The sequence below is a fragment of the Electrona antarctica genome (genome assembly GCF_951216825.1).
Source record: "Electrona antarctica genome assembly, contig: scaffold_106, whole genome shotgun sequence".
In the NCBI taxonomy this organism is placed as follows: Eukaryota; Metazoa; Chordata; class Actinopteri; order Myctophiformes; family Myctophidae; genus Electrona; species Electrona antarctica.
The window spans coordinates 132,245-204,333 of record NW_027637567.1 but is presented as its reverse complement, the minus strand read 5'-3'; the positions used below and the strand labels follow the sequence as shown (position 1 = coordinate 204,333).

Genomic DNA, 72,089 nt, shown 5'->3' with positions numbered 1-72,089 from the left:
GGTTTGCGGAGCGGTCTTGATACCGGAAGGTCGCCAGTTCGTATCCCCGGACCGAAACGTTAAAATTACCACCGCTGAAGTGCCCTTGAGCAAGGCATTGAACCACTACCATGAAATGTTCTATGAGCAGGGCCTGGCTGTAAACAAGTATCTGATGCTTAGTCCAGTTACCCTGGGTAAATATAGTAACCTTGCTTTGCTTTGCTTTGCCCCAGACCCCTTGAAGATCCTCAGTCATAGAACTCTCATCGGCCCTGAAAATGAAGGCCTGTCCCTGGGTTCTGCATGGACCACAGTAAGGTCCTGGGTTCTGTATGAACCACAGCAAGGTCCTGGGTTCTGTATGAACCACAGCAAGGTCCTGGGTTCTGTATGAACCACAGCAAGGTCCTGGGTTCTGTATGAACCACAGTAAAGTCCTGGGTTCTGTATGAACCACAGTAAGGTCCTGGGTTCTGTATGAACCACAGTAAGATCCTGGGTGCTGTATGAACCACAGTAAGGTCCTGGGTTCTGTATGAAGGACAGTAAGGTCCTGGGTTCTGTATGAAGGACAGTAAGGTCCTGGGTTCTGTATGAACCACAGTAAGGTCCTGGGTTCTGTATGAACCACAGTAAGGTCCTGGGTTCTGTATGAACCACAGTAAGGTCCTGGGTTCTGTATGAAGGACAGTAAGGTCCTGGGTTCTGTATGAAGGACAGTTAGGTCCTGGGTTCTGTATGAAGGACAGTTAGGTCCTGGGTTCTGTATGAACCACAGTAATGTCCTGGGTTCTGTATGAACCACAGTAAGGTCCTGGGTTCTGTATGAACCACAGTAAGGTCCTGGGTTCTGTATGAAGGACAGTTAGGTCCTGTGTTCTGTATGAAGGACAGTAAGGTCCTGGGTTCTGTAGGAACCACAGTAAGGCATTCCTTTAAATCTTTATCGTGGTGTAATCACTCATGTGTGGAGGACAGGTATACATGACGGTTTGGACTCTCATTTTTCAATTGTTCAAACTAGATTCTAGTCATTGCATAGCCGTCAAGGTCCCTAAACTGCAGTAAACTGATATTACTAGACACCAGTTGTACTAAGGGTCCTGTCAGCAAACTAGATATTGCTATATCAGTCTGTCGTTAAAGAAACAATCGTTCCCAGAAAATTGTCTCCCAACACGTCGCCTTCACCCTCCATTGGCATGCCCGACATCACAACTATGCAAGGTGCAAGACTGTCTCATCATGATAGAAGATGTCTCATCAAGATGTGGAGCCACCTTACCAAACCAAAACTATTTGGTAGAACTTGATCTCCTCCTCCTGACCTCAACTAACACTGTCCAGCAATCTCTATAACAGGGGTGTGCAACTGGCGGCCCGGGGGGCACATGCGGCCCCCACCTTCACCTAATGTGGCCCCGAGGTTACGTTTAGTTTATTTGAACATCTTCACAGAACAGATTCAAGTGCACATCAGTAGAGAAAGAAAAAAATAATGAAGACCCGTGAAGGTGATCAAAAGGCATGGGCCCATCCTACTCACAGCACAGCATTAGAAATACTCAGCATAGTTATCAGTTTAACAATACATTAATCAGAGACAAAAAAGAGAAAAACAAATAACCCTACACCCAACCCACACCCGTGTCACTGTAGAGATCCACCAGGATCCATAGTGATTATGACTGCTTTAGTTAGATATTAGTATTGACACACACACACACACACACACACACACACACACACACACACACGATAAACTATATTTAGCCAGGGTAATACGCTTGAGCAATGTTTTGAATTGTGATATATTACTGCTGTGTTTGACATCCTCTGTCAAGCGGATTAATGTCAGAATACTGATATAATATTGGTTTCAGCTGTTTACAATTCCACAACATGCAAACATGACCAGCTGTTATTACTATTAGTAGCTCATTGCTTCAACACAAGTATAGCCTAATTAAAGGCATTTGAAATTACATAAAAATTTAAATTTTCAGGATTCCAATTAAAAAATAGCAAAAGAATAATTCGCGATTTCAATTCGAATATAGCAAAAATAGCCGATCTACAAGCTCAAAACTCAGCCACCGGGCACAAACAAAACAAAATCACATTGGCATAGACACTATGGCACAGCAATATAACATGAGAGGGTGCCAATAATGAAGGTATAGCACACCATTGAGTGTAATATTGCAATTATACAATACCCTTAGAAAAACATGTCAACTCAATTTCATTATAACTAAGTTATTCCCTGAAATGTTTTTATTTTTATTTTTAATGACAGATGTAGCCACTAGACCTAAAATGTTCCAAGAAAGTCCCTAGCATAGCAACCCAGTCGGCTCTGCTCTGGCTGTGCTGCACAGCTGATTTTTACATTTTGATTAGGTGTGCCATCATTCTCGTTTGAAGCACGGCTAGGAGGCCACTTCAACAAATCAGATTGCTTCCTCGAAACGAGTATAAAATATTTGGTGAAAATGCCCATCACAAGCTGGCATGGTTGGTGATGACCCCTGCTTTAAAACTCATTGACCGGAAGTAAAATTGTCTCATATTTTTGCCGCAATCTTATTATAAGTCACCCGAGGCATGGATGGATTTTGTAAGCGTGACCAGCAACGCTTTAGTTATGAGCCGTGAACATCGCCGTTTTCATTTGAAATAATCCCAGAAATAATCCCAGATAAAAGGGTTACATTTTTACTTTAAACACGCGTCAGCCCTGTAACACGTTATTCAACCCAGTGATACTCAAACTTACAATTACAGTTTACAATTTAGGCATTTAGCAGACGCTCTTAATCCAGAGCGATTTACATTAAGCAATAACAACAAGCATGGCAATACATCACATACATAAAAAGTAGTTATCATGAAACATGCGTAAGCTAAGAACGTAACAGTGGCATATCTATGTAAACTATACATACTATACTATATATTATACATGTGTACTATAAAGTGCTATGACTACATACAATGCAATTCTAGAGCTGTCTACGTAAAACAATTAAGTCTGTTTAAAATACTAATCTAAGTCTACATAAAGTGCTATCTAAGGGGCTAGGCTAGGGCAAGTTTAGGGCAACTCCAGGCCTGCTGCTGTTATTCAACCCAGTGATACTCAAACTCCAGGCCTGCGATGCAACAACCAATCAATGTGCTCAATGTCACGCATCCAACAAGCTTTAAGCAGAGCAGATTGGACCTTCCGTTCCAAGCTTTAAGCAGAGCAGATTGGACCTTCCGTTCCAAGCTTTAAGCAGAGCAGATTGGACCTTCCGTTCCAAGCTTTAAGCAGAGCAGATTGGACCTTCCGTTCCAGATATAAAGCTTTAAGCAGAGCAGATTGGACCTTCCGTTCCAAGCTTTAAGCAGAGCAGATTGGACCTTCCGTTCCAGACATAAAGGCCAAAACATCTTGAAAACTGACATTAAATCGCTATTTCTTTTTCTTCTTCTATTTCTCTCACTTTTTACAGGTTGTTTTTAGTTCAATGTTTATTTTAAAAATGCCATGGACAATGAAGGGAACATTTACCTCATCTTGTCCCTAACACAAACATTAAATACCATTAAGGGAACATTTACCTCATCTTGTCCCTAACACAAACATTAAATACCATTAAAATGCCATGGACAATGAAGGGAACATTTACCTCATCTTGTCCCTAACACAAACGTTAAATACCATTAAAATGCCATGGACAATGAAGGGAACATTTACCTCATCTTGTCCCTAACAAACATTAAATACCATTAAAATGCCATGGACAATGAAGGGAACATTTACCTCATCTTGTCCCTAACACAAACATTAAATACCATTAAAATGCCATGGACAATGAAGGGAACATTTACCTCATCTTGTCCCTAACACAAACATTAAATACCATTAAAATGCCATGGACAATGAAGGGAACATTTACCTCATCTTGTCCCTAACACAAACATTAAATACCATTAAAATGCCATGGACAATGAAGGGAACATTTACCTCATCTTGTCCCTAACACAAACGTTAAATACCATTAAAATGCCATGGACAATGAAGGGAACATTTACCTCATCTTGTCCCTAACACAAACATTAAATACCATTAAAATGCCATGGACAATGAAGGGAACATTTACCTCATCTTGTCCCTAACAAACATTAAATACCATTAAAATGCCATGGACAATGAAGGGAACATTTACCTCATCTTGTCCCTAACACAAACGTTAAATACCATTAAAATGCCATGGACAATGAAGGGAATGTGGTAACGTAAAATATAGTCCATAAGCCATAATGCTATATTTGCAATAATTAGACTAGATACATTTGGTCACTGTGCTAGTGTGATGGTTAGTGGGCTAGGAGACGGTCGGTCTAGACTCAGAGCAATCACTCAGCCTGAGTACCTTGCTTTGTTCTATACCGTTTGAAGCTTGGTCTTAGGTGTGAATCAAAACACAGTGGGACAGCCATTTGGCTATCTCTTTGCAATATGTTGATGTCGTATGTAAATCTTAACCACACCCAGAGTTCAACTGTTGTTTTGTGAAAAGGTATATTTGGTCTGTTACTGCAATGTAAAAGTTATCTAGTCTTGGCTGGCCGCGTCAGCGGTCAGGCAGTCCGTGTGCTCCCGTGGGCCGGCTATGGCCATGGGGAAGCTCTCTGTATTTGTACTTCTGAATAAATACTTCGATGGGATTCCAGTTCACCTCTCTGCCTGCGTTTCTCCGAATCGATCTGATGCTTTTGACGAGGTTTTTCACGACTCTACAAGTTTGCTTTAGTTTAGAGAGTTCTCTTTAGTTCTCTCCACTTTAGTATAGTTTGTCGTTAGTTGTGTGTGAAAATACACGACAGGAACATTTACCTCATCTTGTCCCTAACACAAACATTAAATACCATTAAAATGCCATGGACAATGAAGGGAACATTTACCTCATCTTGTCCCTAACACAAACATTAAATACCATTAAAATGCCATGGACAATGAAGGGAACATTTACCTCATCTCGGACTCCGTGTTAAGATTTTCACCTTGAGTGTTTAATGTGTGTAATCTTGCTCCAATCATGGACATTGCATGGATTTGCAACGGTTTCTCCAAATGCCTCCAGAATAAATAATGGACCCTTGATATGAGAGTATCATGGGTCAAATCAGTATGGCCGCGTCTCAAATCACATACTAATCAGTAGGCCTATGCCATCTGTCAGGCTTCGTACACACCTACACAACAAATGTTCTGTCCGAGTGTGATGTCTGATTGCAATTTGATTGCTGCTCCAATTAATTTTCAATGGGAGTCACATGGTTTGACCAAACATTTGTGTTTGATGAGGGGGGCGCAATCAGCAATCAGCGATCAAACACAAATGTTTGATCAAACCATGTGACTCCCATTGGAAAATCATTGTGGTGGCCCAAAAAAACAAAAAAACGACCAAACATTGCTTGATTGGTGTTTGGTACGTGTGAATGAGGCCTCAGCATTCTTTTCACTGTACTAACAATGGTTAAGTTGGAGTTTGTGAGACCACCCCGAAAGTTAGGAAAGTGCACCATCTTGTGACACAGCATAGGTACTACATCTTTCAACAAACTGACAGTCTGTATGTTCAATTAGAAGCACTAGTGTTTTGCAAATTTGGGACCAGCGACTGCTTATGATCCAGACTGATCAGTCACCTTCCTCTTTCCACTGCTGATCATGTCCAGCGCATGTAAGAATTAAGCCATATCGGCAAGTTAGCTGACGCGCGACGGGGTGTTTTAAAAATAATAATGTGTTTATGTTTGACAGATGCTGCATGGACCCGTCACCATGGGTGCTAGCAGCAGCCACCACCGGACTCCTTCACACTTTGGTCAACTCAACTGTCATTGTGTCTCTGTATGGTTTCAGGGGCTATCGGTCGCAGGAAGAGTAACACCAAGGATTAGTCTGTGATGTCACTGACTGACTGGTTTATAAACAGCTTCAAGTCCATACTACTTCCGTGTTGCATAACAGTGACATCACTGTCCTCTCCTTATCTTTACCACCTTGTTTCAACGTGTGTTCATGGCACGCTGCCTGTCATCAGCACAACAAGCTCAGCTGTAGACTATATTTGTCACATATTTGTTCCGTCAGACCGTCACGCTAATGAAACGCTATGGGATTATTATGTCATGTCAGCACTATCAGAAGATGTAACCCAGGTAAAGTAATCTGTCACTCTGCAAGTTTAACTCAAGTTTTTTCCATCTGTCCAAAGTCATTTCTGATAGCCTGCAGGCAGCAGGCTGCAGCCTGCTGCCTGCAGGCAGGAGGCTGCAGCCCTGCAGCCTGCAGCCTGCAGGCAGGAGGCTGCAGCCCTGCAGCCTGCAGGCTGCAGCCCTGCAGCCTGCAGCCTGCAGGCAGGAGGCTGCAGCCTGCTGCCTGCAGCCTGCAGGCAGCAGGCTGCAGTCCTACTGATATACTGTAGGACGGCCAGCCATAATAATATTTTAGGTGGCCTACACAAGATATCTGCACCGGGGCCCACTGACATGTAGTTAGGGGGCCTACACAATATATCTGCACCGGGGCCCACTGACATGTAGTTAGGGGGCCTACACAAGATATCTGCACCGGGGCCCACTGACATGTAGTTTAGGGGGCCTACACAAGATATCTGCACCGGGGCCCACTGACATGTAGTTTAGGGGGCCTACACAAGATATCTGCACCGGGGCCCACTGCCATGTAGTTAGGGGGCCTACACAAGATATCTGCACCGGGGTCCACTGCCATGTAGTTAGGGGGCCTACACAAGATATCTGCACCGGGGCCCACTGCCATGTAGTTTAGGTGGCCTACACAAGATATCTGCACCGGGGTCCACTGCCATGTAGTTAGGGGGCCTACACAAGATATCTGCACCGGGGCCCACTGCCATGTAGTTTAGGGGGCCTACACAAGATATCTGCACCGGGGTCCACTGCCATGTAGTTTAGGGGGCCTACACAAGATATCTGCACCGGGGTCCACTGCCATGTAGTTAGGGGGCCTACACAAGATATCTGCACCGGGGCCCACTGCCATGTAGTTTAGCCTACACAAGATATCTGCACCGGGGTCCACTGCCATGTAGTTTAGCCTACACAAGATATCTGCACCGGGGCCCACTGCCATGTAGTTTAGCCTACACAAGATATCTGCACCGGGGCCCACTGCCATGTAGTTTAGTCTACACAAGATATCTGCACCGGGGCCCACTGCCATGTAGTTAGGGGGCCTACACAAGTTATCTGCACCGGGGTCCACTGCCATGTAGTTAGGGGGCCTACACAAGATATCTGCACCGGGGCCCACTGCCATGTAGTTTAGCCTACACAAGATATCTGCACCGGGGTCCACTGACATGTAGTTAGGGGGCCTACACAAGATATCTGCACCGGGGCCCACTGCCATGTAGTTTAGCCTACAAAAGATATCTCCCCCGGGGCCCACTGCCATGTAGTTTAGCCTACAAAAGATATCTGCACCGGGGCCCACTGCTATGTAGTTAGGTGGCCTACACAAGATATCTGCACCGGGGCCCACTGCCATGTAGTTTAGCCCCTGATGGTATAAGCAATAATAATAATCTCCAAATCATAAATAGCAGTTCAATCTAATAACTTCAAAAATAATAAACCAACTTCAGAACATGTAATAAATATAAATAAGTAATCACTAATAATGTAGGCCGAATGGATATAATGAAATCATCGAGATATATATATATATATATATATATATATATATATATATATATATATATATATAAAGATGATGCAGTTAGACAGGCCAAACACTAGGTCTATTATTCCAAATTTCATGTTCAATGAACCGTTACCGGAAAAACAAATACGAACTGCTGTTCATCGTATAAACAAATAAACCGTGGCAAACATCCAAGCCAAACTACAAAGCACATGGGCAGTGCAGTGAGTCTATGATGGGTGATGAGGTGATTATGGCAATGAATAAACAGTGGCTTTCTGACTCACGTTTGTTCTTGGAGGGTGAAGAGAGAGACAGTGTTCTGGAGGTTGGTAGACACAGCACTGGTGTGGTGATCTTCTGAGTATGAATGAGTGCAGCTAGTTCTACTTATATAGCCTCCAACACCTGTGCGTGGCCAATTGACAAGCTGACACTCACTCAGTCTTGATTGGATGGGAGTTACTCTCCATGAGCCTTTTGACAATCAACATATTTTTGTATAATGTCTTGTATTTAGTTTTTATATATTATGTAGAATATTGATTGATTATTTGTCTTTGTCTGTGTCCTGCAGCACACAAAGTGCCAATAAACCCTCACGGGTTTCATAAGACACCATTTTACGCTTACAGCATGTTTTACAGCAGGGCTAGGTAACCTTTGGCACCGGTGGCAACGTTGGCACAGAGGAGGGTGATCACTGGCATTAGTGTAGTTGGTTTAAAATAAGCTATTTAAAAAAAAAAAAAAACTTAGTCAAATAAATGAAGTCCCTCATAGTTGTATGTAAATTATATCCTGCACATAATTCTACATTCATTAAAATTCAGAACTCATTGGGAGGTTATTATTATTATTAAAGAGAAACACACGTTCATGAAAATGTAGCCCTCAGGGAGACCCAAGGAAAGAAGAAGAAAAGAAAAAGGTGTAGCACAGAAGCATTTGGCCTGTAGAAATATGTTACCCGTAGGTGCACGTCGCTTTTTGATGACATATGGCTTCGAGTGGTCCTACTGGGCAAAAGAGGTGGTTGAAATGTGCCTGAATGATGTGTTTCATATTAACTGTAGGCCTACATTATGTGAAGACATTGTGTGCGGGACAATAACCCTAGAACCTTGGCAGAGTGCTTATGGATAGTCTGTGGAAATGTGGAGGCGAGTGGTGTGCTGGTAAGGTCTCTAACATTACTCACTATTAGCTAACACGCACCACGTCCACCCTATTTTGATACTGCCTAGTAGTGGGATTGTGAGGGCAGCTAGTGCCAAATTGCCAATACACACCCTCTAAAATATAGTGCTCATTATGTCCAAATTGTCCTTTTTATCGGTTTAAGTTTTCAAACATGCATCTTTCCAGATAGAAGATCTACAAGCTCACAATATTGTGATGCAGCTTGTACTGTACGCACACACGTGCGCACGCGCACACGCACACGCACACACATGCGCACACACACACACACACACACACACGCACACCTACATTGACACAGCAGAAGCGGTCAGTGATTTGAAGTTCTCATCTTGTGATTTCCATTCTACTGTTTCTTTGCAGGTCCAAGGTCGTACTTTATTGTTACATCTCGTGTACACTAAAACTTGACAGAATAAAGTGCACACAAAAGAGCAAGCGAAGAGAGTAAAAACAGTATCTTATTTTAGCTCCGCCGAAACGCGTCAGCGTTCGCAAATAAACATGAGAAATGGCATCTGAGACGGTCAGATGCAACTTGTTTTATGAGTAAAAACCATATCATTATGTGCATGTGCAGGTTTTCCCTGGAGTAGCACATTTAGGTGAACTTTGTGTAAACAACTTAAAGGGATACTTCACCCTTTTTGCAAAAATAAATATGTTCATGACGTTTAGAAGATTTAGAACACTTTCCTGGGGGTCTGTATGCGTGTGTAATTTGTGGTTTTAGATATTTTAGTGAGCCCAGTGTCCATGACATCAGAGACACGTACTGGGCTCACTGCTAAAATCTAAAATATCTAAAACCATCAAATTACACACACAAAGACCTCCAGGAAAGTGCTCTAAATCATCCAAACGTCATTAACATATTTGTTTTTGCAAAAAGGGTGAAGGAATTATATTACAGCTTGGCAAATCCCCCCCCCCCTTCTCACTTACAGTGTTCTGTTTCTGACAATATGCACTGTTCTCAAACGGCACATCTGCACGTGGAAATAGTTTTCAATCCGAAATATAATGCTGTGAAAAACTGGTGTTGCATTACATGTATGCCCCTGCTTTTTTAAAGATGGAGTGCCACAATTATTTTATTTTTCCAGTTTTTCATGTGTCTATGAGGTGACAGTACTTCATTAGACACCCTGGAGTCGTTTTCATGTGTCTATGAGGTGACAGTACTTCATTAGACACCCTGGAGTCGTTTTTATGTGCAATGGTGTATTAACTTTGTATTTAGGATTTCTTCCTGGAGGCTGAACCCTTGACAGTGAAACGGGCCAATGAAAAAAACAGTAATATAGTGACACCACACTATCTGCCCCTCCCCTAACCCCTCCCCCTTTATCATAAAACTACAGCTGTGGGTGAGGCTTCAGTTCAGGTGGATCACCACCCATCACCACCCCCCAGGCAAAACAGGCATACTTAATGACCTGGTGGGCGTGTCCACATAAAAACAACATTTTAACAAATACTGTACACTTTTTTGAAAAACAGTGATCTGTAGCTACTCCGGTAAATAGAAACTGAATGTCAGATGATTACAAGTATTTGAGCTTTGATTAAAAGTATTTGAGCTTTGATTAAAAATCCTTGAGCTTTGATTAAAAGTATTTGAGCTTTGATTAAAAGTCCTTGAGCTTTGATTAAAAGTATTTGAGCTTTGATTAAAAGTCCTTGAGCTTTGATTAAAAGTATTTGAGCTTTGATTAACCCATTTTGACTTGAGAACAGATTATAAAAATGTCTTCTACATCCTGACAGTTTTCTGAAAAAGCTATGTTTCTATGTCAGTCTTTCTTCGTTTTTTAAAAAAATAGCAGACCTACAAGGTCGTAGCGCGCCACTCGGTGGCGCGCTATGAGCTTGTAGATCTGCTATTTTTCAATAGCTAAAGCATAACATAATGCTAACACCAAAAGGGGTTCCCCCGACCAAAATAGGTTAAAAGTCCTTGAGCTTTGCGGGATTACAGTCACATACTGAGTTGCTTCAGCCTCTGTACTTGAAGGCATATGAACACTATACTAGATGTAATATGTCTAACAACCTCTGTGGGAAGGCTGGTCCATATTGTCATATGGAGAACAACCTCCTGTTGAGGCATTTGGTGTTTGACTTTGAGGTCCACTGGCCAGCTGCATGTTGTATAGAGAGCAGAGCTTTGAGGTCCACTGGCCAGCTGCATGTTGTATAGAGAGCAGAGCTTTGAGGTCCACTGGCCAGCTGCATGTTGTATAGAGCAGAGCTTTGAGGTCCACTGGCCAGCTGCATGTTGTATAGAGAGCAGAGCTTTGAGGTCCACTGGCCAGCTGCATGTTGTATAGAGCAGAGCTTTGAGGTCCACTGGACAGCTGCATGTTGTATAGAGAGCAGAGCTTTGAGGTCCACTGGCCAGCTGCATGTTGTATAGAGAGCAGAGCTTTGAGGTCCACTGGCCAGCTGCATGTTGTATAGAGCAGAGCTTTGAGGTCCACTGGACAGCTGCATGTTGTATAGAGAGCAGAGCTTTGAGGTCCACTGGCCAGCTGCATGTTGTATAGAGAGCAGAGCTTTGAGGTCCACTGGACAGCTGCATGTTGTATAGAGTGTTGTATACAACCTCAGTCTGATACTGTTGTACTGACCAGTACAACCTCAGTCTGATACTGTTGTACTGACCAGTACAACCTCAGTCTGATACTGTTGTACTGACCAGTACAACCTCAGTCTGATACTGTTGTACTGACCAGTACAACCTCAGTCTGATACTGTTGTACTGACCAGTACAACCACAGTCTGATACTGTTGTACTGACCAGTACAACCTCAGTCTGATACTGTTGTACTGACCAGTACAACCTCAGTCTGATACTGTTGTACTGACCAGTACAACCTCAGTCTGATACTGTTGTACTGACCAGTACAACCTCAGTCTGATACTGTTGTACTGACCAGTACAACCACAGTCTGATACTGTTGTACTGACCAGTACAACCTCAGTCTGATACTGTTGTACTGACCAGTACAACCTCAGTCTGATACTGTTGTACTGACCAGTACAACCACAGTCTGATACTGTTGTACTGACCAGTACAACCTCAGTCTGATACTGTTGTACTGACCAGTACAACCACAGTCTGATACTGTTGTACTGACCAGTACAACCTCAGTCTGATACTGTTGTACTGACCAGTACAACCACAGTCTGATACTGTTGTACTGACCAGTACAACCTCAGTCTGATACTGTTGTACTGACCGGTACAACCTCAGTCTGATACTGTTGTACTGACCGGTACAACCTCAGTCTGATACTGTTGTACTGACCGGTACAACCTCAGTCTGATACTGTTGTACTGACCGGTACAACCTCAGTCTGATACTGTTGTACTGACCGGTACAACCTCAGTCTGATACTGTTGTACTGACCGGTACAACCTCAGTCTGATACTGTTGTACTGACCGGTACAACCTCAGTCTGATACTGTTGTACTGACCGGTACAACCACAGTCTGATGCTGTTGTACTGACCGGTACAACCACAGTCTCATACTGTTGTACTGACCGGTACAACCACAGTCTGATACTGTTGTACTGACCGGTACAACCACAGTCTGATACTGTTGTACTGACCGGTACAACCTCAGTCTGATACTGTTGTACTGACCGGTACAACCACAGTCTGATACTGTTGTACTGACCGGTACAACCACAGTCTGATACTGTTGTACTGACCGGTACAACCACAGTCTGATACTGTTGTACTGACCGGTACAACCACAGTCTGATACTGTTGTACTGACCGGTACAACCACAGTCTGATACTGTTGTACTGACCGGTACAACCTCAGTCTGATACTGTTGTACTGACCGGTACAACCTCAGTCTGATACTGTTGTACTGACCGGTACAACCTCAGTCTGATACTGTTGTACTGACCGGTACAACCTCAGTCTGATACTGTTGTACTGACCGGTACAACCTCAGTCTGATACTGTTGTACTGACCGGTACAACCTCAGTCTGATACTGTTGTACTGACCGGTACAACCTCAGTCTGATACTGTTGTACTGACCGGTACAACCTCAGTCTGATACTGTTGTACTGACCGGTACAACCTCAGTCTGATACTGTTGTACTGACCGGTACAACCACAGTCTGATACTGTTGTACTGACCGGTACAACCACAGTCTGATACTGTTGTACTGACCGGTACAACCACAGTCTGATACTGTTGTACTGACCGGTACAACCACAGTCTCATACTGTTGTACTGACCGGTACAACCACAGTCTCATACTGTTGTACTGACCGGTACAACCACAGTCTGATACTGTTGTACTGACCGGTACAACCACAGTCTGATACTGTTGTACTGACCGGTACAACCTCAGTCTGATACTGTTGTACTGACCGGTACAACCACAGTCTGATACTGTTGTACTGACCGGTACAACCACAGTCTGATACTGTTGTACTGACCGGTACAACCACAGTCTGATACTGTTGTACTGACCGGTACAACCACAGTCTGATACTGTTGTACTGACCGGTACAACCACAGTCTGATACTGTTGTACTGACCGGTACAACCACAGTCTGATACTGTTGTACTGACCGGTACAACCTCAGTCTGATACTGTTTTACTGACCGGTACAACCTCAGTCTGATACTGTTGTACTGACCGGTACAACCTCAGTCTGATACTGTTGTACTGACCGGTACAACCACAGTCTGATACTGTTGTACTGACCGGTACAACCTCAGTCTGATACTGTTGTACTGACCGGTACAACCTCAGTCTGATACTGTTGTACTGACCGGTACAACCTCAGTCTGATACTGTTGTACTGACCGGTACAACCACAGTCTGATACTGTTGTACTGACCAGTACAACCTCAGTCTGATACTGTTGTACTGACCAGTACAACCACAGTCTGATACTGTTGTACTGACCAGTACAACCTCAGTCTGATACTGTTGTACTGACCAGTACAACCACAGTCTGATACTGTTTGCCACTAAGCAGCGCCACTGGATCAGTTGGGGATTCAGTGCCTTGCTCAAGGGCACTTCAGCGGTGTTGGGTGCAGTGGGTGACCAATCACTTCCCCACCCAGATTTGTCCTGCCCGTCCGGGGAATCGAACCGGGAACCTTTCGGCAACAAGGTCGCCCCTCTAACCCTTAGGCCACAACGTTGTATTCATACAATTTACCACTAAAGTTAGTTATACTGATACTACACTTCACTTTGTTTAAGAACAAACTGAAGGTGGTTATGATTGACAAGGTATTCTCTTCTCGTCTCTAATCATGTCAAAGTATGTTTGAATCATGTCTACTGAAAATGAATGTATACCTTGTTATAGAGCGTCGCAGTCCCGCCTCCTACCCGGGACCAGGAAATGAAATCCAATGCATTATTCTCATAGACATTTCGTAAAGTATTTATTTAAAGACTGTTACGCCGCGGACAAAGCCAACTCGAGTCGTGACAACTCATGACAACACAAACAATATTTTGGACCAAACAAATAATTAGAAAGAAGAAAAACAACAAAAAAAGTGTTGTAACCTGCCGTTTTTTTCTTCTTTCTAATTATTTGTTTGGTCCAAAATATTGTTTGTGTTGTCATGAGTTGTCACGACTCGAGTTGGCTTTGTCCGCGGCGTAACCGTCTTTAAATAAATACTTTACGAAATGTCTATGAGAATAATGCATTGGATTTCATTTCCTGGTCCCGGGTAGGAGGCGGGACTGCGACGCTCTATAATGTCTTTATTGTATTTTATGAGGCCTCCTATAAGCCCCCATAGCTTCTTGCCTCCTCCTGGCACTTTCCCTTTTTTATTTTCATGCTTTAATGTATTGCTCTATACTGTGATAAAATAAAATAAAATAAAATACTCCATGACAGACGAGCTCTACAGTGCATAGACCAAGCTAAAACTTGACACACAACTGTAATTGCAGATGATCACCAGCAGATGTCAGCATAACCTAATGTTTCCTCAGGTCCACGGCCTGTTCAGTTGATGAAATGTCATTCCAGATGTTAAAAGCACACATCTGTAAATTATGATGTCACTGTTTGTGCACAATGACTCCAGATGTTAATAAGAGCACACATCTGTAAATTATGATGTCACTGTTTGTGCACAATGACTCCAGATGTTAATAAAAGCACACATCTGTAAATGATGATAATGGATGCTTTACTCTTTAAAATATACAAATACTGTCTGGCTGTTAAATTAACTTTAGCCCTTTTGACTCTAATTGAATACTCTTGACTTCACTGTGTGATGTAATCAACCTCTCCTTCTCATATTATTTTATTCTTCAAACATGTATTGCATGTGCACGCACGCACGCACGCACGCACGCACGCACGCACGCACGCACGCCCCAGCTGACTGCCTATGAATAAAGGATGCCATTCCCAGATGGTTTCGCCACCATCGTCATCAGACAAACAGACAGACAGACAGACAGACAGACATAATCTCTTTTAATCCCGTCAGTGAAAGTCAGGATTGCTGTGTTGTAGCAGACAACTGGGCACAGGTGTGTGTGTGTGTGTGTGTGTGTGTGTGTGTGTGCGTGTGCGTGTGTGTGTGCGTGTGCGTGTGCGTGCGCGTGTGTACGTGTGTACGTGGAGTCTAGGATGAGGATAAATCATCACTAATCAACATGTTATGTTTCACCGATTGCTTCTGAGGAGTAATGTTCTGAAACACAAACTTTTCCCCCTGTATGTGTGTCTGTCTGTAGTTAATTTGGAACAGAGCCTTACACTGATAAAAGCTTCTGATCGGACCGGCGCCAAACATTTTTTAAATGTTTTACTCCCTTCTGCTCCCATGATGATTTATTTTACTCCTCTTTTCCCCGATTTAGCCGCTATGCCAATGAATGAATCCCTCCCTCCATAGGGCCGGGGGTCCGCGGGGGTCCCCACGTACACAATGCTGTGCGTTGTCACTGCTGTTGTATCCTACTGAGCGGTAAGCAACGGTATGGTGTGGTCTTCACCAGCCCAAAGTATGGTGTGGTCTTCACCAGCCCAAAGTATGGTGTGGTCTTCACCAGCCCAAAGTATGGTGTGGTCTTCACCAGCCCAAAGTATGGTGTGGTCTTCACCAGCCCAAAGTATGGTGTGGTCTTCACCAGCCCAAAGTATGGTGTGGTCTTCACCAGCCCAAAGTATGGTGTGGTCTTCACCAGCCCAAAGTATGGTGTGGTCTTCACCAGCCCGAAGTAGACGCTACTATTATTTTATTTGACTATTTCTTATTGTTTTGGCCCCATGACTGTCTGCCCAGCACTTCTGCCATTTATATTTGCCAGAATTGCCAGACTGTCCAGTCAGGGCCTGTTGCACGTCTCTCTGTTTTACTCATTCAGTGCCATCAGGTTTGGCCCTCGTTGCCACCAAAGCCCATTATTAAAAAAAAGAAAGAAAATTCAAATCTCTTGTGAACGTCAATGTGATTAGAGCAATTAAAAAAAAAAAAAAAAGAATGTCCATGGCAATCTAGCACGGGTTCTCAACGGGTCGCCAAAATAATTTGGCCAAAATAATTTGGCGACCCCCCCCCCCGAGGGGTCGCGACCCACGGGTTGAGAACCCCTGATCTAGCACATATGGGATAGGCGTCATATAAGGCGTCATGTGACATGGAATGAGTCTTTTGGGCGGGAACCCCTTTTGGTGTTAGCATTATGTTGTGATTTAGCTATTGAAAAATAGCTGATCTACAAGCTCATAGCGCGCCACCGAGTGGCGCTACGAGCTTGTAGGTCTGCTATTTTTGAAAAATCGAAGAACGACTGACACATAGAAACATAGCTTTTTCTGAAAACTGTCAGGATGTGGAAGACATTTTTAGAATCTGATCTCAGATCAAAATGGGTTAATACTAACCACAGCTTCCAGACTCTCCAGTCTGGGCCTGCACGTCTCTCTGTTTTAATACTAACAACCGTTTCGGTGGTCACCGTATCACCTAAAACTGGAGATATGAATAGGCCTTAATATCACTAACACTCCCCGCCTGGCTTAAAATGGATTCGAAGCCAAAGAAGATTTCACACCATCTGCTCCGTGAGAACTCTGATAGTCTGTGATTACGCTGTGACACGTTGTCTTTAGATGTGGCAGGATGGCAGATTTCAACATATCTTCAATGTCTTTTCCCACTAGTTGTTACAGTTAGATGTGAGAGGCTGTCAGACAATGTCTTTATTGTATTTTATGAGGCCTCCTATAAGCCCCCATAGCTTCTTGCCTCCTCCTGGCACTTTCCCTTTTTTATTTTCATGCTTTAATGTATTGCTCTATACTGTGATAAAATCAAATCAAATCAAATACTCCATGACAGACGAGCTCTACAGTGCATAGACCAAGCTAAAACTTGACACACAACTGTAATTGCAGATGACCACCAGCAGATGTCAGCATAACCTAATGTTTCCTCAGGTCCACGGCCTGTTCAGTTGATGATGTCATTCCAGATGTTAAAAGCACACATCTGTAAATTATGATGTCACTGTTTGTGCACAATGACTCCAGATGTTAATAAGAGCACACATCTGTAAATTATGATGTCACTGTTTGTGCACAATGACTCCAGATGTTAATAAAAGCACACATCTGTAAATGATGATAATGGATGCTTTACTCTTTAAAATATACAAATACTGTCTGGCTGTTAATTTAACTTTAGCCCTTTTGACTCTAATTGAATACTCTTGACTTCACTGTGTGATGTAATCAACCTCTCCTTTTCATATTATTTTATTCTTCAAACATGTATTGCATGTGCACGCACGCACGCACGCACGCACGCACGCACGCACGCACGCACGCCCCAGCTGACTGCCTATGAATAAAGGATGCCATTCCCAGATGGTTTCGCCACCATCGTCATCAGACAGACAGACAGACAGACAGACAGACAGACAGACAGACATAATCTCTTTTAATCCCGTCAGTGAAAGTCAGGATTGCTGTGTTGTAGCAGACAACTGGGCACAGGTGTGTGTGCGTGTGCGTGTGCGCGTGCGTGCGTGCACGTGCGCGTGCGTGCGCGCGTGTGTACGTGTGTACGTGCAGTCTAGGATGAGGATAAATCATCACTAATCAACATGTTATGTTTCACCGATTGCTTCTGAGGAGTAATGTTCTGAAACACACACTTTTCCCCCTGTATTTGTGTCTGTCTGTAGTTAATTTGGAACAGAGCCTTACACTGATAAAAGCTTCTGATCGGACCGGCGCCAAACATTTTTTAAATGTTTTACTCCCTTCTGCTCCCATGATGATTTATTTTACTCCTCTTTTCCCCGGTTTAGCCGCTATGCCAATTAATGAATCCCTCCCTCCATAGGGCCGGGGGTCCGCGGGGGTCCCCACGTACACAATGCTGTGCGTTGTCACTGCTGTTGTATCCTACTGAGCGGTAAGCGACTCTCCGCTCACCCAAACATGTCTCCAGGCACGGCCTGCATGGCACCAGAAAATCAGCCCTGGCATGTGTGGTCTTCACCAGCCCGAACTTCTATTTTTGAAAAATAGAAGAACGACTGACACACCAGCCCAAAGTATGGTGTGGTCTTCACCAGCCCAAAGTATGGTGTGGTCTTCACCAGCCCAAAGTATGGTGTGGTCTTCACCAGCCCAAAGTATGGTGTGGTCTTCACCAGCCCAACGTATGGTGTGGTCTTCACCAGCCCAAAGTATGGTGTGGTCTTCACCAGCCCAAAGTATGGTGTGGTCTTCACCAGCCCAAAGTATGGTGTGGTCTTCACCAGCCCAAAGTATGGTGTGGTCTTCACCAGCCCAAAGTATGGTGTGGTCTTCACCAGCCCAAAGTATGGTGTGGTCTTCACCAGCCCAAAGTATGGTGTGGTCTTCACCAGCCCGAAGTAGACGCTACTATTATTTTATTTGACTATTTCTTATTGTTTTGGCCCCATGACTGTCTGCCCAGCACTTCTGCCATTTATATTTGCCAGAATTGCCAGACTGTCCAGTCAGGGCCTGTTGCACGTCTCTCTGTTTTACTCATTCAGTGCCATCAGGTTTGGCCCTCGTTGCCACCAAAGCCCATTATTAAAAAAAAGAAAGAAAATTCAAATCTCTTGTGAACGTCAATGTGATTAGAGCAATTAAAAAAAAAAAAAAAAGAATGTCCATGGCAATCTAGCACGGGTTCTCAACGGGTCGCCAAAATAATTTGGCCAAAATAATTTGGCGACCCCCCCCCCGAGGGGTCGCGACCCACGGGTTGAGAACCCCTGATCTAGCACATATGGGATAGGCGTCATATAAGGCGTCATGTGACATGGAATGAGTCTTTTGGGCGGGAACCCCTTTTGGTGTTAGCATTATGTTGTGATTTAGCTATTGAAAAATAGCTGATCTACAAGCTCATAGCGCGCCACCGAGTGGCGCTACGAGCTTGTAGGTCTGCTATTTTTGAAAAATCGAAGAACGACTGACACATAGAAACATAGCTTTTTCTGAAAACTGTCAGGATGTGGAAGACATTTTTAGAATCTGATCTCAGATCAAAATGGGTTAATACTAACCACAGCTTCCAGACTCTCCAGTCTGGGCCTGCACGTCTCTCTGTTTTAATACTAACAACCGTTTCGGTGGTCACCGTATCACCTAAAACTGGAGATATGAATAGGCCTTAATATCACTAACACTCCCCGCCCGGCTTAAAATGGATTCGAAGCCAAAGAAGATTTCACACCATCTGCTCCGTGAGAACTCTGATAGTCTGTGATTACGATGTGACACGTTGTCCTTAGATGTGGCAGGATGGCAGATTTCAACATATCTTCAATGTCTTTTCCCACTAGTTGTTACAGTTAGATGTGAGAGGCTGTCAGACAAGTATATTTTATAAAGCTGGTCAAAGTCTTCCACACGCTGTACATAACAAGGAAGACAAGCAGACCTTTGACTTGTAACAGAGTAGTTCTACATTGTGGTATTGATACCTTTATCAACCAATAACCCACACAAGCCTTCTCACACTTTCAAGATTGTTTTAAAAAGGAATGTTGTACTAAAATCCTTTCCCGGTTTGAATGGGTTAAAGTGCCACAGTGCACAGATCTGTCAGCGTTACAAGGGACTGTTCGTGTGCACGGCACGTTTTATCATGTCCAGAGCGCTCACGCGGACATTCATTGACGCCCGCAAAGTTGGAATCTATATCGACCGGTGCTGTGCTCGAACATCGTGTCATCTGCGTTTATTAGCACAAACAGCCTAGCAGGTGCCTTGGAAAACTTTAGCCGCCACGGTGTTTTTGAGAACGTGTCAAGCCGCCATCGTGTTCAGTAAACGAGGAGAGATGCAGCCGAGCTCTCCCAGCACATTATGGAGCTTCTCTCTCTCATCTAGACACATTATGGAGCTTCTCTCTCTCATCTAGACACATTATGGAGCTTCTCTCTCTCATCTAGACACATTATGGAGCTTCTCTCTCATCTAGACACATTATGGAGCTTCTCTCTCATCTAGACACATTATGGAGCTTCTCTCTCTCATCTAGACACATTATGGAGCTTCTCTCTCTCATCTAGACACATTATGGAGCTTCTCTCTCATCTAGACACATTATGGAGCTTCTCTCTCATCTAGACACATTATGGAGCTTCTCTCTCTTATCTAGACACATTATGGAGCTTCTCTCTCTCATCTAGACACATTATGGAGCTTCTCTCTCATCTAGACACATTATGGAGCTTCTCTATCTCATCTAGACACATTATGGAGCTTCTCTATCTCATCTAGACACATTATGGAGCTTCTCTCTCATCTAGACACATTATGGAGCTTCTCTCTCTCATCTAGACACATTATGGAGCTTCTCTCTCTCATCTAGACACATTATGGAGCTTCTCTCTCTCATCTAGACACATTATGGAGCTTCTCTCTCTCATCTAGACACATTATGGAGCTTCTCTCTCATCTAGACACATTATGGAGCTTCTCTCTCTCATCTAGACACATTATGGAGCTTCTCTCTCTCATCTAGACACATTATGGAGCTTCTCTCTCTCCTCTCCTCTCCTCTCCTCTCCTCTCCTCTCCTCTCCTCTCCTCTCCTCTAGACACAGCTGGTGCTGTTCTCCATCACCCAACACATCCCTGCTGTTGACACACCTGCTGAACACCAATAAGGACCGCAGGTCACTCACTGTCACTGAACATTCACGCTGGGCAAGACCTACGCTGTCGTGTAGGTGGAAGTAGACCTACGCTGTCGTGTAGGTGGAAGTAGACCTACGCTGTCGTGTAGGTGGAAGTAGACCTACGCTGTCGTGTAGGTGGAAGTAGACCTACGCTGTCGTGTAGGTGGAAGTAGACCTACGCTGTCGTGTAGGTAAAAATTGTGTGTGTGTGTGTGTGTGTGTGTGCGTGCGCGTGCGTGCGTGCATCCGATTATTTCCGACATTCCGAGAGACCCGACCCAGCTGAGCCAGGCAGACATACATGTGGACTATATAGAAATAATATAACGTATTGACCAATGAGTGTGTGAGGGTTTTTATGCGCGTGCGCATGCACGCACGCACGCATAAAAACACTTTGAACATTTTCGCCCTGATTCAGGAGAGCTCTGAGAAGCGCTGTCTGTGACACTCTTTGAAGAAAAGTGCTCTAAATGCAGCGTTTATACCTTGTCCTTCTCTTCGGTACCCTTTCATGCCTGCGTGGAGACGTGGAGGTCATCGTCGGTGTTGTGAACCGCACAGCGCAACACTTAGCATGTTGTTACCTCATACCTCTGGGTTAGGGTTAACCCTAACCCTAACCAACACTTAGCATGTTGTTACCTCATACCTCTGGGTTAGGGTTAACCCTAACCCTAACCAACACTTAGCATGTTGTTACCTCATACCTCTGGGTTAGGGTTAACCCTAACCCTAACCAACACTTAGCATGTTGTTACCTCATACCTCTGGGTTAGGGTTAACCCTAACCCTAACCAACACTTAGCATGTTGTTACCTCATACCTCTGGGTTAGGGTTAACCCTAACCCTAACCAACACTTAGCATGTTGTTACCTCATACCTCTGGGTTAGGGTTAACCCTAACCCTAACCAACACTTAGCATGTTGTTACCTCATACCTCTGCAGGGCTTTCATAAGCCACTTCCACTGCTGTTCTGCACGCACGCACGCACGCACGCACGCACGCACGCACGCACACACGCACGCACGCACACACGCACGCACGCACTGTTTTGGTATTCAGCGCTCACTCACACACAGTGACGTGGCTGAGGGAGGGAAGTAGGGGTGCTGGGGGAAGTAGGGGTCCCCCCAGGCACAGGCCCCCCTCCTCAGACAGGAGGGGGAAAATAATAATAATTAAGCGCGTGCACCCCATAGAGTATATATATATAAAGGATAGAGACCGAACTGGAGCGTTAGCCCCCCCCCCCCCCCCCCCCCCCCCCGCTATTAATTTCAGTGGAAGTTGCTCAGTGTAGAGCTCTTCACCGGATCCCCGACTCCGAAATTACCCGAATGGACCCGAGACCCGCTCGGGTCCGGAGTCGTGTTTTATCATAATCACTCGGACCGGGTCGGAATCGGACGCATTCCCCCTCGGAACTCGGGTCTGTCAATCATTATGTGTAATATCCGAGTGGATCCGAGAAGACCCGTAGGCTACTGTGAACTGTCTGTGCTTTTTTGTTGTTGCAAATGTTAATATAATATTAATTCAGTGTGTGATTGTGTGCCAGTCGGACTGAGGCTATACTCTCTCTCTCTGTCCGCTGCATGTGCCTCATGCTCCGCATCGCTGCGGAGGAGAAAAACAGGGAAAAAGGTTCTGTTTAAAGTGTGATCATTTAGGCTGACCTAGGATCAGGTTAGTGTTGCAGCGACACGAACGGCTGTGTTACGTGTGATGATTATACTGGTTTAGGATCAGCAGCGCAAGACTTACCACACAATTCAAGCCCCGTCCTGCATGGTTTTGCCTTGCGCTGATTTGAATGAAAACACCGGCGTGCAATTATACTTTATATCACGATGACGGATCCCGACACACGGTACATGCATGATGCATCTGTTCTGCTAAAACTCTGATTGTGTGTAAAAAACAAATGATCCGTTTGGTTAATTTGAAATGCAGCACGCTGAGGAGACGAGACGTCTCCCACCCTCTACTGCAGCGTCAGTCTCTCTCTGTCTTTCTCTCTCTCTCTCACGCTTTAATCATAAAATGGTAATTGGTCAATACGTTATATTATTTCTATATAGTCCACATGTATGTCTGCCTGGCTCAGCTGGGTCGGGTCTCTCGGAATGTCGGAAATAATCGGATTTCGGTCGGACTCGGCGCAGGAATTTGAAAGAAATCTCGGAACGGGTCGGAATCGGATGAAATTGTCACGGATCCATTCGGGTTCGGTTTTTACTATTTGAAAATATTTTCGGAACGGGTCGGAATCGGTAACATGTCACAGATTAATTTCGGATTTCGGAACCATTTTTTTGGACCCGTGAAGAGCTCTAGCTCAGTGGCGTTTTGAAGCACCCGGAAGACTTCCGGAAGTACAATTATAACTCAATGGCTCGAGCGAGCGGAAGTTTAGCCTAGCCGCCTAGCCTCCGGACCTCAATTTTGAGGCTTTTCACGTGACGTCATGAACGTCCGTCCACTTCCATTAAGTGCTGCAATTCCACATTTCGCCAGTAGGTAGTGGCCAGGGGCGCCTAACTTTGTTTCCAGGTGGGGGAGCACAGATACGCGCGCGCGCAAAAATGCGCGTGCATGTGCCTCGTGCACGCGCGTTTTCGCGCATTTTCACACGGAAAAGTGGCTTTTACTTTCCCTCTCCACACGCAAGTTATATGAACAAACTGACAAAATGCATCATAAAAAGGCATAGGCCTATTTAGGCTACACATGACATTGGCAAGGCGCCGATATCAAAACAAAACATATAAATTATAGCCCTATTATACAACAGACGAGCTGACAGCGCAGCGCGCTTGGGCTCGGCGACCCCGGTGTTGCATCTAATATCTAACATTAAATTGCAGCAGCATTCAGCAGTTCAGTTGGCACGGCGGCCATAGTAATTAGTAAATACTATATTATTTCTCACTGCAATAGTGACTATTAGAGAAATAATATAGTTAAATTGTAAATGCTTTACCTTAAACCCCAAATGTGCTCTTGCGCTCCGGGGTGGTTAATTCCCTCATCATGGCATTTACTGTATATCCAACGTGAGTTACGTGTCCAGAATGTCATTATGTATTGTAGGCTATGGACACTGCTGCTTGTGCTGCTGCTGCTGCTGCTGTTGTTGTTTTTATTATTGTCCTCCTTCTCCGACGACAACGGACTCGGTGCTCATGAAGGCCAAGGGTTCATGATGAACTAGACTTGATTTGGGCTTGGACCCACCAAATAAATCACTCATTCTCTTCTGAGCCATGTTGACAACAACAACACACACATTCAGGCTGACCGGAGAAATTCAAATCCGTGCGCCCCGTGCGTAAAGGTAACCGGAAATAGCGTCAGCAGCAGAGCAGTAGCCTCGGAAACCCAGACGTTTTTATTTCCAGGGAGAAAAAGCAGAGCAGAAACGATGATAAAAACCCCCCCCCCCAAAAAAGTCACACAAATGTAGTTTAAGAATACTATTTATTTTATCCTCCAACCAGTCCACTTTTTATTTATATAAATAATAACGTGACATTATATCTTTTTTTAAATTTCCTTTTTTTTGGTAGGCTACTGCACATTCATGTCATGAATAATAATTTAAGAAATCATAGCAGATTATATGAGTAAAAAAAAAAGGATCTGTAGATGGCCACCAAAAAAAAGAAAAAACTTATTCTGGTATTTCACACAGGTGTTGCCAAATAACTAATTAACTTGCCAGTCAGATGCGGACATATCTAGGTCATATCAATTTAATCAGCAGAGCAGTGCTGCTTCTCTCTCTGAGTCTGCACAAACTGACTGACCAGCTAAAATGTATGCCTACTTTAAAACATAATATGACAAACCTTGGATTAATTCTTCTGAAAACTAGCAGCAAGTGTAACCCAGCTGTCAGTTGTGTTAATGCAGCTTCACTCTAATTCAATGTGTAGTGCCCTTTAAGAGTTACGACAGTACTGATGATTTATGGCTGTTTTTACGACAACGTTCTCACTTACGTTGGTTCTCACTTACGCGGGTCAGATGGTATTTGCCTGCCTTGAGAGAGACATCACGTCTTACAGACTCGTCTCAAACAATACTTTTGTTTGTTGTTACACTCTTCAATATTAGGTGAGCACTGAACATATATGTAAGAGGGTAAAATCTGTCACATGGTAATGCTGTTTGTTTTATGGTGAATGTTTTAATAATATAAGACATCATATAAGACATTGTTTTATTTGTATATTGAGAGATGGTATTTGCCTGCCTTGAGAGAGACATCACGTCTTACAGACTCGCCTCAAACAATACTTTTGTTTGTTGTTACACTCTTCAATATTAGTGCACCCAAGAAGAAAAGAGACTGCATGCTGCTCATCACCTGTGTCTGACTGTGGAGAACTGTCACGTCTGTGACCATTGGAGAACTCGCTGGTTTGGTCTAATACCTGCAAAGTCTGGTATCTCTATTCTCACCCAGACTCTATGGACTGAGGAGAATTACAAAGGAACCCCTTTGGTTTTCAATCAGAGACAATTGTTTTGTTTCATTTGAGACTGTTGATTCAAATATCAGGAGATTGGAGTTGGACTATATATACTTGTTTTTTTTATTTTTTTGTTATCAATCTGAATGTTCAAAGGTGAATTTAAAATATTGAACAGGACACTAAGTGTCCTGTTGCTCTATGTTTAGAAAATAAGAAGATACAGTATCTACTCTGTTATTGCTCATGGGAACAGTTGTGTTCATGTCCAGTACATTATATAAAAGAAACATATAAACTAAGCTGGATACAGTAGTAAACTGCTACTGGAACCTGGAGAAAATAAATTCTACTAAGTTGGTACAGCTACATGGTTTCTATAATTATTCTGTCACGAGCTGTAGACAGTATTGGTTACAACAAAGATAAGTAGAGAAAAAATGGCGCCCGAACAGGGACTTGAGCACAACTGTCCTCATTTCTAAACTCAAAAGCTACCAAACATAATCACCAGATAATTTAAGTATTGGTCTAATTGAGAAAACAAAATGGAGTTTTGTAAACAGTATGGTTTTGATCCAGAGCGCACTGTCATGCTTAAGGGAGTTGAAGCAGAGGTTACACTGGAAGAGGTGCAAAAGGCTTTTGCCAAACTAGATCATGTAGAGATGGTCATGCTCCTTGATAGCCTTCCTGACACACTCTTGTGTCAGTTCTCTATCGTATCAGAGACCATCTCTCCACCCAACATATTTCATATGTAAGGGGAATGTCCCCACTTCACTTGTGACTTGGATATCTCTTTAAGACACACCAGTTGTACTGGCACGCACGGGTATATAAGGCCCAGGTGTGCGTGATTACACTGATTTATTGATCTCCACTAGTCACCAGACAGACGTGGCGTCTCGACAGCAGAGAAGCTAACAGCTACATACAGCAGATTCTTCTGAATTATTGGTTTCTGTTTTCTTTTCTTTAAAAATACTTAATTTAAATTAATACGGGTTGGAATAGAGACCGGATAGACCCGCCGCAGGTTGCGGATAGAGAGCCGGCGTGACATTCGCCCATCTCGGGGTTGTCTCATTCAAATCAACTCGTTTGTAATCTGACAGGGTAACCAGCCAAAAAAACACCATTACAGGCGTATTGTTGACGTTGCGTTAGCTCACGCGTCCTGTGGTGTAGAGCCTGTCTGTCGACCTCCGGGGAGGGACACAGCAGGACAAGCGGCTCGGTAACCCTTGCTAAAGGCAGCGGAATAGAGCTCTATACGGGTGTATTGTTGGCGTAGCGTCAATTCACGCATCCGTGGGGCATATTCCGTGGGCTGGAGTTGACCTGCGGTGGCGCAGCGAAACAACAGTCCTGCCAGGCCAGCATTGAACACAGCGCAACACAGTCGTATTGTCGCCGGGGCGACTTCCGCGTCTGTAGCGCTGTTACTTTGCTCGCCTCGTGAGAGAGAGCTCGCTTGAGTGTATTGCGGCCATAAAACCGTTCACGCACTCCGGCGTAGACTACGTGGTGGAACCCGTGCGGACGGTGGAAGCCACGGAGCAAGCATATCCTCCGAAATTTCCCAAAACAAACTCCACACAGCAGTGTGGACAAATAGCAGTGACGCGCAGGGAATCCCGGGTGACGTCACGGAGCCCAGGGTAGCCGTTCCTACTGCACTGAAGCCCCCCCCCCCCCCCCCATACGGTGGAAAACACAGCTACGCTGTGTAGACACATATATATATATATATATATATATATACATATGTGTATATATACGTGTAGATATATATATAGAGGAGTTGTGTGCATATAAGTAATAGGCACATAGCATATATATACATACTATACTATAAAAATATATATAGTCAATTAACTGATTAATATATTTATATATATATATATACACAAAAAAAAAAAAAAAAAACTGACAATGGAACCAGTAGGCTCCTGTGTCAAATGTGGGGTGCGTATGCCCCCAGAGGACGGCCATGAGGAGTGTGTGTCCTGTCTAGGCCCTGCTCATGCTATGACAGCACAGGGGGACCCTACCTCCTGTATGAACTGCTTTATTCTGCCAGCCAGAGCCAGAGAGGCTAGGTGCCTCTTGTTTAAAAGACAGAGAGGAAAGAGCACAGCAGTGTCCCTACCTGCCCAACTGGTTAAGCGTCCCAGAGGGGAAGGGCTGGGGGGGCCGAGCTCCGCCCCTTTAAGCTTCACCACTCAGCTAGTTGAAGACTGGCCTGAAGACGACGAAAATAACTACGACGATGACGACCTAGAGGTCGACGTCGAGGAATTTCAGGAGGAGGAGCCCCTGGCTTCCGCTCAGCTACAGGCCGAGCCAGGAGAGGAAGAGAGCAGTGAGCGTTCTGCCATGATCATTATGGGGCTGGTAGAAAGGGCATCGAAGGCCCTGGGGGTCGTTGCCAAACCGGGTGGGACAGCCCCTGTCCCCTCCCTCTTTGATGATGAGGGGGAGACTACAAGGGCCCCCTTCTCAGTACCTATCCTCGATGACTTTGAGAAGTTGGTTCAGGGACAGTGGAAGGATCCCAACATGCCCCTCCGCCTCACCAGGGTGGGCAAACTGCTCTCTACCACCGAGAGTCCGGAGAACATCGGCTGTGGCAAGCAGCTGCCCAATGTGGACGCTTTAATCCTGCCCTCCAATTCTGTGCTGGGCGTAGCAGGTACCCCCAGCCGAAACTGTAAAATAATGGACAATTTACTGACTAGGATGCATAGGGCCATGGCTGCCCAGGCGAAATTAGCCAACACAGGGGCCATCTTGTCGCTATATCAGCGCAAGCTCATGCGTGACATAGGCAACGAGATTAGCCCAGACCTTCTGGTAGAGCTGAAGCATCTCGCCAACATACTCCCCAAACTGTTCAGAGAACAGGGGGTGGCAGCGGGCAAAGCCATGGCAGTCTTCTGGCAAGTAAGGCGCCATCTACTGCTATCCCAGTCTGGGAAACTGCCGAAGGAGGACCGAGAGTGTCTGAGGAAGCTGCCCATCGAGCCATTTTCCCTGTTTGGCCAAATGGCCAGTGACCGGCTGCAGCAAGCTCAGGAAGCACGTAAATGTGCACAGGAGGCATCTCGTGCCTACGGCCACCGCAGGGGTGTGTATAGGCCACCAGCAGCCGCTAGTAGCACAGCACAGGCTAAGGACCATCAGCGACCCGCTGAGGACTTGAGAACCTTTCTGGACGCTGCCAGGCGGACTAATAGAAAGCGCGGTGGTCGGCGCGGTGGCGGAGGTCGGGGCCGAGCCCCCCGACGGCCACCGCCTTCTTCCTGACGCCAGCCGGGACCTGGCTCACCACCTGGTCCCTGCAGCCCGTCACAGAGCCTGGGTAGCTCTTGCCGCGGACCCCTGGGTGGTCTCCACCATGACCCGGGGCTACCGGCTTCAGTTTGCCCGGACTCCCCCCCTCACGAGATCGGGGATGGTCACATCTGTGTTCGACCCCCATCACACGGGGGTACTACGGGCGGAGGTCTCTACCCTCCTGGCAAAGAGAGCGATCAGGGAGGTAGAGCCAGAGGATCAGCGGGCCGGGTTCTACTCCCGCTATTTTCTCACCCCCAAGAAGGATGGGAACCTCAGATCAATACTGGACCTCAGGGGCCTGAACCAGTTTCTTCGACCTCTGAGGTTCAAGATGCTGACAATTCCCAGAGTGAAGCAGGCGATCCGGGCAGGCGACTGGTTCGCCACAATAGACCTCAAGGACGCCTATTTTCAAATCCCCATATGGCACAGGCACTGGCGCTTCCTGAGATTCAACTTCGAAGACAAGACATACGAATTCTGCGTCCTCCCCTTCGGGATCTCGCTAGCCCCGCGCACCTTTACGAGGTGCATGGACGCAGTCCTGGGGCCTCTCCGGCGAGAAGGACTCAGAGTTCTGAATTATCTCGACGATTGGCTTGTTTGCGCCAAGTCACAGGAGATATGTCACCGCCACGTAACCCGACTCCTGGAGCACATTCAGGGTCTAGGGCTACGTCTCAATCACGAGAAGAGCAGGTTAGAGCCATGCCAGGCTGTGCAGTTCCTCGGCATGGTTGTGGACTCCAGACTCGCCACTGTGTCCCTGACGGAGGGGCGACAGCAGGCTCTCATGGCCTGTCTCTCCCTCTTCTCCCCAGGAGCCAGAGTCACCTGGAGAATGTGCCTGCGACTCTTGGGACTGATGGCAGCGGCAGTCCAAATAGTTCCTTTGGCCCTCCTCTATATGCGCCCGGCACAGAGGTACCTCCTCGGCCTGGGGCTGCATCCACAGCGACAGCTGCAGGCCAAGGTGCAAGTCACCCGCAGGCTGCAGTCAGCACTTCGCTGGTGGAAATGCCCAGGCAATCTGGCCAGAGGGAGCAGGCTGGGCCCAGCGACGCGGCGCCTGCTAGTGTCAGCAGACGCGTCCCTGGGCGGCTGGGGGGCGGTGCACCAGGGCGCAGGAATCGGGGGCCGCTGGAGCGGTCAGTGGACTTCCCAGCACATCAACGTCCTGGAGCTGAAAGCAGCCCAACTCGCTCTACAGGGGTTCCTGCATCACCTACAAGGCCACCACGTGCTGCTGAGGACAGACAGCGTGGTAGCAGCAGCTTATATCAACAGGCAGGGAGGCCTCGGCTCCCCTCGTCTCTGCAGACTTGCACACAACCTGTGGGAGTGGGCATTCCCTCGCCTGCTGTCCCTCAGAGCAATACAGGTGCCGGGACTGGACAATCAGGCAGCGGATTGCCTGTCCAGAGACGGCCCGAGCCCGGGGGAGTGGAGACTCCACCCAGAGGTGGTGGCAGAGATCGGGTGCCGCTTTGGGGCACCAGTAGCAGACCTGTTCGCATCCAGAAAATCGACTCACTGCACCCTGTTCTCCTCCATAGGAAGGGACAGCCCTCTCCTCGGCACGGACGCCTTGGCCCAGAGATGGCCCCAAGGCCTACTATATGCTTTTCCCCCCTTCGGCCTCCTCCCTCCCCTCCTACAGAGAGTGCGGGAGGAGGAAGTTCAGATGGTCCTGATAGCCCCACACTGGCCTCACATGGTCTGGTTCTCAGACATCCCGTCACTGGTCTGCGGGAAACCGTGGGAGCTCCCAACCCGGAGGGATCTGCTCTCACAAGCTCAGGGGACTCTGTTCCACCCCTTCCCCCAAGGACTTCGGCTTTGGGCCTGGCCCCTGAGAGGGCCGGCTTCCTAGCAATGGGCTTGCCGCACACAGTGGTGCGGACTCTGCAGGGAGCAAGGGCACCATCAACCAGGGCTGCATACTCGTACAGGTGGAGGATGTTCGAGTTGTGGTGTGAGAAGAACGAGGCAGACCCACTACACTGTGGGCATCAGACGATCCTGCCTTTTCTGCAGGACCGACTGGACGAGGGGAAGGCTTTCTCGACCCTTAGGGGTATGGTGGCTGCCATCAAGGCCGCCCGCGTTGGGGAGTGCAGGCTTTCGGCAGAATGCTGCAGCCTTATCTCTCTCTTCCTAAAGGGCGCTAGGAGGCTCAGAGCTCGAGTTAGGACCCCAACTGTTCCACCCTGGGACCTGGGCTTGGTTCTGGAGGCCCTGAAACGAGCCCCCTTCGAGCCCCTGGAGTCAACAGACTTGAAATGGCTGTCACTCAAGACAGCATTCCTGCTGGCAGTCACTTCGGCAAGAAGAATTGGGGAGCTGCAAGCCCTATCGGTCCATGCAGAGCTCTGCCGGTTCAGGCCGGACGAGGGGGGAGTAGTGCTACGCCCCAACCCGGCCTTTCTCCCCAAAATACTTTCAGAGGCGCAGCTCAATCAAAGGATTGAGCTCTGTCCCCTCTTTGAGTCACGGACGGACGGAGTACAGAGTCGGTCCCCACTCTGCCCAGTTAGGGCGTTAGAAACATACATCAGGGCCACACATGCCCTTAGAGAAACGGACCAGCTCTTTGTGTGTTTCAAACAAGAGTGCTTGGGAAGACCACTATCCAAGGCTAGGCTGTCCCATTGGATCACAGAAGTGATCCAGCGAGCACACGAGCAGGCAGGAGTGCCGGTGCCGCCTGGAGTGCGGGCACACTCCACCCGTGGGATGGCGACCTCTTGGGCGCTGTGGAATGGTGCGTCTCTATCAGACATCTGCACAGCGGCCACATGGTCAAATCCGTCAACATTTACCCGGTTCTACCGGCTGAACGTAGCGGCACTCGCTCCCTTTGGGGAGTCGGTCCTGCACACGGCTCGGCGGTAGGTGTCACCTTCACCAGTCAAATCAACCTTGCGCCTGGCGGGTTGGCTTGAGCGGCCCTTCACCCCTGTGTTTCATGGCCTTAGCGTCTTGCGGGGCCAGGCTCTGGGTAGCGTCTGGCGCCCGAGCATTCAGCAGCGGATGGCGTCTGGCCGTCCGGCTGCTCCAGGGGTTGTAAATATTGTAAATATTTTAAATTGAACATAATTGTAAATATTTTAAATTAAACATAACTGTAAATATTTTAAATTGAACATAACTGTAAATATTTTAAAATTGAACATACTTGTAAATATTTTAAATTCAGTATGTGCCGGGTCGGAGCCACTGGTGTTGGCACTGGGGTTCTGGTACTGTCTCGCTTCCTCGCGAGGTGTCTTACAGAGTTCCCCTTACATATGAAATATGTTGGGTGGAGAGATGGTCTCTGATACGATAGAGAACGTATGGTTACACGGTAACCTTTGTTCTCTGAGTGAAGAGACCATCTCTCCACCAAGATGTCGCTCAGAAGCGGTGTCGATCAAATAAACCAGTGTAATCACGCACACCTGGGCCTTATATACCCGTGCGTGCCAGTACAACTGGTGTGTCTTAAAGAGATATCCACGTCACAAGTGAAGTGGGGACATTCCCCTTACATATGAAATATGTTGGGTGGAGAGATGGTCTCTTCACTCAGAGAACAAAGGTTACCGTGTAACCATACGTTCCGTGAGTCCATAACTCCCATGTTTTTAGACAGTGAGCATTCCATTGGCGAAATATGTTGTGAGGTCATTCAGATAGATGAGTACACACAAGCCCACACAAGCCCACAAAAGCCTGACTTGGCAGCCAGTGATGAAGTAGTGCCCCTTGCTCGTATACTTGATGATTTGACACTCAACTTTAAGGAACAGGTATACGCGTTGGCACAAGCTTATAAGATTGACCCCACAACTCTGAATAAAATAGCAGGGAATCAGATTAGTGGAAAGTGTGGTACTGAACAGGGCCCAATGACTTCTACTCCTGCCACTAAAGTTAAGTTACCGCCCCCGTCTAATCCAAGCTCCCCTGTCACCCGTGAAGTTAATTATCCATCCAGTCATACACAGACAGCTAATGATGGCACCTTCCTTGTTAACGCTACGACAGCAGATGTTCAGAGAGTCATTGTGGAGCACATTGTAAAGCATGAGTCATCGGGCTACACTCCCCCTACCCGTGAGCTACGCCCCTTCTCAGGAAACTCTCCAAAACCACCTGCTGAGGTGGACTACAGCGTATGGCGGCTCCGAGTTAAACAATTGCTAAATGACTCCACTCCCTCAGAGGGACAGCAGCGCCGCATGCTGCTTGATAGCTTAATGTCCCCTGCTTTGAATGTTGCTCTCTCTATTGGACCTCAAGCCCCACCAAAAGCCTACCTCCAGGAATTGGATAAGGTTTATGGCAATGTCACGGGAGGTGAGGAACTGTATATTCAGTTCCTTGAGACTCATCAAGACCAGTTAGGCGGAGAGAGAGCATCTGATTATCTTCGTCGACTCCAAACTCTGTTACAGGAAGTTGTTGAAAGCAATGGAGTGGCTAAACAAGATGAGGACTCACAGTTGTTAAAGCAGTTCCTCAGAGGGTGTTGGGATGATTGTTTAATCTCCACATTGCACCTAAAAGAGCAAATTAAGGATCCCAGGAAAAGCACTCTCAGTTTCTCAGAGTTGTTGTTCAATATCAGAACCTATGAGAAAGAAAGTCAGCTAAAAGAAAATCGGAGGAAGCGACACATGGGGGGAAATTCAACCAGAGTTCATACTAAGACTCTCTTAACCATTGACGAGCGGGAGTCCTCTAGCAACGATGCCCCCAGTCATTTGGATGCTCATGCTAGAGAGCAATTAGAGGAGAGAATTCGACAGCTAGAGGCCGAACTGTGGAAAACTGCACCTGCTCAAAAGACCCTCAGAAATGATAAAGGAGGGCGGAGGCCTCCACAGAGAACTAAAAGCAGTTTCCCGGATCAACCTATTTCTGCCATTCCTACCGATGACCAGATAAAAGTTGGGACATTTTGCTATAATTGTGGAGAAGACTCTCACATGATGACACAATGCAATAACCCGACTAATGCTGTCCTAGTGCAAAAGAAACTCTGTGAGAGGCACCATGCTAGGCAAAGCCAACGGTCACTTGGCCGACAACAACCAGGCCCAGAGTCAAACCTGTCTTTAAACTATTAGAAGCTCCTGCTGTGGAACAAACAGGAGCTTGTGGTAAAAATAGTTCCACTTCTTTTCTTAGTCAGTGCATGTATGAACCTTCAGATGCCCCTGAGACGCAGTTTCCAGCTGGTCTTGTCGGAGACCCATGTGACAGTGTTGCATGGTTGGATAAAGTTCCGTGCCAGTGTTTGATAGACACAGGGTCGCAGGTGACAATCATATCTGAGTCATTCTATACTGAATTTCTTCCTCACCGAGAACTGCTCCCTATTAACAAGCCACTTAACATTGAGGGTGCAGCTGGACAAAAGGTCCCATATATAGGATATGTAGAAGTTGAGATTCAGTTCCCGAAATATGCTTGTGGAACAGATCAATGCTTTCCCATCCTAGCATTAGTAAGTCCTGACCAGTCGTACAATGAGCAGTTTTCTCTCCTTGTTGGCACAAATGTCCTGTGTCCAATGATACAGGAGTGTAGAAAAAGGGGCGGAGCAAAGTTTTTGGAGACATTGACTATTCAGACCAACTGGGCAATGGCATATACAGAGTGTCGCAAACAGAATGACCTCCACGCAAAAGATGCAAAAGTTTTGCGTGTGACGCTCAGCAGCAAAACGCCTATACGTTTAAAGCAAGGAGAAATTAGTACTTTAAAAGGTATCTGCCACACTAAGCCCAGACGGAAGGAGTACCAAGCTGTCGTGGGTGGGTCAGACGTCATTCCTACCCCAGGAGGTCTCATTGTGTATGACCAGATAGTGGATGTCAAGCCTAAATCCCACAACAAGATAAAACTTGCTGTCAAAAACGTGTCGCAGCATGACATCATCCTGTATCCAAAAAGAGTCATTGCTGAGTGCTCCCCAATTGATTGGGCTGTGCCTATTACACCCCCTGATCTGAACACCGTGTCCAATGATAATCTGCTACAAGCACATTCTCTGTTGGTCACCCACACTAACAACACCAATTCTACAACTGAGACCCTTGATCTCAATTTTGGTGACAGTCCCATATCTCTGCAGCTAAAAGAGCACCTGCAGGCTCGAATCACTAAAGAAGTGCCCCATGCTTTTGCCAGACATGACCTAGACATTGGCCACCTTACAGGGGTTACTCATAATATTGAATTGGAGCCCCATGTTCCATTCAAAGAGCGAACAAGGCGTGTCTCTCCAGCAGACTTTAATGACTTGAAAAGGCACCTCCAAGATCTCTTGGTTTCCGGCATTATAGAGGAGTCACATAGTCCTTATGCCTCCCCAATTGTACTTGTCAGAAAGAAAAATGGGGATTTGCGAATGGTAATAGACTACCGGAGATTGAACAACCTCACTATAAAAGATGCCTACCCATTACCTCGTATAGAGGAGACATTTGCCCTGCTGTCAGGTTAAAAATGGTTCACTGTACTTGATCTTAAGAGCGGATATTATCAGTTGGAGGTTGAACCCTCAGATCGGCCAAAGACAGCGTTTACAACGCCGTTTGGGACATGGCAATTTCGGAGAATGCCTCAAGGCCTGACCAACGCTCCAGCAACATTTCAGCGGACCATGGAGAAAGTAATGGGGGGTATTAACCTCCAGGAGGTTGTTGCGTTTCTTGATGACCTCATAATATTTTCCAGCTCACTGGAGGAGCATGAGGAACGACTGATGAAAGTCCTCAAGCGCATTGCTGATTTTGGGCTCAAACTGTCACCTTCCAAGTGCAAGTTATTTCAGACCTCCGTAAAGTACCTCGGACATGTGATATCTGCCCAAGGAATCCAGCCTGACCCCGACAAGGTTGCTGCTGTCAAAGAATGGCCACAGCCTCAGACAGCCAAGGATCTCAGATCATTCCTAGGCTTCACTGGTTATTACAGGAGATTTGTAAGAGAGTACGCCAGGATTGTCAGGCCTCTAAATGACTTGTTAAAGGGAGATTTAGCCCCCAGGCACAAAGGCCCAAACTCATGGTTACGAACCAAATCACTTCCCCTTGGGGAAAGATGGACTTCTGCCTGTCAAGCAGCCTTTGAGCTCATTATTGAAAAATTGACTTCAGCACCTGTTCTTGCTTTTGCTAACTGGGAGCTTCCGTATTTGCTCCACACCGATGCCAGCTTGATAGGTTTAGGTGCAGCTCTGTATCAGGTTCAAGATGGTGAAACTCGAGTTGTAGCCTATGCCAGTCGTGGCCTCTCTAAGAGCGAGAAGAATTACCCTGTGCATAAGCTAGAATTTCTCGCTCTAAAATGGGCGGTTAGTGAGAAGTTCCATGATTACTTATACGGGGCTAGCTTTAAGGTGATGACAGATAACAACCCTTTAACATACGTTTTGACCAGTGCAAAGTTGGATGCTGCAAGTCACAGGTGGCTCGCAGCCTTGTCTCTCTACAACTTTGACGTCAATTACAAGTCTGGGCTGACTAATATTGATGCGGATGGGCTCTCACGGAGGCCCCATGAACCCATTTTGGAGGATGAGGAGTCGCAAGAAATAGACAGGAAGGTCTCGAAGATGTTGGATCGTATTAGCCTGTCTGAGGAATTCAAAGTTCTGAATGAAGAGACGGTGAACACTTTGTGCATGCGTCATGGCGTCAACATACATGCAGTCGCACAAGGAAGTGCAGAGGAGGCTAATGGCATGATACCTGCAGTTGAAACACTCTTGTGTGATGAAAGTGCTGTTCCGGAAGACTTGGAGGATCCTGTTCCAATGCCAGGACAGTCTGCCTTACCTGAAATGTCCATGGAGGACTGGCATCATTTGCAGAGGGCAGATACTGCCCTAGCACATGTCATTGATATTATGGAAACAGAGTCCAACAGTGAGACATTAGATAAAGTGCTTGCTGAGCCTGAAGTGGCTCTACTTTTAAGAGAGAAGGCCAAACTACTCTTAGTGGATGGGGTATTGTACCGTAAAGTTCTAAATCAAAGAGGGGAAATCTTTCATCAACTAGTCATGCCTAGTAGTCACAGGGAAAGAGCTTTCCAAGGTGTTCATGATGACACAGGCCACATGGGCATTGAAAGAACTTTGGAATTAGCTAGAGCCAGGTTTTATTGGCCAAAGATGGCTAAATACATTGAAGCCAAATGCAAAAACTGTGAAAGATGTGTCAGACGTAAAGCCAGAGTGCAAAAGGCATCCAAATTGGTCAACATCAAAGTCAGTGGTCCCCTTGAGCTTGTTTGTATAGATTTTCTATCACTGGAACCTGACTCAAAAGACACTAGAAACATACTAGTAATAACAGATCACTTTACTAAATATGCACAAGCGTATCCCACCAGAGACCAGACAGCCAAGACTGTTGGTACAGTGTTGTGGGAAAACTTTATCAGCCATTATGGGTTTCCCCGCAGATTGCACAGCGACCAAGGAGCCTGTTTTCAGTCCGAACTGGTGGCAGAGCTTTGTAAGCATGCAGGCATTTCTAAGTCCCGCACAACGCCTTATCACCCAAGGGGAAATCCGGTGGAAAGGTTCAATAGGACTCTGCTGGATCTATTAGGAACACTGGAGGAGAAAAAGAAAGAGGAATGGAGAAAATATGTCAGACCCCTTGTACAATATGTCAGACCCCTTGTACAATATGTCAGACCCCTTGTACAATATGTCAGACCCCTTGTACAATATGTCAGACCCCTTGTACAATATGTCAGACCCCTTGTACAATATGTCAGACCCCTTGTACATGCTTACAATTGTACCAAGAACGATGCAACGGGGGAGGCTCCTTTCCTTTTGATGTTTGGTAGAGAGCCCCGCCTTCCCATTGACCTCAGTTTTGGCATTAGCCCACAAGGCCACAACTCCAAAACACACTCGCAGTATGTGAGAGAGTTAAAGAGCAGACTCAGATATGCATACAACCTAGCCTCAGTAAATGCTGAAAAGAGGCACCTGTTGAATAAAAGACGCTGGGATGCTAAAGTGACCGCCATGCCGTTGGAAATAGGCGACAGGGTTCTTGTGAGAAATCTGAGTCTCCGAAAGAAACACAAAATCTCAGACAAATGGGAACCCATTGTTCATGTTGTTGTCAAGCAACCAGATGAAAGTATCCCAGTCTATGTGGTCAGACCTGATGATAGAGAGGGCAGAGAGAGAGTCCTGCATCGGGATATGCTACTTCCCTGTGGGTTCTTACCAGCTAATTTGGAAGCAGATACAGGGAATAATAGTGTGCAGGTCACCCCTACCCAAACTCCCAGTGCAACAGATGGAAGGCAAGTTGTGGAGGAATCTCTCATTATGGAGGACATGGAAGAGGATCAGGAAACACCGTGCACATTCTCTCAGTCCCTTGGCAGTGATGCGGAACAGGGTGTGTCTCAGATGCACAGCCCCTTGAATCCTGAAGCCTCTGAATTTGTCTTGGATCAGTCAGAGATGTCATACACTGAGACAGTTAGCCCATCCCCAACACAGGGAAGGCCACAGAGGAAGAGGGTATCACCAGCCTATCTTAGGGATTACCAGGTTAATGATGGTATCGTAGAGAATAGGGAAGCTCAGTGTGCAAGCCCCCAGTCCTTAGATAGGGATGTGTTCATTGACCAGGATGTATCGGAATTGCAAGTCAGTTTTAATTCTGAAGTTGTCTCAGATGAGCCACATATGTCAGATACTGAAGTTGTAATTAGTCCTGCCCCACCACAGGGTAGGCCACCAAAATGTGGAACGCCCTACCAACTGTCATTAAGACATGCGAATCCCTTGACTCCTTCAAAACCGCTCTCAAAGGGCACCTACGGATGGCTGCAATTGGCCCCCGTAAAATCTGAATCCCCCCCCCGCCCCCCCCCTTTTTTCCCCTCACTGTATATATCTCTTTTCCCTTTTTACCTCCTTTATGATGAATTCCTGTTCTGTCTATAGAAGTGTCTATTTGTATGTCTCTAAATATTTTGATGATTTGAACATGGTGGACCCTATTGGAAACAAGTGTAATGCTTAATTGGGTCGTCCACTCACAGTTAACAGCCTTTGTATTGAGTTTGTGCTTGAAATGTACTGTAATTCTGCAAACTGTTAATAAATTCTTCAATCAATCAATCAAACAGCGGAGGAGAGTACCACCAGCTTACCTTAGTGATTACCAAGTTGGCCACAAATTAAATTGCAGACAGCACTGTTTATGCCCGCCCATGCAGCAGCAAACTGATAGACTAGTGCAGCCCTTAGACAGCGGCAGTGACGGGGACGTCACATTCTAAGGCCCAATCCCAATCCACTCCCTTGCTGACTCAATGAGCCCTCACTGACTTAGCTGCGCGTTCATGTGAAGTCTGCGAGGGCTTGAGGGATGTCCCATTTGAAATCGGTAAGTCAGTGAGGGCTCAGCCCCGCCCCTTTATGTGCCCTTTGCCAAAGTCAGCATCGATGCTGACTTTGGCAAAGAAATTACCCACAGTTCATAGCGTTACCAGGGGAATGAGGGGGATCCTCCGAACGTCAATCATTTAAGTATGCAAATTAGTTATGTACCGCGGTTAGAATGTCAACAAACACAATAGTGCTTTCTCACTGTTCTCAAAGGGAGACGGAATGGAAGGATAGGGTATATATTTAATAACAATAATAATAATAATAAGGGAAACATGATGAGAAATGACTAATGAGCAAAGTAAAATAATATGGAAATGAAATTTATGATTAATATTATTATATATGAATATTACAACCCCTATCACACAGGAAAGTGTATTTATGAAACTAATAATAAAACGACATAAATAGACATGATAGACATGTCATGCATGTAAGCACTGGCTGTGAATAAGGACAGGTTTTATAAAGTGATGCAAAGTGTCATGAATGGCGGACTCATCTTCAAAGTGCTGTCCCATTCCTTTCACAACAATTTGGAGCCCTTGCAGCCTCTCACCCTCAAGCACTTATACAGCTGACGTCACTAAAGTCAATGAGGGTTCAGGGCTCAGGGCTTGAGGGAGGCAATTGGGATTGGGCCTAAGTGGGGGAGGATGTAACCCAGCTGTCAGTTGTGTTAATGCAGCTTCACTCTAATTCAATGTGTAGTGCCCTTTAAGAGTTACGACAGTACTGATGATTTATGGCTGTTTTTACGACAACGTTCTCATTTACGTTGGTTCTCACAGATGGTATTTGCCTGCCTTGAGAGAGACATCACGTCTTACAGACTCGTCTCAAACAATACTTTTGTTTGTTGTTACACTCTTCAATATTAGGTGAGCACTGAACATATATGTAAGAGGGTAAAATCTGTCACATGGTAATGCTGTTTGTTTTATGGTGAATGTTTTAATAATATAAGACATAATATAAGACATTGTTTTATTTGTATATTGAGAGATGGTATTTGCCTGCCTTGAGAGAGACATCACGTCTTACAGACTCGTCTCAAACAATACTTTTGTTTGTTGTTACACTCTTCAATATTAGTGGACCCAAGAAGAAAAGAGACTGCATGCTGCTCATCACCTGTGTCTGACTGTGGAGAACTGTCACGTCTGTGACCATTGGAGAACTCGCTGGTTTGGTCTAATACCTGCAAAGTCTGGTATCTCTATTCTCACCCAGACTCTATGGACTGAGGAGAATTACAAAGGAACCCCTTTGGTTTTCAATCAGAGACAATTGTTTTGTTTCATTTGAGACTGTTGATTCAAATATCAGGAGATTGGAGTTGGACTATATATACTTGTTTTTATTTTATTTTTTTGTTATCAATCTGAATGTTCAAAGGTGAATTTAAAATATTGAACAGGACACTAAGTGTCCTGTTGCTCTATGTTTAGAAAATAAGAAGATACAGTATCTACTCTGTTATTGCTCATGGGAACAGTTGTGTTCATGTCCAGTACATTATATAAAAGAAACATATAAACTAAGCTGGATACAGTAGTAAACTGCTACTGGAACCTGGAGAAAATAAATTCTACTAAGTTGGTACAGCTACATGGTTTCTATAATTATTCTGTCACGAGCTGTAGACAGTATTGGTTACATTAACAGCATACTTACACCATATGTATGGTACACTTACACCACATGTACCCTTACACCATATGTACACTTACACCATATGTATGGTACACTTACACCACATGTACCCTTACACCATATGTACACTTACACCATATGTACACTTACACACACTTATGTTTCTTTTCCCTTTTTACCTCTATGATGAATTCCTTTTCTGTTCGACTATATAGAAGTGTCTATTTGTACGTCTCTAAATGTTTTGATGAATTGAACATGGTGGACCCTCTTGTAAACAAGTGTAGCCTAATGCTTAATTGGGTCGTCCACTCACAGTTAACAGTCTTTGTATTGAGTTTGTGCTTGAAATGTACTGTAATTCTGCAAACTGTTAATACATATTTCAATCAATCAATCAAAAACACCATATGTACACTTAGACCATATGTACACTTACGCCAGGGCTCCACCGGACGCGTTGCGTCTCCGTCGCGTCGCGTCAAAAAACGCACCGGTTCAATTTTAATGCACGCGTCGCGTCTCCGTCAACGCGGGCAGTGGAGCCACCCTTCATTGATTAAAAAGGGAACATTCCCTGACGGTGACGCTGACGCGCCCGGTGGAGCCCGGCCGTTACACGGTTCAGCTGCACAATGTGAGCTTTGTAAATAATAAAACAATATAAATACATCATAATAAACCATAATTTAATGTCATAAAACAATGAATACTCATGTGTTAGGATAGGCCTGGTGTTTATTGTTTTATACAACACAGAATGATACAGTAGGATATTTAACTTTTTATTTATATTCACCAATTAGCATTTTCTCCTCATATGGGTTCCCAAACAATGACCCTTTTTTGGGTCGTGGACTTTTATTCCTTTTAAGATACAAAATACAATTATAATAGTCTAATAATGATAATAATCAGAAGTAAAACAAAAGTCAAACATTTTTCAAATTGATTTCAGAAATAATTAAAAACAAAATCCATATTTAACCCACAATGCACTATAAGACTTGATTTGACAGAGAATAATCATCATCATCATGATCATCATATGAATTATTATAATGTACATCATTCATTAATTTGAGATTAATTAAAGTACAAATGGAATGTGATCAATACGAGCTCCATCCAACGTGCGAACGTTTCGGATGGCCTGTCCGAAAGAAAGCCAGACATTTACCACTAAGTACCCTCACAAAGAAAAATGCTGTAATCCTGGTCTCTATACTGCCTCCCCCTGGTCAGCCGGGGCGCCTGATGGAGGGGAAAGGAACGGGTTGGAAAAACGTGTTCCTTCCACGCGATATTTGTTCAACCGGGGAAACGCCCCCCATTAGAGGTGAAAAGAAGCGACATTGTATCTGAAGTTTGAACACAATGTGGACAAACCCCAACCGTGACATGAACACAGAGAATACACACATGTATTGATAGACCAATTTGTAGAGATATTGAATAGAAAAGTATTTAAACCTCTCTTTTTTCATCTTTAAATTAGTAAATACAAAACTCAATCTACATGTGACAATTGACACATATCCATGTGTTATAGTTTGCAATCATATGCATTGATTAGCATACATTGTTTTTATTATATTTTGACACTTGCTTTGGCAATGTAGATGTTTGTTATCATCATCAATAAAGCTCATTTGAATTGCATTGGTTAAAACAAATGTTCAACCTCGTGTCCTTATTTGGACATAATTATGTACATGTTACAAGTATCTGTAGCCAAAAATAATGGACATTTTTACATTGATTATGAAGATTTTCTTTTCTTTTTTTTGCCCTTTTCGAAGGGCTTGAAGGGTAACCTTTTGGCCACCCCCTACTTTCTTTCCCTGGTCCCAGATCAGACGTTCTGTCATGGCATGTTGACATGTCAGTCTGATCCGTAGGTGATGATCTGGTCCCAGATCAGACGTTCTGACATGGCGTGTTGACATGTCAGTCTGATCCGTAGGTGATGATCTGGTCCCAGATCAGACATTCTGACATGGCGTGTTGACATGTCAGTCCGATCCGTAGGTGATGATCTGGTCCCAGATCAGACGTTCTGACATGGCGTGTTGACATGTCAGTCTGATCCGTAGGTGAGGACTATAGTGCTGCTACAGCAGTTCACGAAAGTTTTGGTCCTTCTTAAGGATCTCGATAATTTTTGAGCTGGCTTCGTCTCCCTTCTTCCGCACCATGTCAATAATCGCCCGTGCTTTTGTTGCCCTGGGCTTCACGTCTTTGACGTACTCCATTTCGTCGTCGTTGATGACACCCTCATGCAGAAGTTGGTCCAGCAGAGAATCCAGGTTGGCCGCTGAGACTCTGTTGACGAACTCCACCCACAGACGTCAGCTTGTCCTCTGCACCTTGAAGGGTATATTTCTCTATCAGTCGTACATGCGCAATAATAACAGTGGTTTTATATAATGTTTCAGAGCTCAAATGAAGGCCTGAAACGATATCACGCTCGTTGACAAGGCCAGAATTCACAAATTGGTGAAACTGAGATTTAGGGTGTGTGTGTGTGTGTGTGTGTGTGTGTGTGTGTGTGTGTGTTCTACCTTCTAGTTCCTGGTTGATCTTCTCCAGTTGACTCTCTTTGTCCTTCAGTTGATCTGTGATCTTCTTCACTTTGTTGCTCAGTTTGTCAAAGAAGGACCACTTCGTCTGGCTCTTCTCCAGTTCTCCCTTTAGCTGTTTAATCTCTTGGTGAACAACCTGTTGTGACTCTTTTACAGAACACATACATACAGTAGATGAAACATCTTGGAGAACCACCTGTTGTGACTCTTTTACAGAACACATACAGTAGATGAAACATCTTGGAGAACAACCTGTTGTGACTCTTTTACAGAACACACACACAGTAGATGAAACATCTTGGAGAACAACCTGTTGTGATTCTTTTACAGAACACATACAGTAGATGAAACATCTTGGAGAACAACCTGTTGCGACTCTTTTACAGAACACATACAGTAGATGAAACATCTTGGAGAACAACCTGTTGTGACTCTTTTACAGAACACATACAGTAGATGAAACATACAGTTTAGTCTGTCGGGTGGAAACCTGGCATGTCCAAAACTGTTACTTTTCAGGAAATAGGCTGCTGACGTGCCTATTGGACAAGGACGAGTTGGGGAGGGACTTAGCGAAGGGCTAATGAATGTTGAAACGACGATCAGTAGGCTACTTTTTGTTTTTGTGGAGGGAAGGATTGTTGATTCACATGTTTCGTGGGACGGGTTGGGCTCTGTGGCGGGTTAAGAAAAACACCTGACCTGCACATCACTAGTGTCTACCTTGTAGTGTGAGGATGGTGTTCTAGTGTCTACCTTGTAGTGTGGATGGTGTTCTAGTGTCTACCTTGCAGTGTGTAGATGGTGTTCTAGTGTCTACCTTGTAGTGTGGATGGTGTTCTAGTGTCTACCTTGTAGTGTGAGGATGGTGTTCTAGTGTTTACCTTGTAGTGTGTATAGATGGTGTTCTAGTGTCTACCTTGTAGTGTGGATGGTGTTCTAGTGTCTACCTTGTAGTGTGGATGGTGTTCTAGTGTCTACCTTGTAGTGTGTATAGATGGTGTTCTAGTGTCTACCTTGTAGTGTAGATGGTGTTCTAGTGTCTACCTTGTAGTGTGTAGATGGTGTTCTAGTGTCTACCTTGTAGTGTGAGGATGGTGTTCTAGTTTCTACCTCGTAGTGTGGATGGTGTTCTAGTGTCTACCTTGCAGTGTGTAGATGGTGTTCTAGTGTCTACCTTGTAGTGTAGATGGTGTTCTAGTGTCTACCTTGTAGTGTGTAGATGGTGTTCTAGTGTCTACCTTGTAGTGTGGATGGTGTTCTAGTGTCTACCTTGTAGTGTGGATGGTGTTCTAGTGTCTACCTTGTAGTGTGGATGGTGTTCTAGTGTCTACCTTGTAGTGTGTGGCCCCACTGGGCCTGGCATCCAACGGGTCACTGTCAACTCCATCTCACCCGTCGAGCTCGTCCTCCGCCACCAGTCAGAAGAAAGGCAGCTTGACTTTGCTAAAAAAGGCTGTTAAGCGCCGCTTTGAGGGTCTTTCTGGTCAACAGCCACTGAAGAAGCCTACCCCTCTAACACTATTCAATACCTGGGAATGGCCTGGAAAGCAGGCGAGCATCCCACCCCAGAACCCCCCCTCTCCACAAACGTCGCCCCATACACTGGACAGTAGCCCCTCACCACAACGGCCCACTTCGTCGTTGTCCCCCTCCCTGCCAACGCCGCTAACATTATTCAACACCTGGGAATGGCCTGGGAAGCCCACCCCCTCCTCCTCACAAACGACTCCTCACATATTGGACAGTAGCCGCCGCTACCCATCAAAACTGCCCCCTTCGTCTGCGCCCCCCTCCCCCCCTACGTCGCTGCTGATTGGAGACAGCATAATAAAACATATCCAACCAAAAAGCACATTATTACGTTGTTTTCCAGGAGCAACCACTGCTGATCTCCTGGACAAAATGCCCGACGTCCTGGCCTCTCTTCCCATTTCCATCACAAAAATTATCCTTCACGTGGGCACCAACGACCGTTCAGAACAAACACGAATCCATTATTCCCATCTTTTCAACCTCCTTGTCAACAGTGGAAAGTCGGTGTATATTTCAGGTCCATTGCCTACGCTTAGTAGCCGCGGCGATGTCCGCTACAGTCGGCTGCTGGCGCTGCATCACTGGCTCCAATTTGCATGTCACGTTCATAACATCCACTTCATCCACAATTTCTATCTATTTTGGGAGCGTCCGTCTTTTTATGCCGCCGATGGCCTCCACCTAAGCAAGCTGGGATGCAAAATGCTTGACCAAAATATACATGACTCTATGGCTCCACAGACGCTGCCAAAAGATTTCACCCACGTGTTACCTGATCAATGACTACTAGTATTGTTTACTACAGCTGACTCGGGCCATGCTCCTGTGTGCAAGCTCCGCCCCCAAGCCGCGTCAGACACCTCACACAGCCACCAAACCAGTTCACATAGTCACCACAGCCCCACCTTGTGGTCGGGAGGACTTCCACCTCCCTTTGCGCCTAGATCTCTGCCTGTCAACCACTTAGACCTAGACGCCCCTCCAAACCCCATCTCAACTGTCATTAGAAACAGGAAATATCACCAAAATAAAAACGGCCTAAATCAAAAAAATCTCCACTCCGTGAAAACTGTTAAGACTGTACAAACAACCTTAACCAGCTCAAAATTGGCTTCCTCAATATAAGATCCCTAAATAATAAATCCCCTATAATTTATGATTATATAATCGACCATAAACTAGACATGATGGGACTCTGTGAAACCTGGCTCACAGCTAATGATGAACAGCCCCTAATCGCTGCATCCCCACCAAATTTTATATTCTCCCAATCAGCCCGCACCACAAAAAAAGGTGGTGGTGTTGCACTAATCCATAACGCAAAGTATCCACGCAACCAAAAACCCAATAATCATTTTTCATCATTTGAGTTGTTATTAATGTCCTCATCATTACCCAGTCAAAATGCCCTCCCCTTTTCCATAGCCATCCTATACCGTCCCCCTGGTGCCTACACCCTTTTTCTAGAGGAATTCTCTCAATTTCTATCAGACCTCATAATCCGTGCTGACCATCTGGCCATAATAGGAGATTTTAACATTCATTATAATAACAAATCCAACCCACTTAATAAAGCCTTTACATCACTTATTGAATCCCTTGATTTTTCCCAAACCGTCACAGAACCCACACACCGAAATGGCAATACCATAGACCTTGTCCTGACCCGTGGAATCAAAATCCAGAATATAACAGTTTCTTCATCTGCCCCATCAGTAACCGACCACTATTTCATCGACTTTACAGCTTTGATCCCCTTACCCTCCATTAACCACTGCCCCTCACAAAGCCGCTGCATTAACAATACAGTCAAAATAGCACTAGAATCTGCACTGCCAACTGTCATCACTCCTTTCAATAACTATTCTGGATCTCTCGACAATTTCACAAATGGGTTCAATAATGTCCTCCTCAATGCTATAGATTCCATCGCCCCCTTCAAAACTATAAAACGCACATCACAGAATATTTCACCATGGTTCAACAATAATACAAGATCACTCAAACGAACATGTCGAAACCTTGAACAAAAGTGGCGTAAAACTAAGCTCGAGGTATTTCATTTGGCATGGGATGAGTCAGTACACACATATAAACGTGCTCTACAAAAAGCTAAAAACACATACTACTCCACATTAATAGCCAACAACAAAAACAACCCCAGATTCCTTTTTGACACAATCGCCAACCTCACCAAAACCACTCCCCCAGCTCCCCCCCCTTCCATCAATCCACTAGATTTCCTTACATTTTTCAACAACAAAGTGGAGTCAATTAGAGAGCAGACTAAGAGCACTGCTACCGCTTCACCCACAACCGCCTCCCAACCTCCATCTTCCACAGCCACTCATTCCAGCATCACCCTATCACATTTTGATATAATCTCCTATGATAATCTCATTAAACTGGTCTCCACATCAAAATCCACCACCTGCCTACTGGATCCAATCCCCACCAAATTATTTAAAGAGCTGCTTTCTACACTGGGCCCCCCGCTTCTTCATATCATAAATGAGTCCCTAATCAGTGGCACCGTTCCAACAGTTTTCAAAACCGCAATAATCAAACCCCTACTAAAAAAACCTAGTCTAGATCCACACACATTAGCGAACTATAGACCAATATCCAATCTCCCATTTATGTCAAAACTGCTAGAAAAAGTTGTTGCCAGTCAGCTTACAGCCTATCTCAGCAATAACAATCTCTTTGACAATTTTCAGTCCGGTTTCAGATCCCACCACTCCACAGAAACCGCTCTGGTTAAAGTGTCAAATGATCTGCTAATGGCAATGGATGCGGACAGGACCTCTCTCCTGCTGCTCCTCGACCTTAGTGCCGCATTTGATACGGTCGATCACTCAATTCTCCTCGATCGTTTAGAACATCTAATTGGTATCAAAGGTCCTGCACTCGATTGGTTCCGCTCCTACCTCTCACATAGATCTCAGCGTGTGCTCTTCAATAACTCAATGTCCGATTTTTCCAGTGTTAACTACGGTGTCCCACAAGGCTCAGTTCTTGGTCCAATCCTCTTCTGTTTATATATGACACCATTAGGCGACATTTTTAGAAAGTCTGGCATAGAATACCACTGCTATGCAGACGACACCCAAATTTACATCCCCATCACAGCAACTGACCCATCCAACATTCACAAACTTGAAATCTGTCTAGCCGAGGTAAAGAAATGGATGAACAGCTCCTTCCTACTCCTGAACTCTGCCAAATCAGAGATGCTACTAGTCGGTCCAGCCAAGCATACTCATCTGTTCAATAACATAACCCTTAACCTCGATGGCTGCCCAATAACCCACAAACCAACAGTCCGAAATCTAGGAGTCATTTTTGACACATCTCTATCTTTCACACACCACATAAAAAGCATTACAAAATCTGCCTTCTTCCATCTGCGCAACGTTGCTAGAATCCGTCCAATACTCTCACTTCCCGACGCCGAAACCCTGGTCCACGCCTTCATCACCTCAAGAATAGACTACTGCAATGCCCTCTTCTCCGGTTTACCATCAACAGCAACAAATGGCCTCAGATTAGTACAAAACGCAGCAGCTAGAGTACTCACCAGAAAAAATAAATTTGACCACATCACACCAACACTAATAGAACTTCACTGGCTACCCATACAGGCCAGAGCCGACTTCAAGATACTCCTCCTGACCTATAAAACCTTAAATGGACTCGCACCACCTTACATGTCCAGTTTAATAAATATATACATCCCCCCAAGACCACTACGCTCTCAGGATGCTGGAAAACTCACAGTCACAACACATAATAAAATAACGGTTGGGGGCAGAGCTTTCACACACCGTGCCCCCTGTCTCTGGAACGCTCTCCCTCAGGATGTCAGAAATTCACACTCCCTGGAAATTTTTAAGTCAAGGCTAAAAACACACCTTTTTTCTATACATTTCGGTTCCGCTTAGTTTTTAATCAGTATGATTCATACAGCTATGCACATTTTACTATGTTTTGCTATGTTTTTATTGCTATTTGTGTTTGATTTGTTTTGTATTGATGCTGTAAAGTGCACAGAGACCCCCTGGGTGATTTTGTACTATAAATAAAATAAACTGAAACTGAAACTATAGATGGTGTTCTAGTGTCTACCTTGTAGTGGGGATGGTGTTCTAGTGTCTACCTTGTAGTGGGGATGGTGTTCTAGTTTCTACCTTGTAGTGTGGATGGTGTTGTAGTGTCTACCTTGTAGTGTGTATATATGGTGTTCTAGTGTCTACCTTGTAGTGTGTATAGATGGTGTTCTAGTGTCTACCGTGTAGTGTGTATAGATGGTGTTCTAGTGTCTACCTTGTAGTGTGGATGGTGTTCTAGTGTCTACCTTGCAGTGGGTAGATGGTGTTCTAATCTAGTGTATACCTTGTAGTGTGTGGATGGTGTTCTAATCTAGTGTCTACCTTGTAGTGTGTAGATGGTGTTCTAATCTAGTGTCTACCTTGTAGTGTGTGGATGGTGTTCTAATCTAGTGTCTACCTTGTAGTGTGTGGATGGTGTTCTAATCTAGTGTCTACCTTGTAGTGGGTAGATGGTGTTCTAATCTAGTGTATACCTTGTAGTGTGTGGATGGTGTTCTAATCTAGTGTCTACCTTGTAGTGTGTGGATGGTGTTCTAATCTAGTGTCTACCTTGTAGTGTGTAGATGGTGTTCTAATCTAGTGTCTACCTTGTAGTGTGTAGATGGTGTTCTAATCTAGTGTCTACCTTGTAGTGGGTAGATGGTGTTCTAATCTAGTGTCTACCTTGTAGTGTGTAGATGGTGTTCTAATCTAGTGTCTACCTTGTAGTGTGTAGATGGTGTTCTAATCTAGTGTCTACCTTGTTGCGAACGCAGTGAGCATTTACTATGAGACCCAGCAGATCACGTCTGTGTGTGTGTCTGTCTGTGTGTCACGCTGTAACACCACCCGCCCACCACCAGAGGGCGCAGCTGTATCACACACAAAAACACACACACACACATGCACGCACGCGCACACACACACACACACACACACACACGCACGCACGCACGCACACACACAAAAAAAATGTACTTAAAAAAAGACTTAACTTAAAAAAAAAAAAAACTTAAAAAGGAAAAACGCACACAAAAAAAAATAACTTAAAAAAAAACTTAAAGAAAAAACTTTTAAAAAAAAAACCTAAAAAAGAAACACGCACGCACGCACACATACACACACTAAAACTTGAAAAAACATTTAATTTAAAAAAAACTTAACTTAAAAAAACCCCTTAAAAAGTACGTAATTTATTCTAATTGTTGTTATTGCAATTTACGAGCTGCGTTCGCTTCCCGCGTTTGCGCGTCTTACTTGTAGTGGGTAGATGGTGTTCTAATCTAGTGTCTACCTTGTAGTGGGTAGATGGTGTTTTAATCTAGTGTCTACCTTGTAGTGTGTGGATGGTGTTCTAATCTAGTGTCTACCTTGTAGTGTGTAGATGGTGTTCTAATCTAGTGTCTACCTTGTAGTAGTGTGTGGATGGTCTTCTCCAGTTGCATCTCTCTTCTCTCTCGTTTCTTCTCCAACTCCACGTCTCGCCTCTCTTTGTCCCCCAGTTGAACTGTGAGCTGCTCTACTTTTCAGTTCAGTCTCTGCTGTTCCCCTCCAAAGTGTTGTTTCATAGCCGCTAGCATCTCTTTTATAGAACACAACATATAAAACATACTGTGTAGTCAGTTTAGAATAGCTGAACCACTGACATTTTGAAATCCTAATACATTTTCTCGATATGTCTTTCACTTAATTGTGTTTACTGTAATATTGTAGTCTGGAAGGGAATAGAAATGTTTTCCTGTACAGTCATGTGTGATTACACTGATGACATCACCTGCTTCTTCATCATCCTCAGACCATCTTCCTGTTTCAGTTTTAATCTCTTTATTTATTGTCTTTTATAAATTAACCTCTTAGTAAACTGATCCTATCCTCCGCACACGCACACACACACACACACACACACACACACACACACACACACACACACACATCAATAGAGCATATAATATTTGGGAAGTATGTTAAAACTAACTGACTGTTACATGCACAATAACAACAGTTGAATTACTTAGTTAATCACAGTGTCTGCTATAGTTGTACAACAAAGTATATAAAGGGTTAATGAGGGATGAGTTCCTTCTCTCACCTTGTTTCCTTGCCTCACCTTGTTTCCTTATCTCACCTTGTTTCCTTGCTTCTTCATCAAATCGCTTTCTCAGCGTCTGATAGGTTTGTTCCAGATCCTCAGATGTTTCCAGTTTCATCCATATTCTGTCCTTCTCTTCTTGCATTGCTTTGTTTTCTCTTTGTTTTTGGATCATCTCTTTGGTGAGGTAACCGCCACCGTTCTTCATCACCAGCTGGTGGATTTTCTCCATCAGCTCAGTGACCTGAGAGGGATCCTCAGTGTTGAAGACATGACAGCAAACATCACCACCGCATTTACTGATGGCTTGTTGTAGTTTTGGAAAAGCTTTCCAACAGTCTTCAACTGAACAGTGTTGAAGATCAAGATCGCCACCATGAGTGAAAATAATCATGCCGTGACTTAAGAGCAAGTGACTTAAGGTCAAGCCAAACCATGTCTCCATCAGTTCAACAAGTCTCTTCTCCTCAGGTGTGTATTTTCCCATTTGGATCACACGCAGGAACACATGAGGACCAGGAGCAGCTAAACGTTCACACCGCTCATACTCTTCTTCTAAGAGCTTTTGACCAGTTTCATCTTCGCGCTGCTCTGCATCAAACACGTCAAACCATCCTGGGAAGTCAATAACAGAAACCTTTCTGCCGTCAACTACACCTGTGATCTTCTCACAGCTGGTCGATGTGGCTTTAAATGCTCCGTAACCCAGGATGGCGTTTCCAGTGGCAGTGATTCCAGCTCTACTCAATCCAGATATCTGAATCCGAATTTCATCCTCATTTGTTATGAGAGCTGATGAAGGACAGACAGACAGACAGACAGACAGACGATAACAGCTGTATGAACTAATTTACAGGTACATTCATTGTGTTGATCCTGTTACAGTTTAACCAGTATGCCCTGGCATCACTATTGTAATTATTTAAAACAATAAAAATAAAATACATCCAATATTTAAATAAACAAACAACCAAACTTAGCAAAAATAGCAGATCTACAAGTGTGTGCCACATTGAAAGCTTGTAGCTCGGCTATTTCCAATATTCACGGTACAACAGTGCATATAGTTCACTTATTCTATCTCTATTGAAGATGTCATAATATAGAGCAGCATTCACTATCTCTATTGTAGACCAAAGACCTGTCATAATATAGAGCAGCATTCACTATCTCTAGTGTAGACCTGTCATAATATAGAGCAGCATTCACTAGCTCTATTGTAGACCTGTCATAATATAGAGCAGCATTCACTATCTCTATTGTAGACATGTCATAATATAGAGCAGCATTCACTATCTCTAGTGTAGACATGTCATAATATAGAGCAGCATTCACTATCTCTATTGTAGACATGTCATAATATAGAGCAGCATTCACTATCTCTATTGTAGACCTGTCATAATATAGAGCAGCATTCACTATCTCTATTGTAGACCTGTCATAATATAGAGCAGCATTCACTATCTCTATTGTAGATGTCATAATATAGAGCAGCATTCACTATCTCTATTGTAGACCTGTCATAATATAGATGACATTCTGTTAAAATTCTGTATGCAAAATGTGGCAGGTGGCAATGTTACACATTGTGAGCTTGTAGATCAGCTATTTTTCGTGAAGACATTTAGCGTGTGCGTGCGTGTGTGTGTGTGGGTAAAATAAACTAAACTAATAGCAGTGAATAAGGCCATGAATAACAGCAAGGATTTTAAAAGCTAGAGTTTAGAAGTAGGTCTTGAGCTGTGCTTTATAAATGTCTACTGAGGCTGCCTGTCGAAGGTATTGTGGGAGTAAAGTAGAATGTCTGAGCGATAATTAAATCATGTATTGTTGTTGTGTGAAACACCTCCTTTCCCATAACTGTCACCTACCGTCAACTCTGGCCTCTGCCATGACTCCTGCAGGAAGACAAATGAAGAAATATCAACACATCTGACATTAATTAAAAACAAATTCATTAAAAAAAAAAACACCAGCTCAGTGGACTTGTGGCTAGAGTGTCCGCCCTGAAACTGGGAGGTTGGGGTTCGATCCCCGGCCGGGTCATACCAAAGACTGTAAAAATGGGACCCAGAGCCTCCCTGCTTGGCACTCAGCATCAAGGGTTGGATTGGGGGGGGTCAGTCCCTGATTGGCACTCAGCAGCAAGGGTTCGATTGGGGGGGGGTCAGTCCTTGATTGGCACTCAGCATCAAGGGTTGGATTGGGGGGGTCAGTCCCTGATTGGCACTCAGCATCAAGGGTTTGATTGGGGGGCTCAGTCCCTGCTTGGCTTGGCATTCAGCATCAAGGGTTTGATTGGGGGGCTCAGTCCCTGCTTGGCACTCAGCATCAACCGGTTAATGTGAAAAAAGTGATGCTATCACTCAAAGATTTAGTGACCACCTTGTAGTACCTCTGAGGTTTGTGGCAGCGGTGGCCGAACGGTTTGCGGAGCGGTCTTGATACCGGAAGGTCGCCAGTTCGTATCCCCGGACCGGCACGTTAAAATTACCACCGCTGAAGTGCCCTTGAGCAAGGCATTGAACCACTACCATGAAATGTTCTATGAGCAGGGCCTGGCTGTAAACAAGTATCTGATGCTTAGTCCAGTTACCCTGGGTAAATATAGTAACTTTGCTTTGCTTTGCCCCAGACCCCTTGAAGAGCCTCAGCCATAGAACTCTCATCGGCCCTGAAAATTAAGGCCTGTCCCTGGGTTCTGCATGGACCACAGTAAGGTCCTGGGTTCTGTATGAACCACAGCAAGGTCCTGGGTTCTGTATGAAGGACAGTAAGGTCCTGGGTTCTGTATGAAGGACAGTAAGGTCCTGGGTTCTGTATGAAGGACAGTAAGGTCCTGGGTTCTGTAAGAACCACAGTAAGGTCCTGGGTTCTGTATGAACCACAGTAAGGTCCTGGGTTCTGTATGAAGGACAGTAAGGTCCTGGGTTCTGTATTGATAATTGATTGATAATTTTATTAGACAAAAAAAATGCAAACAGTACAGGGTACAGTCAAGCACAGCATTGGTCCAAAAGGACAGCATGATGGACAGTAAGGTCCTGGGTTCTGTATGAAGGACAGTAAGGTCCTGGGTTCTGTATGAAGGACAGTAAGGTCCTGGGTTCTGTATGAACCACAGTAAGGTCCTGGGTTCTGTATGAAGGACAGTAAGGTCCTGTGTTCTGTATGAAGGACAGTTAGGTCCTGTGTTCTGTATGAAGGACAGTAAGGTCCTGGGTTCTGTATGAACCACAGTAAGGCATTCCTTTAAATCTTTATCGTGGTGTAATCACTCATGTGTGTGGAGGACAGGTATACATGACGGTTTGGACTCTCATTTTTCAATTGTTCAAACTAGATTCTAGTCATTGCATAGCCGTCAAGGTCCCTAAACTGCAGTAAACTGATATTACTAGACACCAGTTGTACTAAGGGTCCTGTCAGCAAACTAGATATTGCTATATCAGTCTGTCGTTAAAGAAACAATCGTTCCCAGACAATTGTCTCCCAACACGTCGCCTTCACCCTCCATTGGCATGCCCGACATCACAACTATGCAAGGTGCAAGACTGTCTCATCATGATAGAAGATGTCTCATCAAGATGTGGAGCCACCTTACCAAACAAACTATTTGGTAGAACTTGATCTCCTCCTCCTCCTGACCTCAACTATCACTGTCCAGCAATCTCTATAACAGGGGTGGGCAACTGGCGGCCCGGGGGCCACATGCGGCCCCCACCTTCACTTAATGTGGCCCCGAGGTTACGTTTAGTTTATTTGAACATCTTCACAGAACAGATTCAAGTGCACATCAGTAGAGAAAGAAAAAAATAATGAAGACCCGTGAAGGTGATCAAAAGGCATGGGCTGAAGCTTAAAAGCTTCTAAGTGCCCATCCTACTCACAGCACAGCATTATAAATACTCAGCATAGTTATCAGTTTAACAATACATTAATCAGAGACAAAAAAGAGAAAAACAAATAACAACCCTACACCCAACCCACACCCGTGTCACTGTAGAGATCCACCAGGATCCATAGTGATTATGACTGCTTTAGTTAGATATTAGTATTGTGTCACACACACACACACACACCTATGATAAACTATATTTAGCCAGGGTAATACGCTTGAGCAATGTTTTGAATTGTGATATATTACTGCTGTGTTTGACATCCTCTGTCAAGCGGATTAATGTCAGAATACTGATATAATATTGGTTTCAGCTGTTTACAATTCCACAACATGCAAACATGACCAGCTGTTATTACTATTAGTAGCTCATTGCTTCAACACAAGTATAGCCTAATTAAAGGCATTTGAAATTACATAAAAATGTAAATTGTCAGGATTCCAATTCAAAAATAGCAAAAAAAAAATATTCGCGATTTCAATTCGAATATAGCAAAAATAGCCGATCTACAAGCTCAAAACTGCGCCGCGTTTTGAGCTTGTAGATCGGCTATTTTTGCTACAACAGTAATATATGGCCCTATAGGGAGTGAGTGTGGAAATGTAGTGGCCCTCTCCATCGTCAAAGTTGCCCAGCCCTGCTCTATAATAACCATGTGACCCGCACCCACTCACCTCCGCACCTAAATGGTCCTTTGCTCATGTAGCGTGCGATGGAAGCACTAACTGTACTGATAAGACCCAGTCGTTGAATTCCCAAATAATTTAGACTTTCACCTGTAATGTCTGTCTCAGCCACCGGGCACAAACAAAACAAAATCACATTGGCATAGACACTATGGCACAGCAATATAACATGAGGGTGCCAATAATGAAGGTATAGCAGCACACCATTGAGTGTAATATTGCAATTATACAATACCCTTAGAAAAACATGTCAACTCAATTTCATTATAACTAAGTTATTCCCTGAAATGTTTTTATTTTTAATGACAGATGTAGCCACTAGACCTAAAATGTTCCAAGAAAATCCCTAGCATAGCAACCCAGTCGGCTCTGCTCTGGCTGTGCTGCACAGCTGATTTTTACATTTTGATTAGGTGTGCCATCATTCTCGTTTGAAGCACGGCTAGGACTAGGAGGCTACTTCAACAAATAAGATTGCTTCCTCGAAACGAGTATAAAATATTTGGTGAAAATGCCCATCACAAGCTGGCATGGTTGGTGATGACCCCTGCTTTAAAACTCATTGACCGGAAGTAAAATAGTCTGATATTTTTGCCGCAATCTTATTATAAGTCACCCGAGGCATGGATGGATTTTATAAGCGTGACCAGCAACGCTTTAGTTATGAGCCGTGAACATCGCCGTTTTCATTTGAAAAACTCAATATGCGAAAATAATCCCAGATAAAAGGGTTACATTTTTACTTTAAACATGCGTCAGCCCTGCTGCTGTTATTCAACCCAGTGATACTCAAATTTACAATTACAATTTAGGCATTTAGCAGACGCTCTTAATCCAGAGCGACTTACATTAAGCAATAACAACAAGCATGGCAATACATCACATACATAAAAAGTAGTTATCATGAAACATGCGTAAGCTAAGAACGTAACAGTGGCATATCTATGTAAACTATACATACTATACTATATTATATATTATAAATGTGTACTATAAAGTGCTATGACTACATACAATGCAATTCTAGAGCTGTCTACGTACAACAATTAAGTCTGTTTAAAATACTAATCTAAGTCTACATAAAGTGCTATCTAAGGGGCTAGGCTAGGGCAACTCCAGGCCTGCTGCTGTTATTCAACCCAGTGATACTCAAACTCCAGGCCTGCGATGCAACAACCAATCAATGTGCTCAATGTCACGCATCCAACAAGCTTTAAGCAGAGCAGATTGGACCTTCCGTTCCAAGCTTTAAGCAGAGCAGATTGGACCTTCCGTTCCAAGCTTTAAGCAGAGCAGATTGGACCTTCCGTTCCAAGCTTTAAGCAGAGCAGATTGGACCTTCCGTTCCAAGCTTTAAGCAGAGCAGATTGGACCTTCCGTTCCAAGCTTTAAGCAGAGCAGATTGGACCTTCCGTTCCAGACATAAAGGCCAAAACATCTTGAAAACGGACATTAAATCGATATTTATTTTTCTTCTTCTATTTCTCTCACTTTTTACAGGTTGTTTTTAGTTCAATGTTTATTTTAAAAATGCCATGGACAATGAAGGGAACATTTACCTCATCTTGTCCCTAACACAAACATTAAATACCATTAAGGGAACATTTACCTCATCTTGTCCCTAACACAAACATTAAATAACATTAAAATGCCATGGACAATGAAGGGAACATTTACCTCATCTTGTCCCTAACACAAACATTAAATACCATTAAAATGCCATGGACAATGAAGGGAACATTTACCTCATCTTGTCCCTAACACAAACATTAAATAACATTAAGGGAACATTTACCTCATCTTGTCCCTAACAAACATTAAATACCATTAAAATGCCATGGACAATGAAGGGAACATTTACCTCATCTTGTCCCTAACACAAACGTTAAATACCATTAAAATGCCATGGACAATGAAGGGAACATTTACCTCATCTTGTCCCTAACACAAACGTTAAATACCATTAAAATGCCATGGACAATGAAGGGAATGTGGTAACGTAAAATATAGTCCATAAGCCATAATGCTATATTTGCAATAATTAGACTAGATATATTTGGTCACTGTGCTAGTGTGATGGTTAGTGGGCTAGGAGACGGTCGGTCTAGACTCAGAGCAATCACTCAGCCTGAGTACCTTGCTTTGTTCTATACCGTTTGAAGCTTGGTCTTAGGTGTGAATCAAAACACAGTGGGACAGCCATTTGGCTATCTCTTTGCAATATGTTGATGTCGTATGTAAATCTTAACCACACCCAGAGTTCAACTGTTGTTTTGTGAAAAGGTATATTTGGTCTGTTACTGCAATGTAAAAGTTATCTAGTCTTGGCTGGCCGCGTCAGCGGTCAGGCAGTCCGTGTGCTCCCGTGGGCCGGCTATGGCCATGGGGAAGCTCTCTGTATTTGTACTTCTGAATAAATACTTCGATGGGATTCCAGTTCACCTCTCTGCCTGCGTTTCTCCGATTCGATCTGATGCTTTTGACAAGGTTTTTCACGACTCTACAAGTTTGCTTTAGTTTAGAGAGTTCTCTTTAGTTCTCTCCACTTTAGTATAGTTTGTCATTAGTTGTGTGTGAAAATACACGACAGGAACATTTACCTCATCTTGTCCCTAACACAAACATTAAATACCATTAAAATGCCATGGACAATGAAGGGAACATTTACCTCATCTTGTCCCCAACACAAACATTAAATACCATTAAAATGCCATGGACAATGAAGGGAACATTTACCTCATCTTGTCCCTAACACAAACATGAAATACCATTAACATGCCATGGACAATGAAGGGAACATTTACCTCATCTCGGACTCCGTGTTAAGATTTTCACCTTGAGTGTTTAATGTGTGTAATCTTGCTCCAATCATGGACATTGCATGGATTTGCAACGGTTTCTCCAAATGCCTCCAGAATAAATAATGGACCCTTGATATGAGAGCATCATGGGTCAAATCAGTATGGCCGCGTCTCAAATCACATACTAATCAGTAGGCCTATGCCATCTGTCAGGCTTCGTACACACCTACACAACAAATGTTCTGTCAGTGTGTGATGTCTGATTGCAATTTGATTGCTGCTCCAATTAATTTTCAATGGGAGTCACATGGTTTGACCAAACATTTGTGTTTGATGAGGGGGGCGCAATCATCGATCAAACACAAATGTTTGATCAAACCATGTGACTCCCATTGGAAAAGCATTGTGGTGGCCCAAAAAAACAAAAAAAATGACCAAACATTGCTTGATTGGTGTTTGGTACGTGTGAATGAGGCCTCAGCATTCTTTTCACTGTACTAACAATGGTTAAGTTGGAGTTTGTGAGACCACCCCGAAAGTTAGGAAAGTGCACCATCTTGTGACACAGCATAGGTACTACATCTTTCAACAAACTGACCTTCCTCTTTCCACTGCTGATCATGTCCAGCGCATGTAAGAATTAAGACATATCGGCAAGTTAGCTGACGCGCGACGGGGTGTTTTAAAAATAATAATGTGTTTATGTTTGACAGATGCTGCATGGACCCGTCACCTTGGGTGCTAGCAGCAGCCACCACCGGACTCCTTCACACTTTGGTCAACTCAACTGTCATTGTGTCTCTGTATGGTTTCAGGGGCTATCGGTCGCAGGAAGAGTAACACCAAGGATTAGTCTGTGATGTCACTGACTGACTGGTTTATAAACAGCTTCAAGTCCATACTACTTCCGTGTTGCATAACAGTGACATCACTGTCCTCTCCTTATCTTTACCACCTTGTTTCAACGTGTGTTCATGGCACGCTGCCTGTCATCAGCACAACAAGCTCAGCTGTAGACTATATTTGTCACATATTTGTTCCGTCAGACCGTCACGCTAATGAAACACTATGGGATTATTATGTCATGTCAGCAGTCAGCACTATCAGAAGATGTAACCCAGGTAAAGTAATCTGTCACTCTGCAAATTTAACTAAAGTTTTTTCCATCTGTCCAAAGTCATTTCTGATAGCCTGCAGGCTGCAGTCCTACTGATATACTGTAGGACGGCCAGCCATAATAATATTTTAGGGGGCCTACACAAGATATCTGCACCGGGGCCCACTGCCATGTAGTTTAGCCTACACAAGATATCTGCACCGGGGCCCACTGCCATGTAGTTAGGGGGCCTACACAAGATATCTGCACCGGGGCCCACTGCCATGTAGTTTAGCCTACACAAGATATCTGCACCGGGGTCCACTGCCATGTAGTTAGGGGGCCTACACAAGATATCTGCACCGGGGCCCACTGCCATGTAGTTTAGGTGGCCTACACAAGATATCTGCACCGGGGCCCACTGCCATGTAGTTAGGGGGCCTACACAAGATATCTGCACCGGGGCCCACTGCCATGTAGTTTAGGGGGCCTACACAAGATATCTGCACCGGGGTCCACTGCCATGTAGTTAGGGGGCCTACACAAGATATCTGCACCGGGGCCCACTGACATGTAGTTTAGGTGGCCTACACAAGATATCTGCACCGGGGCCCACTGCCATGTAGTTTAGCCTACACAAGATATCTGCACCGGGGTCCACTGCCATGTAGTTAGGGGGCCTACACAAGATATCTGCACCGGGGCCCACTGACATGTAATTTAGGGGGCCTACACAAGATATCTGCACCGGGGCCCACTGCCATGTAGTTTAGCCTACACAAGATATCTGCACCGGGGCCCACTGCTATGTAGTTTAGGGGGCCTACACAAGATATCTGCACCGGGGCCCACTGCCATGTAGTTAGGGGGCCTACACAAGATATCTGCACCGGGGCCCACTGCCATGTAGTTTAGCCCCTGATGGTATAAGCAATAATAATAATAATCTCCAAATCATAAATAACAGTTCAATCTAATAACTTCAAAAATAATAAACCAACTTCAGAACATGTCATAAATATAAATAAGTAATCACTAATAATGTAGGCCGAATGGATATAATAAAATCATCAAGATATATATATATATATATATATATATAAAGATGATGCAGTTAGACAGGCCAAACACTAGGTCTATTATTCCAAATTTCATGTTCAATGAACCGTTACCGGAAAAACAAATACGAACTGCTGTTCATCGTATAAACAAATAAACCGTGGCAAACATCCAAGCCAAACTACAAAGCACATGGGCAGTGCAGTGAGTCCATGATGGGTGATGAGGTGATTATGGCAATGAATAAACAGTTGATTTTCCAGAGGCTTTCTGACTCACGTTTGTTCTTGGAGGGTGAAGAGAGAGACAGTGTTCTGGAGGTTGGTAGACACAGCACTGGTGTGGTGATCTTCTGAGTATGAATGAGTGCAGCTAGTTCTACTTATATAGCCTCCAACACCTGTGCGTGGCCAATTGACAAGCTGACACTCACTCAGTCTTGATTGGATGGGAGTTACTCTCCATGAGCCTTTTGACAATCAACATATTTTTGTATAATGTCTTGTATTTAGTTTTTATATATTATGTAGAATATTGATTGATTATTTGTCTTTGTCTGTGTCCTGCAGCACACAAAGTGCCAATAAACCCTCACGGGTTTCATAAGACACCATTTTACGCTTACAGCATGTTTTACAGCAGGGCTAGGTAACCTTTGGCACCGGTGGCAACGTTGGCACAGAGGAGGGTGATCACTGGCATTAGTGTAGTTGGTTTAAAATAAGCTATTTAAAAAATAAATAAACTTAGTCAAATAAACAAAGTCCCTTATAGTTGTATGTAAATTATATCCTGCACATAATTCTACATTCATTAAAATTCAGAACTCATTGGGAGGTTATTATTATTATTAAAGAGAAACACACGTTCATGAAAATGTAGCCCTCAGGGAGACCCAAGGAAAGAAGAAGAAAAGAAAAAGGTGTAGCACAGAAGCATTTGGCCTGTAGAAATATGTTACCCGTAGGTGCACGTCGCTTTTTGATGACATATGGCTTCGAGTGGTCCTACTGGGCAAAAGAGGTGGTTGAAATGTGCCTGAATGATGTGTTTCATATTAACTGTAGGCCTACATTATGTGAAGACATTGTGTGCGGGACAATAACCCTAGAACCTTGGCAGAGTGCTTATGGATAGTCTGTGGAAATGTGGAGGCGAGTGGTGTGCTGGTAAGGTCTCTAACATTACTCACTATTAGCTAACACGCACCACGTCCACCCTATTTTGATACTGCCTAGTAGTGGGATTGTGAGGGCAGCTAGTGCCAAATTGCCAATACACACCCTCTAAAATATAGTGCTCATTATGTCCAAATTGTCCTTTTTATCGGTTTAAGTTTTCAAACATGCATCTTTCCAGATAGAAGATCTACAAGATCTACAAGATCTACAAGATCTACAAGATCTACAAGCTCACAATTGTGTGATGGGATGCAGCTTGTACTGTACGCACACACACGCGCACACACACGTGTGCACGCGCACACGCACGTGTACACACACACACACACACGCACACCTACATTGACACAGCAGAAGCGGTCAGTGATTTGAAGTTCTCATCTTGTGATTTCCATTCTACTGTTTCTTTGCAGGTCCAAGGTCGTACTTTATTGTTACATCTCGTGTACACTAAAACTTGACAGAATAAAGTGCACACAAAAGAGCAAACGAAGAGAGTAAAAACAGCATCTTATTTTAGCTCTGCCGAAACGCATCAGCGTTCGCAAATAAACATGAGAAATGGCATCTGAGACGGTCAGATGCAACTTGTTTTATGAGTAAAAACCCTATCATTATGTGCATGTGCAGGTTTTCCCTGGAGTAGCACATTTAGGTGAACTTTGTGTAAACAACTTAAAGGGATACTTCACCCTTTTTGCAAAAATAAATATGTTCATGACGTTTAGAAGATTTAGAACACTTTCCTGGGGGTCTATATGCGTGTGTAATTTGTGGTTTTAGATATTTTAGTGAGCCTGCTCACTGCTAAAATCTAAAATATCTAAAACCATCAAATTACACACACAAAGACCTCCAGGAAAGTGCTCTAAATCTTCTAAACGTCATTAACATATTTGTTTTTGCAAAAAGGGTGAAGGAATTATATTACAGCTTGGCAAATGCCAAGTTTTTTGAAAAACGTATACCTCCTTATATAACAATAAGACCCGATGATCATGTTTTAGGGTGGGAAAAAACCGTGGCACTCCATCTTTAACCTTATGCAGGTGCAGCTTTGAGAAATAACATTTCACTCCATCTTTAACCTTATGCAGGTGCAGGCCACTCCATCTTTAACCTTATGCAGGTGCAGGCTTCACTCCATCTTTAACCTTATGCAGGTGCAGCTTTGAGAAATAACATTTCACTCCATCTTTAACCTTATGCAGGTGCAGGCTTCACTCCATCTTTAACCTTATGCAGGTGCAGGCTTCACTCCATCTTTAACCTTATGCAGGTGCAGGCCACTCCATCTTTAACCTTATGCAGGTGCAGGCCACTCCATCTTTAACCTTATGCAGGTGCAGGCTTCACTCCATCTTTAACCTTATGCAGGTGCAGGCCACTCCATCTTTAACCTTATGCAGGTGCAGGCCACTCCATCTTTAACCTTATGCAGGTGCAGGCTTCACTCCATCTTTAACCTTATGCAGGTGCAGGCTTCACTCCATCTTTAACCTTTTGCAGGTGCAGCTTTGAGAAATAACATTTCACTCCATCTTTAACCTTATGCAGGTGCAGGCTTCACTCCATCTTTAACCTTATGCAGGTGCAGGCTTCACTCCATCTTTAACCTTATGCAGGTGCAGGCCACTCCATCTTTAACCTTATGCAGGTGCAGGCCACTCCATCTTTAACCTTATGCAGGTGCAGGCTTCACTCCATCTTTAACCTTATGCAGGTGCAGGCCACTCCATCTTTAACCTTATGCAGGTGCAGGCTTCACTCCATCTTTAACCTTATGCAGGTGCAGGCCACTCCATCTTTAACCTTATGCAGGTGCAGGCCACTCCATCTTTAACCTTATGCAGGTGCAGCTTTGAGAAATAACATTTCAGAAAAACACATTCCAAAGAGCCTTTCAGTGATCTGTAGCTACTCCGGTAAATAGAAACTGAATGTCAGACGATTACAAGTATTTGAGCTTTGATTAAAAGTACTTGAGCTTTGATTAAAAGTACTTGAGCTTTGATTAAAAGTATTTGAGCTTTGATTAAAAGTATTTGAGCTTTGATTAAAAGTACTTGAGCTTTGATTAAAAGTATTTGAGCTTTGATTAAAAGTATTTGAGCTTTGATTAAAAGTACTTGAGCTTTGATTAAAAGTATTTGAGCTTTGATTAAAAGTATTTGAGCTTTGATTAAAAGTATTTGAGCTTTGATTAAAAGTATTTGAGCTTTGATTAAAAGTATTTGAGCTTTGATTACAAGTATTTGAGCTTTGATTAAAAGTATTTGAGCTTTGATTAAAAGTATTTGAGCTTTGATTAAAAGTATTTGAGCTTTGATTAAAAGTATTTGAGCTTTGATTAAAAGTACTTGAGCTTTGATTAAAAGTCCTTGAGCTTTGATTAAAAGTATTTGAGCTTTGATTAAAAGTATTTGAGCTTTGATTAAAAGTATTTGAGCTTTGATTAAAAGTATTTGAGCTTTGATTAAAAGTCCATGAGCTTTGATTAAAAGTACTTGAGCTTTGATTAAAAGTATTTGAGCTTTGATTAAAAGTCCATGAGCTTTGATTAAAAGTATTTGAGCTTTGATTAAAAGTATTTGAGCTTTGATTAAAAGTCCTTGAGCTTTGATTAAAAGTATTTGAGCTTTGCGGGATTACAGTCACATACTGAGTTGGTTCGGCCTCTGTACTTGAAGGCATATGAACACTATACTAGATGTAATATGTCTAACAACCTCTGTGGGAAGGCTGGTCCATATTGTCATATGGAGAACAACCTCCTGTTGAGGCATTTGGTGTTTGACTTTGAGGTCCACTGGACAGCTGCATGTTGTATAGAGCAGAGCTTTGAGGTCCACTGGACAGCTGCATGTTGTATAGAGAGCAGAGCTTTGAGGTCCACTGGACAGCTGCATGTTGTATAGAGAGCAGAGCTTTGAGGTCCACTGGACAGCTGCATGTTGTATAGAGCAGAGCTTTGAGGTCCACTGGACAGCTGCATGTTGTATAGAGCAGAGCTTTGAGGTCCACTGGACAGCTGCATGTTGTATAGAGCAGAGCTTTGAGGTCCACTGGACAGCTGCATGTTGTATAGAGAGCAGAGCTTTGAGGTCCACTGGGCAGCTGCATGTTGTATAGAGCAGAGCTTTGAGGTCCACTGGCCAGCTGGGGGTCAGTGTGCATGTTGTATAGAGCAGAGCTTTGAGGTCCACTGGCCAGCTGGGAGTCAGTGTGCATGTTGTATAGAGCAGAGCTTTGAGGTCCACTGGACAGCTGCATGTTGTATAGAGCAGAGCTTTGAGGTCCACTGGACAGCTGCATGTTGTATAGAGCAGAGCTTTGAGGTCCACTGGACAGCTGGGAGTCAGTGTGCATGTTGTATAGAGCAGCAGTGCCGTCGCCACGGGGGGGCACTAGGGGGCAATGCCCCCCCAGATATACTTTGTGCCCCCCCAGTCCAGAACCCTACACCACCATTCTTTTTAATGTTTTACAGGTTCAAAATATATATAAAATATATATAATGTGTTCTTTTCATGTTCTTTGTGTTTATAATAAATATACATTTTCTAATGAATTCATAGTAATACAAATGCAATAATAAAAAGTACACTGGCAATAGTCTGCATGGTTGCACCTAGTCGGATTCGTTTTGATGCAGCGCACCAAACGCTACGTCATTACCTGTGTTGCCACGCAGGGTGGGTCAATTCAAATATTTTCAGACTTCAGTCACAGTGAACAACAACAGCAAACCGGTACAATTGTCATGGATATAAGGAACTGGCTCAAAGCCAAAACACCAGCAAACTCTAACCCACCAGCACCTAAAGAAAGGCAGACTGATGATGAAAAAGAAGACGGTACTGAAGCCACCGCTACGTCGCCTGTTAATATTACAGGGAGTTGTTCGAGCACCGAGTCTGCCGCAGAGGCAGAGCCGGAGCAGCAGGCCCCTACTGCTGCAGCAACTTCCACAGCCGGTCGCAGCAGCTCAACTTTCGGACCTCCACCACCACCGCATGCTTCTCCACCAGAGGATCTTGGTTCCGACACACCGAATCAGGTGAAACGGGACAAATACCCAAGTAGCCTTTATAGTGGCAAAAAACGCTCGTTTGTGAGTGCATGGTTTCAGGGCAGGGACTGGCTGGAATACAGCGTGGAGACAGATGCTGCATTTTGTTTCCCATGCAGGAAATTCCGTGCAGCATGTAGTGGCAGTGTTGACACTACTTTCACGTTGAAAGGATTTCGTAATTGGAAGCACGCAACAGAATCAAACAAAGGCTTAAATAAGCATGCGCTCTCTAAAGAGCATTTGACGTGTGCCGACATTTGGAGGGAGAGAGACAGACGCGCTCAGACTGACACTGAAGTCTCAACGCTGGAGAGAGACAGACGCGCTCAGACTGACACTGAAGTCTCAACGCTGGTGAATACTGAACAGTTGGATAGAAACCGATACTACATGTCGTCCCTCATAGACATAATCGGATTTCTGGCATCAAATCAGTTGCCTTTGAGGGAACACTGGATGCATTCAATGATATGTCAGAAGGGGGCAGTGGACTGTTCCTTTCCCTTTTTCAATACACGCTCAAAAAAGACACCAAGCTTGCCAAAATAATGACGCATATTCCATGCAATGCAACTTATACAAGTCCTGCCATTCAAAATCAAATGATAGAAGCAATGAGCAGCGTGGTAACAGAAGCCATTGTAAAGGACATAGGCACGCATTGGTTCACAATCAAAGTGGATGGCACTCGTGACCCCACGGGCTGTGAGAACATTTCCATAGTGGTGCGTTTTATATCAGAGGAAAGTAAAGAAGTGACAGAGCGCCTAGTTACTATGGCAACCACACAAGAAGGCGACGCCGCAACACTCACTAACACAATATTACAAGAACTCGCAAAAGTTGGGCTCAGCTCTGATAAAATATTGAGTCAGTGTTATGATGGCGCTTCCGTCATGTCAGGGAAGCATGGAGGGGTCCAAAAACTACTGCAGAATAAACTTGGCCGAGAAATTCCCTACGTCCATTGTTTCAATCACCAGCTCCACCTTGTTGTTATCCACGCGCTGTCAGCAGAGGGGGCAATCGGCGACTTCTTTGATGTTTGTGGCATGCTGTTTAATTTCTTTTCCGAAAGCCCACTGTTGCTATTCACTACAAAGGTGATACCCTGAAGCGCCTCTTGGATCAGCGCTGGACAGGCCATCTGGCCACGGTCTCAGTGATCCTTAAAAACATGGAGGATATCACTGCAGTACTGTCGGAGGTAAACAACACCCGGGCCTACGGTTCGGATGTTAGAGTGGAGGCAATTGGACTTCACCATGTGCAAGAACCGAACTTTGTGTTTATTGGGCATGCAGTGCAGAAGATATTAATGCTGCTGGACGCACCAAACCAACAGCTACAAGCTGAGGGAATGGACCTCCTCACTGGAGTAAAACTTGTGCGCAGTGCAACAGATTGTGTTCGTGAGCTGAGATGTGACACTGCATTTTCGGAGTTATGGAATACAGCCACCAACAACAACACACCGGTGTCGGAAAACGCAGCAGCCGCCGAGCCACCCGCAGCAGCAGCTCCACCACCACCACCACTACCAACCAAAAGGAAACGTAAAATGAACAGTAACCTTGCAGCCTACGTTGTTGAGGAAAGTGTGGGACAAGGAGGACACAACGAAATCAACACAGAGACGGAGATGAAAAGACTCTACTACAGTGCCATTGATGCTGTTCTGGGAGAGATAGATGCTCGCTTTAGCGAACGTGACGGGAAACTGATTTCTGCATTGACAGCTCTAGACCCAGCCGCGACAGAAAGTTTTCTCGATGCCACAAAAGTTAAACCAATCCTGGATTTGGTAGGCGTCGAGATAGTACCAACACAGTACACTGTTGCACGCAAATACCTCCTGTCAGAAATAAAAAATGCAGGCCCAGAAGAGAAATGGACCATTCAGAAAATACTGTCAGAACACCACAAAACACTTAAATCAATGCCCACTGTATTTTTAGCACTCCGACTGGCCCTGGTGTTTGGCGCGTCAACAGCAACATGTGAGAATTCTTTCTCAACTCTAAAGAGCGTCTTTACCGACCGTAGACGCACCATGCTGCATGAGAGGAAAGCAAGACTTGTACAGCTGGCTTTTGACAAGTAAGACGCGCAAACGCGGGAAGCGAACGCAGCTCGTAAATTGCAATAACAACAATTAGAATAAATTACGTACTTTTTAAGGTTTTTTTTTAAGTTAATTTTTTTTTTAAATGAAATGTTTTTTCAAGTTTTTTTTAGTGTGTGTATGTGTGCGTGCGTGCGTGTTTCTTTTTTAGGTTTTTTTTTTTTTAAGTTTTTTGTTTAAGTTTTTTTTTAAGTTAAGTTTTTTTTTAAGTTAAGTTTTTTTTTAAGTTAAGTTTTTTGTGTGTGCGTTTTTCCTTTTTAAGTTTTTTTTTTAAGTTAAGTTTTTTTTTAAGTTAAGTTTTTTTTTAAGTTAAGTTTATTGTGTGCGTTTTTCCTTTTTAAGTTTTTTTTTTAAGTTAAGTTTTTTTTTTAAGTTAAGTTTTTTGTGTGTGCGTTTTTCCTTTTTAAGTTTTTTTTTTAAGTTAAGTTTTTTTTTAAGTTAAGTTTTTTGTGTGTGTGTGCGTGCGTGCGTGCGTGCGTGCGTGCGTGCGTGCGTGCGTGTGTGTGTGTGTGTGTGCGTGCGTGCGTGCATGTGTGTGTGTGTGTTTTTGTGTGTGATACAGCTGCGCCCTCTGGTGGTGGGCGGGTGGTGTTACAGCGTGACACACAGACAGACACACACACAGACACACACACAGACGTGATCTGCTGGGTCTCATAGTAAATGCTCACTGCGTTCGCAAAAAGGACTTAACCATGAAATGCAACACTGAATGGAAGGACGCTGTTCTGAGGAAGTTTCACGCAGGTCACAATCGCCGCCTTCAGCTCTTCTAATGGTGAGTGAAATAAATACATTAACATAATAATAATAATATGGACTACAAAACGCATTAGCCTAATTTGTTACTGCTATTATTGTTATTCTCTGTCAGGGTTGGACTGTCCCATTAAAGTTGACTGATGAAGTTGGAACTGTCCAGTCCATGGTCCTGGAGAATGCTGCGGAGAAGTAGTCAAGTAGACCCCCCCCCCCTTTTCCTCCCGACATAAATACACTAAGACTTGTTGTTTTTGGTTGGTGCATACAACTAACCTTTTACTCATATTCCTACCGCCGTGGAGATGGCGACATATAAAAGACACTAGGCCTAAATGCTCAACTATTTGTTGGTGATTAATGGTTGATGCATAGCATGGTCTTTTTTGTTTTCCTCCTGCCGTGGAGATGTTCATTGTGTCCATTGTGTTGTTGGTGCGATGCGATCGTGTTTCCACATGACAGTATATATGTTTGTTTGTTTTGTTGGCTATAAAAAAAAAAAAGCTACAAAAAATATTATTATTTGTTCTGGTGTATAATTGGAACCTACTTGTAGCCCTTCTCCAAGCCTTTTGTGTTGTTTTATTGCATATATGCCTATGTGAGAGCTTGCTTGCTATATATGGGTGTGAACTTGAAAAATAAAGTGCCCCCCTTGGAAATATGAAGGCCCCCCTGCTGATTATTCCCTGGATACGGCACTGTAGAGCAGAGCTTTGAGGTCCACTGGGCAGCTGGGAGTCAGTGTGCATGTTGTATAGAGCAGAGCTTTGAGGTCCACTGGGCAGCTGGGAGACAGTGTGCATGTTGTATAGAGCAGAGCTTTGAGGTCCACTGGGCAGCTGGGAGTCAGTGTGCATGTTGTATAGAGCAGAGCTTTGAGGTCCACTGGGCAGCTGGGAGTCAGTGTGCATGTTGTATAGAGCAGAGCTTTGAGGTCCACTGGGCAGCTGGGAGTCAGTGTGGATGTTGTATAGAGCAGAGCTTTGAGGTCCACTGGGCAGCTGGGAGTCAGTGTGCATGTTGTATAGAGCAGAGCTTTGAGGTCCACTGGGCAGCTGCATGTTGCAGAGAGCAGAGCTTTGAGGTCCACTGGCCAGCTGCATGTTGTAGAGAGCAGAGCTTTGAGGTCCACTGGACAGCTGCATGTTGTATAGAGAGCAGAGCTTTGAGGTCCACTGGACAGCTGCATGTTGTATAGAGAGCAGAGCTTTGAGGTCCACTGGACAGCTGCATGTTGTATAGAGTGTTGTATACAACCTCAGTCTGATACTGTTGTACTGACCAGTACAACCTCAGTCTGATACTGTTGTACTGACCAGTACAACCTCAGTCTGATACTGTTGTACTGACCAGTACAACCTCAGTCTGATACTGTTGTACTGACCAGTACAACCACAGTCTGATACTGTTGTACTGACCAGTACAACCTCAGTCTGATACTGTTGTACTGACCAGTACAACCTCAGTCTGATACTGTTGTACTGACCAGTACAACCTCAGTCTGATACTGTTGTACTGACCAGTACAACCTCAGTCTGATACTGTTGTACTGACCAGTACAACCACAGTCTGATACTGTTGTACTGACCAGTACAACCACAGTCTGATACTGTTGTACTGACCAGTACAACCTCAGTCTGATACTGTTGTACTGACCAGTACAACCTCAGTCTGATACTGTTGTACTGACCAGTACAACCACAGTCTGATACTGTTGTACTGACCAGTACAACCACAGTCTGATACTGTTGTACTGACCAGTACAACCACAGTCTGATACTGTTGTACTGACCAGTACAACCTCAGTCTGATACTGTTGTACTGACCAGTACAACCTCAGTCTGATACTGTTGTACTGACCAGTACAACCTCAGTCTGATACTGTTGTACTGACCAGTACAACCACAGTCTGATACTGTTGTACTGACCAGTACAACCACAGTCTGATACTGTTGTACTGACCAGTACAACCTTAGTCTGATACTGTTGTACTGACCAGTACAACCACAGTCTGATACTGTTGTACTGACCAGTACAACCACAGTCTGATACTGTTGTACTGACCAGTACAACCACAGTCTGATACTGTTGTACTGACCAGTACAATCTCAGTCTGATACTGTTGTACTGACCAGTACAACCACAGTCTGATAGTGTTGTACTGACCAGTACAACCACAGTCTGATACTGTTGTACTGACCAGTACAACCTCAGTCTGATACTGTTGTACTAATAATCCATCACATGACCAGTACAACCTCAGTCTGATACTGTTGTACTGACCAGTACAACCTCAGTCTGATACTGTTGTACTGACCAGTACAACCACAGTCTGATACTGTTGTACTGACCAGTACAACCTCAGTCTGATACTGTTGTACTGACCAGTACAACCACAGTCTGATACTGTTGTACTGACCAGTACAACCTCAGTCTGATACTGTTGTACTGACCAGTACAACCACAGTCTGATACTGTTGTACTGACCAGTACAACCACAGTCTGATACTGTTGTACTGACCAGTACAACCACAGTCTGATACTGTTGTACTGACCAGTACAACCACAGTCTGATACTGTTGTACTGACCAGTACAACCTCAGTCTGATACTGTTGTACTGACCAGTACAACCTCAGTCTGATACTGTTGTACTGACCAGTACAACCTCAGTCTGATACTGTTGTACTGACCAGTACAACCACAGTCTGATACTGTTGTACTGACCAGTACAACCACAGTCTGATACTGTTGTACTGACCAGTACAACCTTAGTCTGATACTGTTGTACTGACCAGTACAACCACAGTCTGATACTGTTGTACTGACCAGTACAACCACAGTCTGATACTGTTGTACTGACCAGTACAACCACAGTCTGATACTGTTGTACTGACCAGTACAATCTCAGTCTGATACTGTTGTACTGACCAGTACAACCACAGTCTGATAGTGTTGTACTGACCAGTACAACCACAGTCTGATACTGTTGTACTGACCAGTACAACCTCAGTCTGATACTGTTGTACTAATAATC

General features: G+C 44.4%; 2 protein-coding genes across 2 annotated transcripts in view; both read right to left on the bottom strand.

Annotated features, from left to right (window-relative positions):
• The window catches only part of LOC306918823 (uncharacterized protein), a 20,242-nt gene extending 12,158 nt beyond the window's left edge, over positions 1 to 8,084 (bottom strand). Inside the window, exon 1 of the mRNA XM_079531679.1 lies at positions 8,020 to 8,084. The gene's annotated coding sequence lies outside the window, so the exon portion shown is untranslated. The remainder of the gene's footprint in view (positions 1 to 8,019) is intronic.
• A 35,577-nt stretch (positions 8,085 to 43,661) lies between these two features.
• Positions 43,662 to 61,282, bottom strand: LOC306918826 (GTPase IMAP family member 7-like). The gene is made up of 5 exons (XM_079531682.1): positions 61,188 to 61,282; positions 53,239 to 53,265; positions 51,404 to 52,159; positions 50,687 to 50,860; positions 43,662 to 43,798 (listed from the first exon to the last, which is right to left on the bottom strand). Exons 2-4 carry the CDS (start codon positions 53,258 to 53,260, stop codon positions 50,805 to 50,807), a joined length of 834 nt encoding a protein of 277 aa, XP_079387808.1. The 5' UTR covers positions 53,261 to 53,265; positions 61,188 to 61,282; the 3' UTR covers positions 43,662 to 43,798; positions 50,687 to 50,804.
• Positions 61,283 to 72,089: the final 10,807 nt, after the last annotated feature.

Bases quoted from the DNA above. Each gene is read 5' to 3' on its own strand.
- LOC306918826 (XM_079531682.1), bottom strand. From the start codon at position 53,260: ATGGCAGAGGCCAGAGTTGACG. The intron at 52,160-53,238 runs GTAGGTGACAGT...GTCCTTCATCAG, and splicing joins GGCAGAGGCCAGAGTTGACG to CTCTCATAACAAATGAGGAT. The intron at 50,861-51,403 runs GTGAGATAAGGA...GTTCTATAAAAG, and splicing joins TGAAGAAGCAAGGAAACAAG to AGATGCTAGCGGCTATGAAA.